General features: G+C 35.0%; 2 protein-coding genes and 1 long non-coding RNA gene across 3 annotated transcripts; 1 reads left to right on the top strand and 2 right to left on the bottom strand.

The window, feature by feature from the left end:
* Positions 1–37,715: 37,715 nt before the first annotated feature.
* Positions 37,716–40,152, top strand: LOC127834546 (uncharacterized). The gene is made up of 5 exons (XR_008027988.1): positions 37,716–37,759; positions 38,230–38,412; positions 38,701–39,076; positions 39,513–39,645; positions 40,097–40,152. It is a non-coding gene; the product is annotated as an uncharacterized LOC127834546 (long non-coding RNA).
* Positions 40,153–42,626: 2,474 nt separating this feature from the next.
* LOC127835672 (ATP-dependent DNA helicase RecQ-like) lies at positions 42,627–47,488 on the bottom strand. Its single transcript, XM_052362110.1, has 2 exons — positions 47,447–47,488; positions 42,627–43,467 (listed from the first exon to the last, which is right to left on the bottom strand). The coding sequence occupies exons 1-2, from the start codon at positions 47,486–47,488 to the stop codon at positions 42,763–42,765; spliced, it is 747 nt and encodes a 248-aa protein (XP_052218070.1). The 3' UTR covers positions 42,627–42,762.
* Positions 47,489–57,747: 10,259 nt separating this feature from the next.
* LOC127835670 (iduronate 2-sulfatase-like) lies at positions 57,748–58,575 on the bottom strand. Its single transcript, XM_052362109.1, has one exon. The coding sequence runs from the start codon at positions 58,573–58,575 to the stop codon at positions 57,748–57,750; it is 828 nt and encodes a 275-aa protein (XP_052218069.1).
* Between the last annotated feature and the right edge of the window lie 13,514 nt (positions 58,576–72,089).

Genomic DNA, 72,089 nt, shown 5'->3' with positions numbered 1-72,089 from the left:
ATGTAAGCTAAACTTCGGTCGACTGCCTGTATAGCTGACCTTGTTTTGGCCCGTGGTCTTAATAGGGTCGGCGTCACAAACTGCATATTAAGCGTATTATGCGCTACTTTCATGACGAGTTGTCATGAACCTTTAAGGGCCTTTTTTCGGACAAACATGAGTTACCCCAGAAGTGACCTAGTGCATGCTGAACTCACGTCGGCTGCCTGTCGGGCTGATCCAGTTTTTAACCTGGGTTTTATAAGAGTCCGCGTAACATTCAGGCTTTTTATCCTATAAGACGTAATTAACATGGCGAGTGGGTATGCACCTTTACGGGCCGCTTTCGGACAAACAAGAGTAATCTCCTGGAGGCGACCTAGTGCCCGCTAAACTCCCGTCGGCTTCCTGTCGGGCTGATCCAGTTGCGGCCCGGGGTTTTAATTAGGGTTGGCGTCGTATAAAACCTACAACGTATACAACGTCGTATTTAGCGCATGAGGCGCTATTTACATGGCGAGTTGGTATGCACCTTTAAGGGCTGCTTTCGGACAAACAAGAGTTATCCCACCGGAAGCTACCTAGTGCACGCTGAACTCACTTCGGCTGCATGTCGGACTGATCTATTTTCGGCCCGGGTTTTAATTAAGGTCGGCGTCACAAACAGCCTATTTTGCGGGTTAGGCACCATGTACATGGCGAGTGTGTATAAGAGCCGCTTTCGGACAAACAAGACTTATCCCTGGAAAGCGACATAGTGCACGCTGAACTGGCGTCGGCTGCCTGTCGGGCTTACCTAGTTTTGACCCGGGGGTTTAAATAGGGTCGGCGACACAAACAGCCTATTTAGCGTATAAGGAGCTATTGAGATGGCGAGCGAATATGAACCTTTAAGGGTCGCTTTCGGACAAAAAAAGTTTTTTCACCGGAAACGACCCATTGCACGCTCAACTCTCGACGGCTGCCTGTCGGGCAAATGTAGTTGCGGCCGGGGGTTTAATAAGGTCCGGCGTCACCTACAGCCTATTTAGCATATTATGCGCTATTTACATTGCGAGTGGGTATACAGCTTTAAGGTCAGTGTTCGGACAAACAAGTTATCCCCCGGAAGCGACATAGTGCACGCTGAACTTATGTCGGCTGCCTGTCGGGATGACCTAGTTTCGATCCGAGGTTTTAATTATGGTGTGCGTCACATACAGCCTATTTAGCGTAATAGTCGCTATTTACATTACGAGGTTTAGGGCCGCTTTCGGACTTAAAAGAGTTATCACCCGGAAGCGACATAGTGCACGCTGAACTCCCGTCGGCTGCCTGTCGGGTTAATCTGGTTTCGGCCCGGGGTTTGAAGTTGTCTCTTCTTCACATAAGCCTACTTCGCGTAGTATGCTCTATTTACATCTCGAATGGGTATGCACTTTTAAGGGGCGCTTTCGGACAAACAAGAGTTATCCCGAGGAAGCGACCTAGTGCACACTGAAATCCCTACAGCTGCCTTCCGGGCTGATCTAGTTTCGGCCCGGGGTTTTAATTATGGTCCGCGTCACCTACAGCCTATTTAGCGTATAATGCGCTATTTACATTGCGAGTTGGTATGCACCTTAAAGGGCCGCTTTAGGACTAACAAGATTTGATTTTATCTAAAGGGACTAGCAATCATGATACATCAACTATCTCCGGAATCCACCGTGAGATTTAAGCAATAAATCGTCTGCTGATCCAGAGTGCGGGACTAGTTAGCATATTAACATTTTGACAATAGTCCGAACACGTGTCACACATTTGAATGGAATGAAAAAAACACAGAGTAAATAAAAAGAGGATAAAAACACTATCGAAAATAAGTAACAGATAGATGTGGTCATGATTATTCTTATTAATCATGACAACACCTTATTCATGTAAGACTTTTTAAATTTAATTGACTTTTATCATTATAATTGGTACCACTTGTGGTATTTGGTTACCTATGTTAAGGGTAACTTACTGATGCTAGATTGGTTATTGTCGGCTCGGGTACTACTTGAATGTACCCCGGGTACTCTTAAATAAACTTAAATGCATCTCTGGTACGAAAAATATAGTGAAAGTAACCCGGAAATTTTTACACGAAATTGGCCGTTGTCGGCGAATTATTTTCAAATTAAGAATGTTTATATTTATGTCAATATTCTGTAAAATTGCCGCTATATTATCGCAACTCTCACTTAAAAAAGCATGATGAGGCAGGCTTTGTTCAAAGAGAATTTTGTTTTGTTTTCCGTAGCGCGTTTTACGTCATCGGATTTTGGGCGGGAATAAAACTCGGTTAAAGTCTAAATAGGCTGGGTACGTGTAAGTATATTTTCTGTACCCGGAGTACATTAAGGTTTAAATGATTTGTTGCCTGATACCTTGTTAATTAGATTTTGATTTTTTTTTTTAGTTGAGGCATGCACCGTGTTTGGACTGTGTGCTGTATGTATAATACCTGTAGGGATTGAATCTTGAGTATTGCAAGCAATTAAAAGCAATGAAAAGCAACGGAGATGAAAGATTAGATCGCATACATAGTGCGGATTAATATAACACGTTTGTTCAGGGTTATGAATGCAAAAGATATAATTCAATACCGTTTTAATTATTCGTAATTAAAGACTTCGTGCAATCATGACAAACGTTTTGGTCGTTATTTGAAGAGGCGATGAATCTCAGAATAGTTTTTTTGCAAGGCTATTGCAGTCGTAAATTAATACTATATGCAGATCGTTTGTCAAAAAGAACGATTAAAAGCTTTATTTGGTTATGATTCTGAGTGCAATTCCATTTGTAGTCTTCTTCATTCAGTGTCAATATTGAGTGGTTGCTAAAAAGCACATTATAGGTCCAATAGAAATACTTCGGTACATTTGATCATTAAATTTAAATGAAATGAAACACTCGTCGCTTTTTAAACAAATTTAACACAGAATTGCAAAACAATATCTGTTAATACAGTACTCGAGCACATGCCGTGTATGACAGTAATCTGGAGAGAACGCCATATATATTAGTTATTCTTAGCTCTCGCTTTTTACTGCTTTTGTGCTTTGTTACAATGTTTGGAAATATGTTCAATGTTTTTTTTGCCATAGAAGACATATTAAAACCGGGTTTCTCCCTTACAAAATTAAACTGGTTTAAGTAAAACTAGTAACCCCTAGACCCGAGGCTTATTAATTTAACTTAAAGATATACATTACGAAGAATACAAGTTATGCCCCCCGTCTAACGATGTATGTTAAATCCTCGCTGCAATCGCCGATTGTTAACAAACGGAATGTCGACTATGATATAAGTTGTCCTACTTATTTAATTGCGAGAAAACTGGATCAGATCTGCAATGTGTGCTGTATTTGATTGTTTGGACACTGCCTCATCAATATCATTGACGTGCTTTTGAGTGCGGCACTGTGCGTCTCTCCGATCTTCGTTGATTTGTTTGCGCATTAGGATACCATTCGGTGACGGTTTGTCCATAGTTCACTTTAAGTTAACAATTTATATGGCGTGTGGTGTAACTGTGACTCGCAAACACATGTGTCTCTAACTGCCCAAATTAGGTACCGGTATCGTCCCCCACATTGATAAACACAAGAGAAGAATGAATACTGGCAATGAGAGATGTCATTACGTTCTTGATCTAATTCACGCAGGGGAGAGCAGAATTGATTGAAAGAATGTTAATGAAGCCATTTATGTAGGCAAGATAATGACGATTTTATTGTATACACGCGAACGATTGAAATGGCGGTTTTGGAAGGCACATTATTGTTATCGATTCAATACTGTCCACAATTATTCTACCACACATAACTGACAGAATGGATTGCGTGTCGTTAATTATGCCAACGGCCGGTAATTGTTCAACCTCACGTAAGAAATACAGTGGAAAATACTATAAGCTTAAATTAATAATCACGCTTTAAAACTTGGATAACTTTGTTTTAGACCATCGCATTGAACCGAGTAAGCTTTCACGGTATCAAATTCCATTAAATTATTGTAAGGCATTTATTAAGTGCGTGTTTAAAAAGCTATTTTGTTAATGACCAATTTACACTAACAATTTAAACATTGATGTGCTTGTAAAAAAAAACGCCGGATACCTTGACAATTAGAGCATAAACAGGTGTTAGTGCAAAGTAAGAATTTTAGAATTTCGCATATTGATCTGAACATTAGAATAGTATTGATATGTTACATCCTATTAAGGGCAATATAAAGTACTAAATAGCCTGTGCATTAGGTGTATATTAGGAGTTTATATAAACTATTCACCCGTTAAATTACCCCCGAGATCAAAACTACGCCCGAATGTGTATTCACATAAAGTTATTGTATACCATTTAACTCATTTAGCAAAAAGTAAGCGGATATTAAAATATTTCTTATGTAATTGCACAATGAATTGTTTATTAATGAAATAGAACGTTTGCTGTTTTTGTTCAAAGTCGCTACTTGTCATAACTTCTCGCAGCTTGTAACTCTCCATTGAAATCCACCATAGTAATATTCACTGGAAGGATGTGGTAAGATGATTATAGTAGTGTTTAAGGCTTTACTATGTATAAACTATAAACTCATTCTATAAATATGTGTTCTATCCAGCCATGGGCTACACTGCATCATATCCATTTGTGACAAGTAAACCAAGCAGTGGCGGTTCGAGTATAACTCCGACAAGGGTAACGGTATCGTCTTAAATGACATTGTGCCGTATTGTCGTTAAAGAAAGTGGTATATGGGAACGCAACAACTAAATTAAATAATGGTGTACAACAACCTAGGTCTTTTATGCGACGGTTCACTTTCGACAACCAAATCACTGAACGACGCTAGCGAAAAACGTTTTATTTCTTAAACCTACTGAATAGTGGGTTACATCCAGGAGGTTTAAACCCGCTTACCCTCAGAACGTTATACCACGCAGTGGTTATACCTTTATCACTTTACGGATATGAATTTTGGAATACATGCATGCAAACGGATATTAAAGGACTTGAGGTAGCGCACAGGCGTTGCGTTTAACCCATATTAGTGTCAAACCCGGCTCGAGGCCGATTACTTGGATTAAAATAATCATAAACAAAACAACACGAGACACCATTGAAGGTTCCACAATCTAATAAGCGCCCTTTAAACATGTGCATATCAGGGGATGCCACTCTAAAAATAATCCTTGTAATAGGTATAACAGAATTACTTCCCTTAGACCATTGAATACTCATAACATGATACCCATATAGTCATTGTAAATGTCTACCAGCACTGACTTTTCACACGCAGTGTTAGATGTTAAGTCACTCGAAACAAGTGTTGAGGCAAGAAAGCTTTAATGTTTTGGATAGCTGTGTAATCTTCCTTGTAGATGTTTGTAGACACGTGGCCAAATACGTATTCCTGAATAGACTGATGCGATTTCTTAACAATGATTATGAATGCCAATGATTTATCAGTGCTTTATTTAGATAACCTCATAGGAACAATCTAAATGAGTATCTTAATATGAACTTGAGCAGTGAGACCTTTGTTCAAAGATGCAGTGGAAGAGCATTCTCCGGCAACACGTGACAAATGCGACCAGAGAAGCCAGGTTCTCGATTATATGCATGCACAGACCTGGGTTCGAATTCCAGAAGAATCTTATGTTAAATTTTATTCTTATCCTTAAATTGGGAAATTTTTGTAAGTGTTTCATTTCATATTGCAATAGATTGGCATCAAGATATACATTTAAATAACATCATTATGCCAGTGTTATTTTAGGAATATCCAAAAAAATGTGTTTCCTTATTTAGTAAAGAAATACAAAACATTGTAATTTTGAACTTAAGTGAAATTATTTAAGAAATGACTTAAGATGTTTCTGGAATACCACCCCTGGTTTATTCAAGATAATGCCGAAGAACGGTAACCAATATGTATCTTATGCAATCTCGAAATCCCATCCAGAGTGCTGCCCAGAGAAAAATCCGTAATTAGAGCGGACGCGGTACAGTGTCACAAGTGCTTAACATGGTGTGCCAATATCGTAGAACGCTTACTTCCTTCTGCCCGTGTAGTAATCCCAAAATTGCACTCATGATTGCACTCGCCATTCAAATGTGACGGGTAGACTTCTCATTACAATGGTGAAACGTGCCGCTTGAACAACAAGCAGGCCTATACGTGTACAAGCGTTCCTCGCGTAGGCGCGTCAAACTTTGCAATGCTGAAAACCCTGTATCGTGGGTTAAAGGAATGCGCTTAAAATATAACAAACTTGCTCTGTCACCGAGATCATAAATACTAAAGAGAATGTATTATAGAATTTCATTTTCGGAACTTGATTACCAGTCTGTTTCTTATGTTGCGATCAATACGCTATCACTTCATTAACAGTAAACATAAGTTATTCTAGAATTTCGTTTTCGTACATAGAATACCAGACTGTTTTCGCATATGTTTTGATCAGCATTTGTTTGATAATACATGTTGATGTGCGTATCCTCTTATTGCCTTATATATCGGTGCACTATGATATTATATATTCATTGTTTATACCATATGAATACTGTTTTCATTGACCTCTATGAGATTTATTTCCATAAACAATATCAATTCGATTTAATTGTATGCCTATATATAATATTTAAAACACATGTGTACATAAGTTTACTTTTGTATAATGTCGATTTTAACATCGTTTGTTCGCTGACGAAGAGTAATAAATATATTATATTAAACTATGTATACATATTATGCTTATGGTTTCTGCTAACTATTGTAAACCTGTATCTGATTATTTATTCAGAACAGAACAGAACAACTCTTTATTTTCACCCAAGTATACAAGGTATTCAATAAGGGCAACATGACAAAAACAGGTTTTAAAAATATTATCCGGTTCAAGTTGATCAGCTATAGCATGCATAATGTAAACATATAATACAATACTATAATACACAATACAAAGGGAAACTATTAAATGGAGTGTTCAAACACAATCAATTTTAACTAGTTCGTTGGGAGGGGGGGAGTGGACATGCCTTTACATGTATACATACAATAGTTATATATCGAGATGACGAATCCGGCAGACAATGATGAAAGCAGAAAATGGGAAGTCTTTTTTAGGTATTGGGCTTTATAAGTAGATTTAATTCAATGTCAATCACTAGTAGTCGTAGTCAGGTGTAACCTGAGTTTATTTTTCGAGAGAGAGAGAAGAGTCCACAGTTGCGATATTTGAATAATATGTACACTCTACATAATAAACAATTAACATACACAGAGCAATGCAATACAGCACAGATTTTATACTGTATATTGTCGGGAGGCATATTAGCAAAATAACATTTGCTGTGAGTAGCAATTAACACCGACATTTATGGATAGCTTTCATTTTATTTACATTAGCTATTTTTATTATGTACATTTTTATCCGATGTTGGCAAACATACAGTTTGATTCTAAGACAAAAAGGATTACTTAAATACAGCCGCAAAAACATAAACATAGAAAGGCAGTATAGTAGCGTGTAGCCCGTTCCGGGAATAATTTATTTGTTCGTTCGCGCTTTAGAGTAACGAGTGGAAAAAAAGAACACCTGAAGACGAACTCGTGACAGCAATTATCGGATAAAATTAAGCTAAAGGATGGAACGTACCGTTAAAACGCCAGGTAAGCAGGTAATTTATTTATTAAATAAGCTTAGTAAGTAAATTGGTGTACGGTATCATTTAATAGTCTACTATTTAACTGTCTTTGTTAAGCAGAAAAAGAAATTATCTCCCTTGAAGTTGACATAAAACAATGAAATAAATAAACGATAAAGAATCCGTTACTGGAGAAGCAATACGGAACAACAATAAACATATAATACATTGATAATGGTTGTCATTTGTCAACTTGGGAAGATCAGGAGGCATTGGGTTGGACATATAATGCGACTAGTTGCAATAATCCAACTCCCAGCTATTGACCCTCCGGGTCTGGGGGTTGCAACTGGTTTCGCAATTTACCATAGCAAAATCCCTGCCGGGATTTTAGGCGGGAATTTATTGGTAAAATTAGCAACATTAACTATTTTCTTGCATGAATTAACACAAATAGATCGTCAATATATCTATAATGAGCAAATTAAGATAACTTACATGATGTGGTGTGCTCGCAGAAGAAAGATTTTAATCAAAGTTTCAAACACGTCAAGCGTAAATGTAAATGTCAACTTGTTTGCATATCGAACAGTTTTTATTAACCAAAAGAAAAATTAAAGGAACGCATGCGGTGTGTTTACAACATGTACTTATAAACGGTTTACCTATGCTTTTCTCCGAGCATACAATTTATGTTTTTAAGAAAGGTTATTTTCAAATATTAAATATTTGTTTTAAATGGACAGAAATTCAATATATAATTTGTTCAAATTTTAATTAATACTTATGTTAATTGTATATGAATAGCGCTCACACAACAGACATTAGGAAGAAACAAAAGGAACGATGACCCTTAGATCTGCCGTAAGGCAATTATAACACAACAGCATCTACAGCAGCAACATTTATTAGCTCTAAAGCATACAATTTCTTTTAGCCATAAACAAAATAGAAAATAACAAAAGTGTAGTGCATGGATTATAAGAATTATGAAAACTAGGAATTGATAGAAGTTACAAAAAGTAATCACTGATAAGTAACATAAGTTGTATGACTTTCAATTGATAATGACTTATTCATCAGATACTTTAATAAGGTAAGACATAAATTAAAAATTCACTTCTTAGCAACATAAGACTTATCACTTTAATATTGATATTGAGTGTAATTCATTGACTTCTGAGATAGACATTATTATACATTATAAGAATAAGTAAAACACTGGAGCATGATTTAAGAACAATGATTAATATAAAACAACCCATTCAAAGTGTAACTTGTATTCATACATATATTCGAACACCATATATTCATATGTATAGATACATATAATCAGGGATTTCCCCAGGCGATTTTAGCCCAGCGGACTAAAATGCGTGCGCTTGACATTTTCACAAGAGCTTGCAAGCTTTAATCCGAATGCTGTCTACATTCGGCCAACGTTCAATCAAAACATGCACGCTCTTATCAGCGCTCTTATCCGCGGTGTGTGCATAAGGGGCAAAGGTAACACGTATGAACGATTTACGGGTCGTTAATGGGGATCGATTATGATCGTAATATCATAATAATGGTCGATAATGATCTATTATTACCGGTACATGTGGAGGTAAAGCAATTAAAGATATGCTCAAATTGTTTGTTTGTTTTATTTTAATTAGTTTAAACCTATTTATTTTAGCTCGATTGCATCGAAAGCCGTATGCTTTATAAACGCTCTTGAATCTGTTTCCTGGGACTAGAACCAGTACTTGGTGTCTTTTGGGGGAGATCGAAGGAACGCTCACAGTGAGGTTTTAACCCGTGACTTCCCGATTGCTAGGCGGACACCATATCCACTACGCCACGGCGATCTTTTAAATATTTTAATTGTTAACGACTATTGCAGAAAATAAACAAGTATAAAGAACTTGCTTCAAAAATAAACCGTAACTGATGTGTGTTGCGGTTGTGCGTAATTTAAGTTATGAATACAATTAATTGGAATCAAACGTCTTATTTGATTGCTCCCGACCATTTAAAATTTGTTCACACTATTTTCTTAACGGCGACTATAACTTCACAGTACCAACATTTAATATATTCAGATACAATATATACATATATATAGTTTCTTTCATATTTACAGAATTCGCTATATACCTAAAACACATTTTTCTTTAGTCTCTGTGCATGACAGAATACAATCTAATAAACGACAAGAAATTGGAAGCAAGATTTTCCATTGGTCACAGAATGTTTTTCAATCATTTTTTTGCTTTCTGTTTATTTTGGTTGTTATTTAATTTTATAATATATGACTTGACTGAAATGAACTGAGGACAAATACATAAATATTATGAAATTTTGTGTTTTAGTAGCTCCAAAGTAGTGTGGATTTTGATTTATAACATTTAGAAAGTATATAAAGAAATCGACAACAACCGCCTGCCGCTGTGCCTGACCAAATTTCTGGGGAAATGCCCTGTACGCCATGAATTAATCGCTCTGTACTCAATCAATTTATCAATAACTTTATAATTAATTCGATAAATGAAGAGACTTCGATTATCAACAAGGTTCATGAATTCAATGTACCACATCTCCATGCCGTAATATCTAGATCAAACAAATACGTTTCGTCAATCTATTTACAGAAAGCTCGAGTAGTTGGTCACATTATTAATTGTCCAGTAAATTACCCCCAATCCAAAGGCCACAGTCGCCACCACGATCTTCACACTTCCATCCCCGGAAAACTCGTTCAGGATTCGATTCTTTGATAAGTCGGTGGTCGAAGCATGGAACATCTATTTCAATTTGTATTTCAATACATGCATATACCAAAACACTCATATGGTAAACAAATTAACACATGCATTACCGCCTTTCAACTTTATGTACGTCTTCAATGCGGACTCGAAATATAAAATGATTTAATTAAACAATAGTAAATTATGCTCGATTGGTTATTGTCGGCTCAGATACTACTTCAAGTACCCGGTGAAATTAAAAAATATACTGCAAAGTATGTGGGGTACAGAAAATATATACCGGTTTTAAAAAGTATTCCGGAGTATGACCGGGTGCGTATTTTCCGTATCCGGGGTACATTGTAGAATACTTCTGAGTACTCGGGGTACTTTTAAGTAGTACCTGACCCGACAATGACCAATTGAGCGTAAATTATGTGTGGTGTCCCTCGATCGTGGTTAGGCTTTCGCTTTCAATAAGCACGATCACACACAGGGAAATATATGTAAATTTATCAGCTGTATGTGTGTATATGGTACCCCAGGTACTTTAAAGTTTACTACACTGTTCCCGGTGTACGGAAAATATACTAAAAGAACCCCGTCGTATTGCCAGGTGCCTTTAAACGTATTATTCGTACCCGGGGAACATTTAGTTTACCTAAGGGTACACGGGGTACTTTAAAGTAGTTCATGAGCCGACAGTGACCATTTGATTATGTGTGGTGTCCCTCGTTTGTGCTTAGGTTTTCGCTTTCTGTAAATCTTTTAGCTGTATGTGTTTATATTTCATTATAACAATGCATATTCATTTCTTTGTTCTTTCTTGTTTTATTTGTTTAGTTTCTTTTATGGTGTTTCTTTTTTCCATTTCGTTATACTTTGTGTGTGTGTGTGTGTGTGTGTATGTCTGCAATATTTTCTATGTATACATGTATATTAAATAATCTAGCCTAATAGCCGAAAACAAATGTGGAATATGTTCAATAAATATTCTAATTGGTGCATAAAGTGTTTCATAGCATTTCAACCCTCATTCACTTAGTAAAATAGTAAAAGTTACACCAACACCACATAGTATCTTTATTTTAATAACAACTTGTTTACAATGCAAACATACGTCCGATATTATTCAACTTACTAACGGAACATGCCACTTATCCGCTCGCAGCGAAATTACAGTCATAAGAATGTGTCCTAATTCAAACTACAATGTTATACACAATACAATTTCAACTGCTACCATAAGACCAGATCGTCAGATACCACTGTGAAAACAATTTGTGCAGTGTAACCCTTTCTTTCCCTTTGCTCTAATCGACAATAACAACTTCCGCCATAAATGATTTGATATCAATTTTATGTTTTGAGCATTTCTCAACAAAGTAGACGCAAATTGATGTCGATTGTAACAGGTATTGTGTTTGTAACAATGTATTAGGTTGATTTAACTCGATTTTATGGACATATGTGTGACATTATTTTTTTACATTGATTTTAATTTTACAAAGAAGAACTATGAGCTGAACGTATGTACTCATAAAAGCTCAGAGCATTCAAGAAGAACTAATAATGCGACAAAAATACATGTATGATAGTAATGGGATGAAATGGTAGTGGAGTGGTGTGACATTACTGTTGTTTAAAACTTTGAAGGATTATGTTTAAGAATTTGCACACTTCTTTAAGTTGTGTTGTTGAAGTTGTTGATAGAACTGTTTTAAGAGTAAGGTTTGAAGTTGGTGTGTTGAATACACTTAAATACTGTTCTCTTTGTGTTTGAAGGTAAGGACAAAATAAAATGTAGTGTTCTTCACTTCCAACCTGGTCATTTGTACATTTTGTGCATTTTCTTTCAGCGTATGGGGTGCCATCGTATCTACCTGTTTCGACTGGGAGGTTATGGTTAGCTGTTCTGATTTTGAACAGGCTACTTCGCTCATGCTGAGGCAAAAGTGTAAGGTATTTTTCCAGTTCAATGTTCTCTTTGAATATTCTATATGTTCTGGTTTTGTTTGAGGTACATGTAGTGAGACTGTTTTGCCATGTAGCTTTATATTGCTCTATTAATTTGTTTTTAATGATTTTTAGCCGGATTTTTTTCGAAAAAATCTCGGCTTATAGATTGATGTTGGCGGGCGGGGGGGGCGGGCGGGCACGGGGGCGGCGTGCTCGAAAATGTTAAAGTTCTTATTTCATGGTATAACTTTGGTATGCTTGGACCTAGAGTCTTCAAACTTGACATGAAGGTTGGCCAGGATTAACAGATGACCACTGGTCATTTCAAGGTCATTCATTTGAAGGTCAAGGTCACTGTGACCTTCAATATAAAAAATGTTAAAGTTGTTATAACTTTGGTATGCTTGGACCTAGAGTCTTGAAACTTGACATGAAGGTTGGCCATAACTAGTTAGTAACCACTGGTCATTTCAAGGTCATTCATTTGAAGGTCAAGGTCACTGTGACCTTGAATGTAAAAATGTTAAAGTTCTTATTTCATGGTACAACTTTGGTATGCTTGGACCTAGAGTCTTCAAACTTGACATGAAGGTTGGCCAGGATTAACAGATGACCACTGGTCATTTCAAGGTCATTCATTTGAAGGTGAAGGTCACTGTGACCTTCAATATAAAAATGTTAAAGTTGTTATAACTTTGGTATGCTTGGACCTAGAGTCTTGAAACTTGACATGAAGGTTGGCCAGAACTAGTAAGTAACCACTGGACATTTCAAGGTCATTCATTTGAAGGTCAAGGTCACTGTGACCTTGAATGTAAAAATGTTAAAGTTCTTATTTCATGTTATAACTTTGGTATGCTTGTACCTAGAGTCTTCAAACTTGAAATAAAGATTGGCCAGTACTAGAAGATGACCACTGGTCATTTCAATGTCATTCATTTGAAGGTCAAGGTCACTGTGACCTTAAATGTTAAAATGTTAAAATTGTTATAACTTTGGTATGCTTGGACATAGAGTCTTCAAACTTGACATGAAGGTTTGCAAGCACACTTAGATGACCACTGGTCATTTCAAGGTCATTCATTCTAAGGTCAAGGTCACTGTGACCTTGAATGTAAAAATGTTAAAGTTCTTATAACTTTGGTAGGTAAAAATGTTAAAGTTCTTATTCCATGTTATAACTTTGGTATGCTTGTACCTAGAGTCTTCAAACTTGACATAAAGGTTGGCCAGTACTAGAAGATCACCACTGCTCATTTCAATGTCATTCATTTGAAGGTCAAGGTCACTGTGACCTTCAATGTTAAAATTGTTATATGCATTCAAAACATAACACAAGGTTTGCTCATGCCTTGAAAAGTACTTACATTTCATTTTGACCTTTGAACAATATTTCAGTAATTTAAGTATTGCATTGACAAAAACACGAAAGGTACTTTCCTGTCATTTAAATCAAAAATCCGGCTTCAATGCGGTCATCTCCGACCGCGGAACTCTTGTATTTGTTTTTATAGTAGTATTCAATTGGTGTTGGTTGTGCCATAAGTCTATAAAACCTGTTGCATTGAGAATTTATTTTATTTTATTTATCCATTTGAAGTTATTGTCAGGGAGAATCATCATATAGTTATATATCTGCGCTGCAAACTTATTTTGTTTCCCGTTAAGTATTCTAGTCCAGAAAGATATCATTTTTGCTTGAATTGTAATTGATATTGGGTACCTTCCAAGCTCTCCGTGTAAGAAAGATATAGGTGTTGAAGTTTTAGCATGTGTGATTTTTCTTAAAAATTTATTGTGGATTCTTTCTAGTATATCAATGTTTTCGTATCCAAATATTTCAGATCCGTAGGTCAGAATAGGGAGCACAGTGTGGTAAAAGAGCTTTATAATAAGGTCGATTGGGAGGCTGGCATTGTTTGCCCTTGTAAAAAGTAAGTGCATGGCTTTGGTTGCTTGTTCTGCTATATGTTTGCGTGCTTTAAGAAATGATCCATTGCTTGAGAAAGTGAGACCAAGATAATAATAGTTGTCTGTTATCTCAATAGGTGTATTACAAATGTAAAAATTGAAGTTTTGTGTCTTGCTCCGAATATTATTATTTTAGTTTAGTTATATATATTTTCTCCTTGTCTTACTCCAATTTCTGAAATAAATGTAGGAGAGACAGTGCCATTGTGTGAGATACAGGATTTAATATTACTATACATGCTAAAAATGATGTTAAAAAATTTACCGTTTATTGAGGTTTTTAGAAGCTTGTGCCAGAGGCCTACTCTCCATACCTTATCGAACGCCTGCGAGAAACAATGCACAATAGAGTTTTTGTTTCCGTTTTTTTAGTATTTCTATTAAAGAGTGTAGTGTAAAAATATGGTCGCTGCAAGAATAACCTTTTCTGAATCCTGCTTGGTTTTCATCTAGAAGATTGTTGTTTTCCAAGAATTGAGTTAATCTTTGATTTAGTACAGAGGTGAACAGTTTTCCAAGACAGCTTAATATTGTTATTGGTCGATAGTTATTGGGATCTTTAGAGTCACCTTTGTTTTTGAAAATTGGGATGATAGTACCTTCAAGCCATGTTTGGGGAATAATTCCAGTATCAATAATACAGTTAAACAGTTTGCAATAAAGGGGTATTAGGATTTCTTTGGTTGATTTAATATATTCATTAAGAATGTTATCTGAAGGGCTTGAGGCTTTAGAGTTTTTTAGGTTATTTATACATTTAATTATTTCATGTTCAGTGAGTGGCGCGTTTAGGTACATATTTGAGTCATTCGTGGTGTGTATATCATTTTCGAAACTGTCATCATCAATTGTATTTGTATTTATGATCTTGAAGTGCTCGTAGAATTCATCAATGGAGGGTGCCTTATTTAATTCAAAAATTTCCAGTATTTTTTTGGGTTTGTTTCGTTTAATGATCTAAGTTTGGAAGAAGTGTTTTCATTATGTTTATTAATGAATATATTCATTGTTCTTTTGTATTGCTTACTTGCATTTTTTAATCTTAATTTGTTCTCATTATTTTTATTTTTTGTATATTCGTCTTTAGCATTATGGTAGTTTTGTCTTGCTTGAAAACATTTTGGTCCGAACCAGGGTTTGTTGTTTGGCCTATTTACTATATGCTTGTTTCTAAATTTTTCAGGGAACGTTTGAAGTGCTGTGTTGTGAAAAATGGACTGTAGTTCGCTGGTTATAATTTCAACTGTTTCCTTGGATTGAGGGTAGGTGTTAAGTTGTGATATTAGATTGTTTATGTCTTCCATATTTATGTTTTGCTTAAAATTGTTTTCCATACCTTGTTTCCAGGCAGGATGATGAAAGGTTGATTTAGTGTCTTGTTTTGGCATTTGGTTGTTCAATATTCTAAAGGTCCATGTAAGAGCGCTGTGTCCATCAGAGAATAAGGGATCTGTTTCAATAATCTCAAATGAGGTAATGTTTGTGAAGCAATCGGCTGTTGCAATGACATAATCAACGACAGACTTATCTCGAAAAGTGAGGGCACCTGAATTTTTATCTGAGTATAGTCTACCATTGAGGAAAAAAATGTTACAGTTTTTACAGATATCGAGCATTCGGAACCCATGCATATTTGTTTTTTGGTCTAGGGAAACCCTTGTGAGTGGAACTGAAAGATTTTCAAGGATGAAACATTTATCAAGTTGTTGTTGAATTTCTTCGTCAATATCGAACAGGTTGTTAAGGTGTGGGTCAGAGCGTATAAAATCCTTCATTGAACCTGTTCGAGCATTTGTATCGCCAGCTATGCAAACATATTTAAAGTTACTGCATTTGTCATTGATTTCATTTTCCAAAACGTTAAACAAGTCTTCATTAAAAAACCTTGAATTTTCTGGTGGCAAATACAGTGCACCTAGTAAGATATCTTCATCTAAATTGAATAAGCTTTCGGATATAGAAACCCAGAGTATGTATTCCGAGTTATTTGGGACAGCGTGAACATATTGGCTAATATTGTCTTTTATATATATATACCAATGCATTCTGATTTTCTTCTATAATTTTGCATCCTGTGTTTGGATATTAAATGGAAGCCATTAAGATCAACAATGTCATATTCATCAAGATGTGTTTCTGAAATGCAAAACAAGTCATAAATATTTACAAAGTCAACAAATTCAGGGTAATTTAAACGTTTTTTTAGGCCACTTACATTCAGACAACATAATTTTAAGTTTGTTTCTGATTTCAGGTTACGCAGAGCGCCTCTCCCCCCTTGGGCCTATTTGTGAGAGTTCGAGGGATATGCACAGCTCGTGTTCAGGGGATCCAAATGAACATCGTTTTCATTAGTGTTTGTGTGAGCAGTTTGGAGAGTTCTGGAATTAACACCTGCTGCAGATCGATCAGTGTTTGTTTGGGTGTTCGTTGACTTTGATGTCCCTGGGCGGTGGAAAGCGGATTCCCCCGAGGCATTCAGCTCGTCTTGTATTTGGAGTAGATAACGTTATATATGTTAACTATGAGTATGGGGAGACCAATGTGAGGGATGATAGAAAACTTTCAAAAGAGTTTGCACTCCTTGTAAATTAACAGAAAACAGCTCCGCTTTGAACCTGTCACGATATGTGATTAATTTGCCAACTTTTGTCAAGGCGTGTTACAACAAATTAAACAAAGCTCGATGAATGTTTCAAGATAAATGCACATGTAAATACCTTGAACGGAACAAGAGCGCTTTAAAACATATCGATACTAATAATAATGATACTAATACGAATAAAATTAATATTAATAACAATAATATGAATTATAATACCAACAAATAATAATAATAATAATATTATTATTACTACTACTACTACTACTTCTACTACTAATATTATTATTATTTTTAATAATAATAATAATAAGAAGAAGAATAATGAAAATAATTCAACTACTACTACTACTAATAATAATAATAATAATAATGTTAATACAACTTATAATAATAATAATAATAATTCGAACATAACGTTGAAGTATTTATGAATGAAATGTTTCGTTTTACTGACGGCATACTTCTAAGCTTTCTACCCACAGCCAGTACATAAGCTGCAATAGTTTAATTGAGTAAATATACATTTGTGATCACGGACGCCTAAGGATAATAAATCATTTGGAAGCGTTTTTCATTCATTAAAACTGCATGTGAACTCATTGATCCACTGCTCGCACAGCATCTTTCATAAAGCGTCATCCCCAATCACTGTGGTCAAAGTTTTCAATTTCTTCTCTCATATAGATTATCGTTATTTGCGGTGGCCTGTAATTTTACAAATTTTAACAAAGAATAGTTCCTTTCGCTGATGGCGCTCTTCTGTATTATACCAGCTTTCAATCACCTGTCCTGCTCGTTATGGGCCTGTATGTAGCATCTTTCTGTAGGGCAGCCATCCATGCTCTTACATGCTGTTTGAATACTGCCTGTATCATGTTATGATATCCATGATAAGTACAGGGAGCTTTATTTTCTTTCTAAGTGGCATACATTATAATATAACCATCAATTGGTTGACTCAGTTATTTAATGATTGCGTTGGTGTAAACGACATTCTCTTATAATAATACCCAATTGAATCAGCGAATATCGCGTTTGCACCTGTCTATTACAGATCGTGATAAACTATTAAACATTACCATCCTTAACTCCTTAAATTATGTATTGCTTCCATATTATCTACTAACTTTAAAGCACGCTGATTAACTTTAATCATTTAATGAATAAGCCCAATATACAGTTTCAAGTATAAATACTAATAGGCACACTTTTCAGTCATATGCAATTAAACTATAAAGTGGAAATAGAGTTTGCATTTAGCCGTGTTATGCTAATGTTACCAACGTAAGGGTTACAAAAAAAGGTACCAAACTCTTATTGAGTTTTAATCCAGTAGCTAGTCAATTGTCTTCAAACCTGTCTTCAAACCCACAATACAAATTAATTGTGTGTGTGCATTTGTTCTGTCCGTCTTAAGTGCCTGTTTACTTGTGTAAAAGTGTTGTTGATCATCGTGTTGGTTAATGATTAATTGATCATCGTGTTGATTAATGATTAAAATGGTTCAAGTACAATTTTTTTAACACGGTCGTTTGTTCCGTTATGTAATTATAATACATACATAACACTTTTTTTTTAATTAGTCTGAACATAACCTTAGTAGCCTTAAGAGCGCCTTTGACTTTCTGATCTGATTTACTTTTTGTCTTCAACAGTTCATGAACAGTCCAACCACCGCATTCAGAATTAACCATGTCTGATTTGCAACCTGTGCATGAGCATGACAATTCTCTGGTCGCTATTGAAGTATTTCCGAAAGGAACAACAGCATGAAGCTTAAAAGTCCCTTTTATTGCTTTGATGTTTTCATTTCTAGTTTTAAGATCATCGGCCGATGTTTCGTACATCTCTTGAGATACATAATAGTATGTCACTGCAGTTTCATTTTCAGACTGATTTGCTGCCCATGAGAAGAAATCCTGCGCATTCTGGATTACTACTTTGCCTTGCTTTATAGCCATGTCTGCTGAACGTTTAACACAACCGCCCAACCCATCACACGGGTCCTTCCCATGACCACTCTCTAGGTAATCCCAGCTTCCACTAACTCCAAATAATGTTTCATGTCTTGTTAAAAATTCGAATATGCTCTTGTTCCGATATTGAGATGTGGGAGAATCGGTAAGGTAATGTATGTGCTTCAAATTTGGATATTCAGACTTAACTATTGGAACTAGATTTGACACCATAGAAATAACCATTCATGCATTGTGTATGTTGAGATCAGATATCCCTACGATACTCTTATGCGTTTTATCATGAGTCTTTGGGAAATATGCAACGCTGGTATGCAGGGTTACTTGTTCACTTGTCCAATAAGCTGATTGCACTTCGTCAAGTGCGGTGCACGTAAAGTTTTCAGCAAAGTCCATCCATATAAGAACATGGCCATTTTCTAGATTTTCACGACGACGTCTCATTTGACTATATTGATTCTTTACTCGGTCAACATGAGCCCTAAATTCTTTCACGTCCTTTGTAAACATTTCAATGAACTCTGCCCTTGTAACTTTAGTCATCAACTCGTTTCCACTGTGTAAATGTTACATGGGACCCATGTATTTGTCTGAGCTTCTCCTGTATGTCTGCATCGGTGTTGTTCTGTATAAAATTATCAGGGTTTTTCGTTCCAGCTACATCTTGAATTGCCTTTATTTTCAATGCAATGTTTTGATGAAGCGACCACAAACATGTATTTCGACTGCTGAAATTTACCAATAAAACATGTTTTGGTCTCAAACTACTGAATGTTGACCTTGAAATCTTGATATCCGGGTATTCTAACATAAACTTTGCATGTAAATTGTGCAGATAGTCAGTCAATATTCTCTTTTGGTGTTTCTGCTTCTGGTCTTTTTTTCCGGGCATGGTCACACAATTATCCTCACGTTGAAGGAATTCATGAACTTATCTCTTGACAAGCTGACTTCTACTTGATTCTTTTTTATTTTGACCTGCATTGTTTAGCTTTCTACTTATACCCAGCATCTTCCCAAATGCTCGTACACATTAATATTTCTTTGCTATTTTCAGTTTACAGTTTTTTAAAGCATTCGTTGCTTTGATTTCTTCGTTTAAAACATGAAACTGTAGTAGTTTTTTAAGTTTTGTGTGACGTTTGGGTGTTAATCCTGCATCTCTTAAATCCATATTTGCCTTTGTGTTTGGTGTAAACGTTTCTGTGGTGTTATTTGACTTGGCAGGATCTTTCCTAGGTGTTTCGCTTGTTGCGGGGTTGGGAATGTCTGTGATATCAATGGAACAACTTTGCATATCAGGATTACCACTTGCATTTCGTTGAGATGTACTGTTATGTGGACTCTGTCTTGTGTCTGATGTGTTTTTTTTTTGGTCTGTCTTGCTCTCTCTAACCGTTTCTGTATACATTTCTCCTCTGTCTTTAATTGTGCATTTAAAAATTCAAGTTCTTTAATCTGCTTTTCAGCCTTTTGTAACTCATTGCAACTTTAGATCCCCTTTTTTGTTTGAAATCCAGTTTAATTGTTAGAGTGCCTTTGTCATTACTTCTTGTTTGTACTGATTCTGTGTTTAAAACTGCATCTAGTTCTTCCTTTTTTTCATTGTTTCTCTTTACCCTTTTTAGTGTTTCTTTACGTCTTTTCTTGGCTTCTGTGTCACTCAACAGAGCTACTGGTATGTATGACTTTCGTTTTCTCTCTCTTTCTTTCTTGGCATAACTTCCAGACTCTTTTTTCTTATTTTCTCTGTATCTTTTCTGGATTTCAGCCCTTGACAGAGGCATCCTACAAGTATATATATAAGAAAGTATGTATAAGAACATTTTTTAAGACATATTACGCAAAATCAAGCTCAATTTTACACAGGTCAAACTTTAAAGAGGTAAGGGGTTAAAAATTAACTTCCGTTACATTTCACTTTAACATTTTGTGCTTAATATCTATACATTGCCAAAATGATATACAACACTGGAATACTTATTTTATGACTATTTACTTACTGCAAATTTATAATAATAAACAAAGCTAGATAACATGTATAATAATTCAAAATGACCACAATTTGCAATTGTTTTTAACTTCCGTTACATTTAGAAATTTATACCTCAATATCCAAAAATGATTTCTGGTAACGTACATAGGTTTCCAAAGAAAGAGTATGCATACAAACAAATATCATGGAGCCAAAGTTGAAACTAAAAATTAACCCAAAAGCTTTAGTTTTTTTTACGTTTAAGTGCTTTCATTTTTTTATTAACTTCCGTTACATAGTCGTTTATGAGCCGTGAAATTGTTATTGCACGAATTATGAAAATATTTATTTAGAATATGTTTTGGTTGTAGTCTACAGTATGTTAAAACAAACTCATAAGTAAATATAACAAAAATGCTTATCAACAAAATCAAAACATAAAGCAAACAAAATTAACATTTTACTAACCTTCAGTTAAATCGGTTGAAGCGATGTAAAACGTACGGTCGTGTCAGTTTGGTAAGGACAACTATTTGGCAAAAAGATATGAAAAAAGTAAGCTTAATTAAATTGAAGAGCTAGTCTTTTATGTTTAAAAGAACTTTGTTATTCATACCATTAGGGTGTAATGTTTTAAGTCTATGTATATAGTAAGTTTCTTTACATAGACGATCTATGTTGTTGTTAACAACATCAATTGGCATAAAGGAAAAGTCATTTGCGCTGTGGTGATCTTCATTAAAATGTGATGCGACCAAAGTTGAAAATTCAGGGTTAGAAAAGTTTCTTATGTCAAATCGATGACTGTTCATTCTTTTTGACACCTGTTGCATGGTTTGTCCAACGTCAGGGTTCGCACATGGCTTGAAAAGTGCTTGAAAACGAGTCCTAGGCTTGAAAAGCCCTTGAACAAAGGTTGGCCTTAAAACAGTGCTTGAAAAGTGCTTAGTTCATGTAACAGGGTTCGCACAGGGCTTGAAAAGTGCTTGAAAACGAGTCCTAGGCTTGAAAAGCCCTTGAACAAAGGTTGGCCTTGAAAAAGTGCTTGAAAAGTGCTTATTTCATGTAAAAAAAGCCTTGAAAATGTGTATTTCTGCTCAAAATTACTTTTATCATCGCTTTAATTATAAACTTAAATCGTTCTTAAGGGAAATATTACGAAAATTTATCATAAATTCCTTCGCGAAAAAAGTTGAGTACGAAATTAAGTTTCGTACACTATTGAGTACGAATCGTTATGTGTACACGTCACAGATTATGTGTACTACGTCAGAGGTTCTCCATTGTGATCAATTTTCGCGAGTGAAAACGCAGCGATGAGGAAGTGTTGTTTCAAACCAGGGTGGTTAACTGAATATTACTGGGTACAGAAAACAAAGGACATTTGAAAAGCACATTGTCGCGTCTGTATGAAGACCATTGGTGTCGGGGTATGGGGGGAAGCGCTTTGAAAAGCCACGAGAAAGAGGAAACCCACAAAGAAAACATAATTTGAAAAGCAATGTGTTTGCTTGTAAAAATTTAAAAAGTAAATAAATACAGTAATTCTACCAATTTAGAATCATCCGGCAAAAACGTTTATTCTTTTGACCACAATAATTTCTTTCGGGATTTAGTGTCAATGTGAGGAGATGTAAAAATAAAGGGTAACATTTAATTTGTATGATAACAGGTTAGGCCAGACGACATATGCAGTTTTTTGTCAAAAATAGCCAATTTAAGTTCACCCTTTGGAAAATTATTAAAAATCATTCACCTTACAGAATTAGTATTTCAAAACATTGTCATAGCATTTGTTTTCAATCAGCAAACAGTTTATTTGAAAATAATAAAGCCTTCTATATCCATATGCACATTTTCAAAACATAACTCATTCAATCAGTTCCGGTCAACTTTTTGCTGCATTTTATCACCCTGTAAGCTATTTACAAAAAATTTCTTGCTAAAACTTTGTTAATTTATTCCTTTTCCTAATGTATACCTTAGACACTTATCATTTTGTTTTTATTGGGGCATTATGGAAAATTAAATACAAATTAATCGGAACTGCTGATAATCCGGAACTGGTTGACAAACTGAATGTGAGACTCATTGTGTTAAGGATGGAAAACACGTATGCAATAACTACAAATAACATGTATGCGTTATTGTGGAATAAGTTTAATTTGTTTGAGCAAATACATGATGTTTACTGTGTTAAACTTGCTTGAAAATGCATTTTTTTAAGGAAACTAACAAACGGTTCTCGGCCTTGAAAATGAAAATTTGGCCTTGAAAAGTCCTTGAAAAGTGCTTGAATGTAGGTTTGAGATTTCTGTTTGAACCATGTGTAAAAAAGCCTTGAAAATGTTTATTTCTGCTCAAAATTACTTTTATCATGGCTTTAATTATAAACTTAAATCGTTCTTATGGGAAATATTACGAAAATGTATCATAGATTCCTTCGCGCAAAAAGTTGAGTACGAAATATAAGTTTCGTACAATATTGAGTACGAAATGTTATGTGTACACGTCACAGATTATGTGTGCTACGTCAGATGTTCTCCATTGTGATCAATTTTCGCTAGTGAAAACGCAGCAATGGGGAAGTGTCGTTTCAAACCAGGGTGGTTAACTGAATATTCCTGGGTACAGAAAACAAATGACATTCGAAAAGCACATTGTTGGGTCTGTATGAAGACCATTGATGTCGGGGGTATGGAGGAAAGCGCTTTGAAAAGCCACAAGAAAGTGAAAACCCTCAAAGAAAACATGAAATTGAGAAGCAAACAGGGTTCCTGCGATGTGTTTTTTGTTAAACAGGAAGGTACTATTGTTAAAACTGTTAAATCTAAAACAGACTTAAAAAACAACAGCCCATCTGTGTCGAACCAGGAAGGCACAGCCACATGCAGAGAGTGTGCAGATAGAAGATTCAAATTCCAGGACCTTCGCAACTTTCAGCTGTAGTATCAAACTCGCAGACATCCATAGACAAATTCGTTTAAAAAAAATGATATGTTGAACGCGAAAGTATTGTGGGTATTTATACCGTTTGCACACAACCATCCTTTAATTCCAATAAAAACATTACAAAGTTTTTTCAAGTTGTGTTCCATGACAGTACCATAGCAAAGCATAATTATGTGGCTGTTTTGGGGCTAGCTGAACATTTCAAAACTGTACTTTATAGTTCTATAACTTAAATAGTGGACAGTACTCAGTGTCTCAGTACTCAGTGTATTTTGATGAAAGTTTAAACAAGAAAGACCAATCCAAGCAAATGAAAAACGCATTTTTTTAAAGGAAACTAACGTACAGTTTATGGACTTGAAAATGAATATTTGGTCTTGGAAAGTCCTTGAAAAGTGCTTGAATTTAGGTTTGCGATTTCTGTTTGAACCATGAACGTACTGTTTCTTACACTGTTTACATGTAATGAGGTATATTACATCTTTAGATGCACAATTCATATTCTTCTGTAAATCAAATTGCTCGCCTGTTACTGTACTTTTAAATTTTTCTCCAACGTGTATGGATTTACAATGGGAGCAACGTGTTCTTCCATAGGCACTGGACGCACGTGAACTGTTCAAACTGTTCGTAAACTGAGCACGTGTAATGAAGTTTCCTATATTATTAGGCCTTTTAAACGCCAGTATGGGTTTATAAGTTTCATACACACTTCTCACTTCTTCTTTCTGTGACAGGTTAAGTATGTCCCAATATTGTTTATTGCGGCTCCTATGTTTGGCAATGACGGATTATATTCCACTGTAAATGGGATAACTTTTGTTTTTGCTTTATTGCAGGACTGTAATGCGTCTTTTTGAGATAGAGCAGAAACTTTTTCAAATGCACAATCGATAATTTTTTCCGGATAATCTCGCTCTTTGAAATGATGCTTGAGGTCTTGAAGTGACGATATAAAACTGTTGTCATCCGATATAATACGTCTATATCGCTTCGCCTGACTGTATGGTATTCCGTCCTAACACTGTTAAGGGTGGCATGACGTATAGTCAAGATATTGGTGGTTATTGGTCTCCTTTATGTGTATATCTGTTTGAAGTGTTAACTCGTCATTAATAGAAACAGCCACATCGAGAAAAGACACGATTTTCTTAGAAGCTGAATACGTAAACTTCATTTTTGGGTGAAAACGGTTTAATGCTTCAATAAACAATTCAAGCTTCTCTAAAGAGTGGTCCCAAATCATAAATATATCATCTAAAAAGCGAAACCACAGTGTCGGTTTATGTTCACATATTTCAAGGAAGTCTTTTTCAAGTTTTCCCATAAATAGTGAGGCATATGCTGGCGCCATTGGACTACCCATAGCCGTACCCATTTTTTGTAAATAGAAATCATCATCAAATTGAAAATAGTTATTTTCAAGTACAAGTCGTAACAATTTAGAAACTATGTTGCTATTAATGTTGCCATTATGCAAAAATTCTTCACAAGCCTTGATTCCATCGTCGTGTGGGATGTTCGTGTAAAGCGATGACACGTCTAGAGTGACGAGATAGGTTTCTTTACTATTAACTGGCCTATTTTTGAGCTTTTGTATGAAGTCCGTTGTATCTTTGATGAAAGACGGCAATTCAAACATGTATGGTTTGAGAATGGAGTCTATTTATTTCGAAATATTCTCCGTAGGTGAATTACATGCTGACACAATTGGACGACCGGGGTATTTAAGCGGAAGATTTTCCTTTGTTTCTTTGTGAATCTTTGGTAAAATGTAGAAAAATGGAGACCTTATATCCAGTGGTAACGCATCAAATTCGTTTTCAATGCTGGCATGTGATTTTTGTATATCTGCAATGCAATTGATGATACATTTTTTTACATTTTCTGATGGGTCGCTGGGTAGTTTTTCATAATAAATTGCATTGTTTAGTTGACGTAAAACTTCATTTTTGTAATCTATTTTGTTCATAATCACAATAGTGTTAGATTTGTCGGCTTTCTTGATAACAATGCTATCATCTTGGGACAGTTTTCGAAGTGAAGCTAGTTCCTCCTTAGTAATATTACTATACTGTCGTTTTTTACTAGCGGACTGTAATATTTCTTCTGTGATAGCTGTGATATAAAAGTCAAGGTACATGTCTCTACCGGCGAATGGAGTAAACGTAGATTCGCGTTTATTGAAGAATGGCCGTTAAAAGTCTTCATCATTATTAATAATATTAGACTGGGTATCAGGGTTATTTAAGTCATTGAAAAATTCTTAAACGCCTACTGTATTTAAATGTTTCTTCGGCTAACTTAATTTTATCATGAGCACGTATCTTGGGACAAAATTTCAAACCTTTGCCGAGCAGGATATAATCATCATTAGTGAGACGCTTGGGTGAAAGGTTTAAAACTGTTTTCTTTCCTTTCTAAATTTTGCGAAGCCGTTTTTTTGTCTTCCTCCATGTTTTCCGGTCTGAAACACGGACAAAACGTCTCTGTCGTTTCCCCTTTGAGCCGCTTCTGCTACTAGTTGCGCAACGGTTTTTGTTAGGCTGTCCAACGATGTTTGAAGACTTGAAATACGCAGTTGTAGATTTACGTTTGCCCCGTTGCTCAAGGCCTCTGCGTAGGTTTTCTTTGGACCCGGGGCTGCCTCGTTTTTTGACGGTGTTGCTCTATCGTCAGGTATTGAACTGTCGCCTTTTTGTTCCGATGACTGTGTTTTCAATGTGTGATGTAATACTGCGTATTAATAAAAGAAAGGCACAACGTTAAATATATAAGGTTCATCAAACCCGATATTTTTTCGTGTATTCTGCAGAATGCGTCTTTAATTAAAGAAGTTAAATCGAACCACTAAACCGTAGATGATATTTATATTTTAAAAAACAACAACACTTGTTCGATTTGAAAGAAAGCCAAAAATGAAAGTATTACGATCAAAGTGCGAATAAAAGTAGAAATACATTTATAAATGTTAGCAAAACATTACATTTCTAAGCGTTGGAAAATTATTCAATTAACAAAACAATAATAAAATCCCGATTAAGCAACAACCTCCGGATGAGATTATCAAATGTTCAGTAGTAAGACATTCAACAGCAAACAATAACCATTGGTTTAATCAAATAATATTCTTGTCTTGGTGCGAAGGGAAAAGGTCATATTTTTAATAAAGAAATTGACGTAAATGATGCCAACAATTATAGGGGCATACCTGTATATGGATATTTTCACGGATTTCGGCATGTGTTGAAGTTTTAAAAATAAAAATGATGAAATAAATAAAATAATGTAAAAAGTTCAATGTTAACATCGGAATTAAATAGCTCAATAATTAAACAAGAATAAAATTAAAGATAAAAAAGTTATCCTTAACTAGTATCAAACAACTGACCATTTGAGTAAAAGACTAGAACTTAACAACTCGCCCATCCGTGATCGTATAGTAAGTAATATGTGTATGTTATTCTTTATATCAACAATCATCGTACTGTCACAAAATATAATGATAACAACAGAACTCGCCAAATTATTCCTTCGTAATGTTTTAAATTGTTAATGTTTTAAATCGTCAAAATTAGAAATACTGTAATATATTGGTAAAAGTTCAGTATTACCGATTCCTCGCAAAGATAAAAACTACAACGAAAATTTGAAATCTGAAAAAAAATCAATTTCGTCAAATCTATTCACAAGAGGCAAATTAATATCAGACATCAGAATTTTAATATGCTCAATATTTACAACAAATGTAAATGATAAATGAAAATTATGTCGCATTTTTCGTTTACAAAACAATGTATGACCTTACCATCTTAGGCCGAAAAGTAATATATGAAAATATAATAACACCATTTTGTAAATTTTATTTAATGAGATGTATAACTCTGTCAAATGTTATGTATAACTCAAGTCAGAGTTGTCTCCCTTTTTTCAATAACAAAATTAATTCGTTTTCGATTAGATTAATACAATGTTCACATTTTTAAATAACACGTAAAGCGCGCATTGTTTATTTAGAAAGGCTTATATATAATAATTAAGAAATTATTGTATCTGAAAACACGAACTTATCATTATTAACAAATGTATTGTAATTGGTTAGAGTACATCGTTAAACACATCAAAGCACAATAAATATGATCACATCGCCTAACATTTCCCGGAAAGGTGCTTGTATCGGTTGAGCAATTCATTCTTCTTTGCTGCACCTAGAATAAAACATCAAAACATTTATTAATTTATTGTTCTGTGACATTTAATAAAAAAATATATTTAATACAAATTCCGGTTTTATCAACTGGTTTTATCACTACAAAACATGCATGGTGACCAATTATGTACTCGTTTTCCATAATATGATTTACAATACCGTAGAAGTATGATTAAAAACTTACAAAAATTTATTTAAGGCATGTGTTCATATCTTTCTACTTCTGTATTTTAGCGCGTAGTAAACAATCATACTTTAGTATTGATGCAACGTTATCAATAAATATTTGAAATAGCTCATTACGTCACATAGGATTAACGTAATTTTTCATTTAAATGTGCTCTTTGATTGATGTTAAAAAGTGGTAAAGACTAAGATTTTTCTCCATGCAATACAATTACATATAAATACACTATTGATCATTACGTATTGTAAACAATGTAATGACTTATGTAATTGTCCTGCTTGTGGGTAAATTAAATAAAAGGAAAAAAAACACATCCAACCTCTTCAGGGGTGAATATCAACACTTCCTTCAGAATGATAGAAGCAGGACAGTCCATTTTTTTGGAGGGCTGCAGCGCATGCCTTGTTTTCTTTTTAGCATATGAGTGCTGCTCACTGCTAAGTGTCTTTGTCTGAAAAGTATTTTCATATCTCTACAACTTTATGTACATGAAAATGCATATTAGATCTGATATCACACAGTGTTGAGTTTAGACAACTATTTGGACCAAAATTGTTTAAGAACAGATACTGTAAGTCTTATTTCATCATAATATTAGTCAGTATAAAACAAAAGGGTAAACATTTTACTCTTCATGGAATGATTTGATCAATGTTGGCATTTTACCAAGTCCAAAGAAATAAATCTTATATTTTTATCTGAGCATTCATCAAGACAATAAGAACAAAACTTTATTGTTCTGCAATGAAATCAACACCATTTTAAGAATAGTTTTTAAATCCTCTGTCCATCATTACATGTATATTGTATATTTTTTGCATTAAATGGCTTACAGGATGCGCTACATTGATGTTTCAAAGTTTATATATAAAAGATTCTTGTACATTTAGCTGATTCATCTGGATCCTATTTTTTAACAAAATTGTTATTAAATACAATGCTTTCCAATTCAGTAAAGACTGATTTATATGAGACATTGCTATTGTATTGTTTATGAAAATAAAGATTCTGCATACTAACAAGGTGCTCAGGTAAGCTAACAAGAGCATCGCATAAAAGGTGCAGGTGCAGTTTTGAATACATGAAAGCTTGTCAGAATGTTTTGTCTTTTTAAGAGGTCACACTGACCGACCTTGACCTTTGACCTAGTGACCCAAAAATGCATGTGGCATATAGAACTCATCAAGGTGCAGCTAATAGGAACAGGAGATGTTTTTGTCAGAAACACAATGGCCCCTAATGCGCTGCTTTGATTTTTTTTTACCTTAGACCTTAACAGATGACCTTGATCTTTCACCACTCAAAATGTGCAGCTCCATGAGATACACGTGCATGCCAAATATCAAGTTGCTATGTTCAATATTTCAAAAGTTAATATTTCAAAAGTTATTGCAATGTTACAAAGGTTAAAGTTTTGGGACAGAATGACAGACGGACAGGCCAAAAACAATATACCCCCGATCATTCGATCTGGGGGCATAAAAATAATGTATAAAGATACATAGAATCACATTGTTCTTAAAAAAAGACAAAGTACAAAATAATGTTTTCACCTTCATAAGTCTTCATTTTAAAACTTTATTTGATTTTTGAAAGACAATTCATAAGGAATTTTGTGACAGGATATGGGAATGAACAATACTTAATCAATTGGGGAAAAATTATTTCAATTCTTTTAAGTCAAAATATTAATGCAAGTCAAAAGCTATCTGTGAGGCATGTTTTTTTCTACTTACCCGTTGTGATAAATATTCAGGCCACATAAAAGCTTAATAGATTTGATAACATCTTTACAAACTTATTGTATAATAATAATTAATACCATGGTGTATTGCAAACATTTCACCATTTAAGAAATATATGAGTGTGGCAGAATTTATAGGTGCCAGTGTTAATTTAGTATTAATTTAGTAAATGGTGAATAAATAATAATAACATTAAAAAAATAAACTCCACATCTTTTTTAATATTTTTCTCTAATATGGTTCATCTTGAAGGACATACGCTTTTTGGTACAAATTCAAGTGATTTATTTATTAACATAGTAATCAAATACTGAGAAAACACTGTTTAATGCCCCTGTGTAGCCATGGCTGTGAATACATGGCTATCATCACCTGGGTATAAATACCCATGCATCCAGAACAGTATTAACAGATTGCACTGCTGTTACTTAATAATAAGTAAATGAAAATAAATGCATGCAGAACAATGTACGCTGAATTGCCAACAGTTGATACAGTTGATACCGTTATTTTCCATTAGAAGTTTACTGTGTTTATTTAAAAAGCACTGGGATTATAATTTGTTAAATAATCAGAGCTCGAGTCAATGTATTCAAAATGACAATAATGGAAGGTAATTGTATTTCTCTTCAACTAATAATTGATAATATTTGACAACAACTTCATTAATAATATTCACTCTAGTCAATGTCTACAAAACGGTAGTGTCAATTATGTAAGGAAAACAAAAATGGAAATGCCGAATTTGTTGGTGCTATAACCAATTATTTAACGATTATACTATCAATTTCATGTTTTTAAATTTGTGCTTTTGCATCGTTAAAACAACTAAATAAAAGTATCTTGTCTTCATTGCAATTTCTCTTGTGAAGATTGGCAGACAACATCTTGAAAACTTTGACAAACATGCGGTAGAAGTTTTTTTACAGCAATTTTTTTGTTTCCTAACCATGTTGCCAAATTGTCCTTACATTACTGACTCGACGAGGTCTACAAAACGGTCGTGTCAATGGGCCCAGTGTCAATATTGTAAGGAAAACAAAAAGGGAAGCTAAATGTGTTTCTTTCAAAACAACTAATTTTTAAAGATTAACATGTCTCTCTTTTCATTCAAATATATTTGAGTTTCTTTCAAACGCCAGCTGGTGACAACCACAACAATCAATGACACTTTGAAGAATAATTAATGTATGGTTCTTTCAGTTTCAACAGAAATCATTACGTTTAGAGGGCGACACGAATTACCCAAATCTACCAAAATCTTCCCATATTGACCCAAATCTACATAAATCTTTGTAAAAATAATTATTTTACATCATGTTTGTGTGATGATTACTATTGTTTTGTTTAATACGTATGGTTTGCGGTAGATGTCGTAAAGCGAAAGTCGTGATAGTGAACTACGTACGGTTTGCGGTAAAGGCTTAAATAAAGTAAACACGCGGATGCAGTTCAGGAAAATTGTAGTAAATTCGTAATGAAAGACGTATTTAAATGAGGTACATGTATTGATTAAAATTGAATAACACTTCCGAGAGGGGAATTTTAAAAATATTTTGGGGAAAAATATATACTCTAAAGATGGGGGAATGGGGCCGAATAACGCCGAATATTTCATCCAAAAAAAACACTGGTTGCATAATGTTACCTTTTTGGTCACATAACCCCAAACCGGAACTCCTGTTTTTAGGGTAACATGCAGTCAGTTTGATACTTAGCACACATTGTTCAGTGCATGCTGCATAGGATTTGTAAAATACATTGCAAATGGAATGTTTTGGTATCAATTTGAAGGTATATTTGTAAGCAATAAGAAAAAAAGCCATTTTGTGCTCTACTTTTTCTGTTGATGGTTCCCGGCTTTGAAAGTAGGTCATACTATTTGAGCCCAAAATGGTCGCCTGCACAGCTGTCAAAACCGGTTTGCCTATTCTAAGGTGAATATTTTGAGTTACAATGTATAGAATTTAATGACATCCATTTGTTCAAAAGATTATGCATTTATCTTTCCAATGATGTATGATGATATAGTGGGTCATTGCTTGATCATGGTAAAAATTGATATCGAACTTCAACTATTTTATATGTAATATAGAAGGAAATTAATTGCGCATGCGTAACCTATTGGTCGGTTATAAATACATTGTTTCTCTATATATAGTATTCGATTTAGACGAAAATAGTAATTTACGTGGAATGTCATATTAGTTTTCCATTAAAACTTTGATCTTGCCGTGTGTGTTTATGGACGTTATTATGTTATACTTATTATTGTATTTCATTAAGAATTAGAAAGTGTAGCCCTTTTTGTAACCTGTTTTTAGCAAACGATTCGCGGCTTAATAAGACACGGTAAATAGTTAAAGCGACACTTTCATTTAAAGGTTTAATGTGAACAATATTAAATGAAACCTTTTTTGGTATTAATATATTTTATTGACATTTTATTCGATACTTGAAAAGGTGTTTAGTCTTTAAAAAGATGTCGCTGATATTGTTAATTTCAAGAACTGTTAATATGCTCAATGTTGTATAAGAAATTGAATAGTTTCACCGAGTTGTATTCCCGCCTAAAATCCGATATCGTAAAACGCTCAACGGTTAAGAATAAGGTCTGAATAAGTTTAAGTATTCAGATCCGAATATCAGCAGCTGTGCCAGCTGGGAAGCCCCGTTTTGGCTTTAACAACCGCAAGCGAAACAACATACTTTTTTAAGTCTTGCACTTAGACTCCATGATCACAGAAATAACATTGAAATCCCCAAACCAAGATAATATTTGCATTAAGAGTAAGGAGTATGCACAAGAGTTAAATTGGTTGATAGAACGAGAAAGGGTAACTTATCTAAAGGATTTAAGTATAGTGTATGTCCATTAATACAGTGTCGGAGACTTTTTTCGCTTTTAATGAACTATTCGATTATCAGTATTATGTTTCGATGATTATTATGTCTCACTCCAGGGGTGGCGAAATCTCAAAAACTATACTTGTCCACGGACAACCATTGAGGAAATTTAACTTGTCCGTTGCTGAACGAATTGTATTTCAATAGTACATTCATTATAGCAGTATATTATAAACAATATAAAGACTTTCTAAAACTTTTAATCTTGCAAAGCTAGTGTTATTAAAACATGTGATGAACATAAGTACATCGTAATCTTAACAAATTAAACTAGTTCAATATGTCGACCTTATCAGACTGAGGCTCTGCGCCGCTACTTGTAGCAATTTGATTATATCATCAACTGGTAACCATTGAAAATCTGTGAGCCAAGTTTCTTCAAAAGTTGTGGTGCGTTTAATAGATCATATTTTTTATCATAATCTTTCTTAGTTTTTTTGGGGAGATGGACTGCTCAAAGCTTCGGGTTTCTGCTCCGTTGTTGAAGATTAAAAAAAACTATATGTTCCATTTTTACCATTAAAGTCGTCTTAAATAACAAGGTAGACCGTGTTTTGATTATCTTACTTTGATACTTTTTATTTCCGTCTGATTGTAAAAATAAAGAAACCAGTCTGTACACTGTCTAATAGTCGGGCCGAATGTTTAAAATGCGGCATGCTCCTGGTCTCTTATAGAATAAGGGAGATCACTGCGCAGGAGAGTGCCCGTATTTTAGCTTGATTGCTCCGCAAATAGCACTGACAATGTAATCGCATGTCAACATCCGGTTTTGTAAAACTTACTTTCGGCTTTAATACAATGTATTTTTTTGTACACCTGGACCTGACTTTTAAAAAACTTGTTGTCCACGGACAACTTAATTGAAAAAAATCAGTTGCCCAGACAAGCAAATGTACGACTCGGGCAACTCAGACATTTGATTTCGCCACCCCTGCACTCATAATGAGCTTCTTCACCTTTATTCATGATTTAAATTTTGTTCATGTACGTTTATGTATGTTTTGTTTACTTGTGATTATGTGCGTGGTAGCAAAGGGCTGGTGCGTATTTCTGCATTTTTGTTTTCTTTTTGTTGATTTCTTATGAAAATATGTTGTTCTCGTGGGCCTCATATGGCGTATTAGATCGAAATAAACACCTACCATATATTCTTTAAAAAAATGTTTTATTAAAGGGGCCTTTTCACAGATTTTTGGCGTGTTTTGAAGTTTGTCATTAAATGCTTTATATTGATAAATATAAACATTGGATCTAAAAAGCTCCAGTAAACAATCAAGAATAAAATTTAAAAAAAGGGAAAAGAAAGTAGCCCGCATCAGGGCTCGAACCAGTGACCCCCGGAGTCCTGGAGTAAAAACCAATTAGACTGCTCGGCCATCCTGCCAAGTATGTATAAGCGACCTATTTTAAACTTAATATAAGCAATCTTCGTAGTTTCACAAAATTAAACGACAAAAACGGAATTCTCCAAATTATTCAATCGTTTCGCGTTGCGACGCTTAATAATTTTCAGGTTTTTAAATCGCCAAAAGATGCGTATAATGGCTATATTAGACCATGGTAAATGTTCCGTATTACTGTTTCCTCACAAAAATCATAACTAAAACGAAAATTTGCGAATCTGAAACAACTTTTTTCAATTTTGTCAATTTACCAAAACGTGAAAAGATACCTTTAAGTATTATTCCGTGTTTGCTGTCAAACACATTTTTATTAAAGAATACATTTCATAACGTTGCGCAACAATTAATGATGCATACAACTGGTAGTTTTAACACACACATATAGGTTTCATTTAATTAAAGAGTACAGAAAGCTAAAAAGTGATGTGGTTTGTTGTACAACAACAATTGGTTATGTGAAGGTCGCAGTGGTGTAGTGGATGAGGTGTCCGCCTAGCGATCGGGAGTTCGTGGGTTCGCTCCCTACTCGGGGAGCAATCTCATTATCTCCTCCACAGACACCAAGTACTGGTTCTTCCCAGGAAACGGACTCGACAATGTCCACATCTGCCTATAATAGGCCTTCCTGTAATAGTTAGCAATTGACTGTAGGAAGTACGAAGTAGAAGTAGAAGTAACCTATTCAAAAAATAATTTCGTTCAAGATAATTCAATGTAATTCTATAAACGACAAACACACTTCGTGTGTTGTGTATGTTTATTTTTAAAATGTACATAAGTGGTTTAAAAGCACAATTTTTACACATTTAAGAGGTCATTTATGATTAATGATAATTTTATGCATTAGCAAAGATTTAACGAGAAAAACTGAAGTTTAAGTTGAAATCAATTTGTTATAGGAAAACGACGGTAGCCGTTTAGACGTAAGCGGGGTAGCTTACGTCTAATTATTTTGACTAATATTGTCGTATGCTTCTAGTTGTTCGGCTTTCACTCTTTAAGTTCTCAGTAAACTGTTTTTAAATAAAGCCCTCCATTATTTAAAACGGTGCTAATTAATTGTGGAAGGTAGAAGATAATAAGCGCGTTACCAACTGTATGTGTCAATTTTACGCGTACTTGAGAAACTGTGTGAACGGGTCAGATTTGTGAAGGTGATACTTATTATTAATTATGAATGGTTGACTTTGTATTGACAGCAAGACTCCAACACAGCTAGCTATTCGATGTAACGCTGTATTAAAAGTCGGGTGGTTGTAGAGAATAAGTGACAGAAACAATTTTCTTTTCACATAAAACACATAGAAATGAAAATCAATAACAGCATATTTTTTAGAAACCACAAATGATATATAATAATGCATCATCATATTAATTCAATGCGGATGCTAACAAGTATTGCTATCTCAAATACTTTTAATAACCTTTTTAAAGGTACCGTAGTGCGCAATTGTAGACAGACAGTTAACTAGAGTCTCATTTTTGCACACACAATTGATTATATGATTGAAACATGTGTCATTTACTGAAATATAATTAAAGGTAGTTTAGTTAAAATGCATACAATAAAATGTACAAATCCACTCAATTTGAGTTACAAGAGACTATGGACAGATTTATCGTGATATAAATATCATTTAAACATGTTAAAGGTGCAGATAGATATACGTGCAAAAGTACCATACATATAGTGCTTACGATATATTAAAATGTCGTTGCAGGTTTTGGCAGTGTATTTAACAAAGGACTCATTAGACATTAACTGACAAGATTGGGGTTATCGTTTCATAGTCCCAATGCATCGGTATTTTCCTCGTTTCAAAGCATACATAGAACAGTCTACATAAAAACTAGATGCGATTTTTGAACATAACAATTCCGCCGGAAGTCCGTCAACCACACAAGCTTTTCGTTTAGAGACTGTGCGGCTTGTTTCACGTCTAAGATAGAGATTCCATCTTTTAAAATGTCGCTTTCACGAGAGTTTACATGATGATATGGGTTAACATTATTTTGGGTTTCTGCATTATCTCCTGATTTATATAAATTTTCAAAATCTGTTTTCCATTTATGGAGAACTGAGTATTAATTGTCCGGTTTTTACATCACCGTTTTCGGTAACTGTAAGAAAATTAAATAAATGCTACATGTAATGATTTTAATGACATAACGAGTGTTGGTTTGTAATTAAATTTGATTAATACTTTGCCTCTAATTAAAACTCACTTAAACGGTTGTGGTGCCATTGTTGATGACGTAAATTAGTTCGACTATAAGATTGTAATATAAATTTCTGATTGAGCAAATACGACGCTAACTGATCATGATTTCAACAAAAGTGATAATCTTGATACAATTTATATGTCTACGCACTTGTTTACACGAGCATTCAGTATTGCAAGTTGGTTTACAAAACATCAAATATCAGACCCAAAGTCTTAAGCGAGTGCATTTAATAGTTTTAAATAAATGTACCATTTCGGTCTACGCTAAACGCCCCTACCCGCCCGATCGCAAGTTAAATGTGTACGACTTCACCATACGAATGTTACCAATAATCGAAACTTAACCCCTGTCTATAACAATTGTGCTCGTTTGTTGTTAATGTTTTAATTGTCAGGCAATTGATTCCCGGCATCATTATGGCATGTTGTTTTATTGGCCGACATCGTTAATTTACATTATATTGCGCGGTTAAGATCGAAGTTGTAAGATAAAGTCCTTGAACAATTAATTCATAAAAAAGTTGCATGTTATTCTTTTATTGAAATTGTACTGGTCATCTGATTTTTTGAGTATTTACATTTTACAGTTTGCTTATGATAATGGCACTGCGCTTTCGGTACGCGGTTATTGGCTTTTCTGTGTTCTTTACGTACCTTGATTTAGCTCTATCTTACTTCTTTTTAGACATTAGTTGGTCTTTTCGACACAATTCTATAGCAACCACAGGAAGCAAAATATATTTGTCTCCAAATTTATTACACAAGTAGCTTTGATTGGTTTTAATTGGTGTAGATTTGGAGAGATTTGGAAAGATTAATTAGTAACTGGTGTGTAACCTATATTTCATTTTAAGTATTTTTATTGGGAAATTACATATTGTCATGAGAAGAATGAAGCATTAAACAAAACAATAGTGCCCATCACACAAACATGATGTAAAATAATTATTTTTATGTAGATTTGGGTAGATTTGGAATAGATTTGAGTTGATGTGGAAAGATTTGGGTAGATTTGGGTAATTCGTGCCGCCGCGTTTATATATATGAACAAAATAATACAATGAATTTACCTGAATTACCAAAGTTTTTGGTGCTATAACCAATTATGTAACGGTTATTCGTTTCAATTTCGTTTCTTTACGCTTCTGTACGCTTTTGCATCTTCAAAACAATCAAACAACATTATTTTGTCTTCGTTGCGATTTCTTGTCTGGAGTTCCTTCCCCTTTCAGGCAAATACCAATAATGGCGGCAGCCAGTGGACGGTTTAAGGTAAGGTTGATTCTTTGAATCAAATGATCATTTCTATATATTGAAAAAAATGAAAACAGTCTTATATAACAAATACGTAAGTGTCTTCCATTTGTTGTGATCTGCCCGATTTCATGCAGAAAATACTACAAGAATATCTAGCCATATTTCGGATGAAACCAACAATTCGGATAATCCAATGTTTATAATGTCTGGAGGAATTATTTGCTTAAACTAAAGTTATTATTTAAATATTAAAGGAATTATTAATGCAAGCGTTTCCTGCAAATTACTTTTTACGTTTATTTTAGAGCACTTTAACAGAGTTTATAATATTATATTTTGTTTCTGCACACAAATATTGTTGCTTTAACATAAAATATTTAATCCACATGTAATGGAAAAATGGCCAGAAACATAAAGATATGCCGTCTTTGTGATACGCCTGTGTGGGAGTTATATGATATATGGTTTACCGTTATTTTTTTCAGCTCCTAGAACATAGTTATTGCCTAAAAGAAACACCTGAAAAAAAGCACGAACGAATTGCGTCTTTCTTTTCCCGTGACCATTCATACGCACCTGTGACAGCTAACACACCAGAAAAGAAACGAAAGCGTGATTTTTCCTCACCCACAGGAAAAACCCCTACACAGCCTTTAAAGGCTAAATTGGTGAAGGCGAGTTTAATTTAATTAACACAAAATTGCTTCATATTATCATTGAAACACCCTTGATGCTTGCTTTGAAATTGATGGATGACACAGTGTCTAATCCTTTTCATGGTTTTAAAAGCTGTTCTGAGCTTATATTCAAATGTAATTGTAACCTTGTACCTATGTCCACCCAAATTTATTCCAGTTAAAAGAGCAAGATGTGAATTAATAATATTTACACTATAATTTAAATTCTCAATGCAATAATTGTCAAACATGTGCCAATTTGTCTGTATGCTTATGTAGGAAGACAAAACACGCAGGAACCTGGGCTGGACATCCGAGGAGAAGGCGTTCCTCATCAAACATGTTGAAGAAACACCAAGAGACCCCAGAACATCTCTAGTGGAGTATTGAAATGAGATTGCTGAAAAGATCAATGCCGCTTTCCCAGAAAGTTCTAGGAATGGTGTGTAATAGTGTAAATCAAATAGGTTAATTATTCCAGTCAAACTGTCTCAGTGGTCGAGTGATTACAGTTGTTGACTGCTAATCATTGTTTTTTCATTGATGGATGGGTTACGGGTTCCAGCCCTGCTGCGACCGTACTCTTTACGTGAGACAGTAGGGCAGTTGCCGGTGGAAGTTGGTACCTTGTATTGGTTTCCACCAAGGAACAATGGTTAGTTGTACTTCCCACTTGTATAATTGAAAAAATGTTCAAAACAAGAACAAACATACAAATCGTCCAGTCACATGTTCACAACTGTGTTTGCTCACAATATGAATTCCTACAAACCACAAATTACATTTAAGACATTTTCAGAGAGAAGACTTAATGTATAGCAAAACCAGTATAATAACATTCATTAATAGGTGAAACTACAGGATATATATATATATATATATATATATATATATATTATACTTGTACGTACTGTCAAGTTAGGATAATAATTATATGGTGACGCTCAAGAAAAGTCCACTACCCATGGGTAAATCCGTTATCCTTTTAAATGGCTCATTGGTTGATAATCTTTTATTTCATGCTTGCTTTAATACATTTTCACTATTACATTATCCAGTACTTGCAGTATACATTGTATTTATGTTTATAGGGAATTCCTGCAAGAGTGTGGCACAGCGCCTCCTTATAGCTCCAAATATATGTACTACAAGTCCTCTGGAAAATGCCACTAACCTGAACAATCTTACAGCAAATGTTGCCACACAAACAGATTTCATAGCTGGGTATGTTATACAGATTTATACGAATTCTATTTTAAAAAATGTATCATGTTATTTGTAACATATTTGGTGGATTAGCATATCCCTGTGGGGTGCTAAACATAAAAATTCAAGGTTTCAAAATTGATGATAAATTCATGCAGTTAATATTACAGCATAACATAAACTGTTGAGCAAGTAACCAGTTTGTACTGGCATTTTATCATAATGGAAAGACAAGATGGTTCTGGTTTATTATATTTGACATGTTTCAACATGAATAACTGGTTGTTCAAATGTCGGGGGATCCTGTTGACCTTAGTTATAGTGTTTGCATGCCATGTAATATATTTGGTATTGAAAATCAAATTGTGTTACTAATAAGGTTTATCACAGAATCATGCACTGAAAATAAATGGTTTGTTTTCCTTCTTGTCAAAGTCATAAAAACCTACTATTTATTTTTCATTCACAGGCCTGACCAAACAGAGGATGACTGGATTTTTCTTGAACCAAAAAGAGAATTACAGGTTGGGTTAAATATTTTCAGCAAAATATGAGACAATTTAAGCGAAAACATGTCTTATGGCCTTTGTGACCAGTGTAGGCCCAACCCAGTCCCCATACAATGGACCATTGGCCAGACGATAGATAACCACTCCTGTCATTTTTCCCATGGCTGAAGCCCTCCACTGCTTGTGTGAATGAAGCTATTGCTGTTGTCCCACAGGATCTGAAAAAAAAAGAATACCATCATACCATTACCAATTATGCATAAAAATGAACAAAAATATGCTGATGTTGTTGATATTTTAGACTCTTACCAGCAAACCTGTGAAACTGTTCATTTAGAGTCTGGTCAAGTTCTTGAACCAGTACATGTAGGCTTAAAGCTCTTAATCCTATAACTTTTGAGCTGTTTCATCTACAGATGGCAGTGTTAAAGCATATACGATTTTTATATGTGCTGAATTGTAAAATTTGATACAAATATGTTATAATAACACACAATATGCAAGAAAAATGATACATTTAAGACGAATTTCATAAAATACAGCAAATACAAATTAGGGTCCTGAGCCGATTGTGACGAAGATAATTCGTAATTATTTTCCTACAATAACCGATGCATTCGTCTTTTAGTAAGTGTTTGTGTGTCGTATGAATCGATATCGCTGCAGGAATTTCAAATGAACCGTTAAACTAAATTTAGATTCACATCGTACATGCATGATATACATGCTGGCGAATTCGGCTGTACAGCCTTTTCGATTTCAGAATTAAATATCTGGCTTATTTAGCATTTTTCGACACATGTTCTTCTTAACTTTTATTTTAGTTCATATTGAAATATATGTATAATAAGTTTTACACATTTTATATTAATAAATAAATATTTGACAAGATCGTATATACCCGCTTTAACAATGTTTTATCAAATTTTGTATGATGAAACTCACACAGACATTTTCACCCTTCATAGCCAGAAAGTGCGCCTATTACGAAAAGAAGCTAATGGACTTGATGTGAAAAACCACTTTGACAGCTGTAAAGAACTAGCCATTTCTGTCATTAAAGCTTTTTTAGTTCAAGCCACTTTAGAACATTACAACTTGCAAAACACAAATTCTAATCCCGAGAACATTCCTAATTTTGAGCAAATGCAAGATGACAAGAAAAAAGAATGGATGATTTCTTTTATTACACCCATAGTTAATGAGATCATGTCATTGAGCAAGAAGGTTGTTAATGGTACATTTGTTGAGGAAGCAAATCCAGATATGGTCAACAATTACAGTAAGGTCTTGGTTGAGCTTAGACTGGTATTTCTAGAGCTATGTGACATTGTCAAGTCTCCAAATAGAGAAAGATTGATAACATGTTTGAAATACCTTATGCTGATATTGAAGGGTCACAACTCAAAGTCAAAATATGCCCTTGAAATTTTAAGATTTTTGTGTCAACAGTATGCACTTTTAAGTAAAAAGCAGTCCCATGCTGCTGTGTATGGTCTGTTTGTCAATACTGGCAAAACTATAATTCCAGCTGATCTCCAAATGGAACACCTGGTTCGTATTACTAAAACACATATACGTGCAATGTGTTCTAATGTTACTGACCAATCTTTGATTAAAAGAAGTAGTGCATTCTTTGGAATTAATGAGATTAGTGAAGCTTTTGAGAATGAGTCATCAGTAATTAAGCGAGCACAAAAGCACAAACGGATTTCATCAGTTGAAGATGAGAACAAGATCATTAGTGATTTGAAAAATGTAAAACTGTTTACAAAATTCCCCGGAAGGCTGACCGAGTCTTTGAATGAACAAACAAAGAACCCAATCTCCAAGCTGTCAATAGTAGACTTACAAAAGTGGATACAAAAGTACCTAACAAAATTTTTCTTTGAGGTCTAAAGTAGCTGGTTTGCAAAAGTGAAAATTACACTTATCGGGAAATGCTCATTTAACACAGTTTAATATGCAATTTATGCTCAGTTTTAAGAATTGTTTTCTGTCCAAACGCTAAATATTTGCATAAATGTTGATAAATTTTGACAATGAATCATGTTTTCAACAAATCTTTCATGTTTCATGGAGCTTTTTAACTGATCAGCTCTTTTAGTGCCTTGCCTTAACATTGTAGGCCCAGGTAAGCCCACACATTTGCATGCATGCTGATCTTTGCCTACACTGGTCAAAAGGTTGGTTTTTGCATGACACAACTCAAACAAGGTTTTGAAATGTTCTAGAAATGAAGGTTGTCTTGTTTGAACAAATTAGACATTTTTGCAATTCGTTATTAACTAAAATGTTTTCTTTTTAATGAAAGCATTTTAAAAATACTTTAGAAAAGAATGGAGGATTTTAAATCAACTAACAACAATTTATGTGGCTTGCCTGGTAATTTACCCACACCTAAAGCATTATCTTTTGTATATGTGCTGACGAGATACTTACCTTTCCCTTACTGTCTTCCATAGAAGAGTGGAACATAACCACCCTGGCATGCTCTGGTTGCTGTTCGCCTTCATAAAACTGGTCCCCCAGTATCTCTCTGGCCAGTTCATATCCGTAGCCGATCCATTGTATTGATTTACAGTAGACGATTGTTAGGGGGAAATCCTTCCCTTTATTTTTCAGTTCATTCAATATTTTTTTCAAATATGAAGTCATAGGGTGAGGTAGAAGTGTTCCCTTTAGATGTTGCACTGGGCCTTTTCAAGACAGCGAGAACAATATTTGGCTTAGTTGGAGCAGCACAAACAGTTGCCCAGTTTTTCATGAGTAAATTTTTCATTATTTCCTTTTGGCCTACACAAGTAACTGTGGCAGTTAAAGCTAACACCTGACAACAGAAGACAGATCTTAAATTACCAAGCCTTTTAAAGTCTGGTCTGAAGTCATCTCCCCACTCTAAAATGCAATGGGCTTCATCTACAACTAGGAATATCTGTTTCATTTTAAAGTCCTCATTCCTAAACATTTCCATGATTTTTTTGTTATATAAAATGTCTTCTGGATGGCAGAAAATGTACTTAACTGATCCTTTTTTAATACCAGTCAGGTCACTCTTACTTGTAAGACACATTGATTTAGTACCAAGCTTTTGAGCTTCCTGTGCCGTGATAACATTCAATGGTTCAATTATCACTACCAAACAGTTTGAATCAATAAAAGGAAGAAGCTCAAATATCAAGGATTTCCCATATCCTGTTGGAAGAGAGCATAAACAGTCCTTTCCAGATAGCAACACATCTAAAGCCTTTTCCTGCAGAGGTTTAAGTTTAAGAATTTCAGTATTGTGTGTTTGATTGTAATTTTGCAAAGCTTGCGAATATTTTGTGTCCTGAAAAATAAAAATAAAACAGCCATTTCTAATGCCTAAAAATAAATGGTATGTTTTAGGTAACCTGACCTACTTAATACTTAATGGAAACAAAGTGTAATTTGTAAGGACTTAAAGGAGGATGTCTATTATAAATATATTTCAATAAAACAATAAAATAAGTAGACCTGATAGCCAACGTATACCCTACTTATTTGATATTGGCATGCTACCTGAACCAAACCATTTGAAATAACTGGTCGCAAACTGGTGTCAAAGGCTTTAGCTCAATCTAGCTTAATGTGGCTAATTATACCACAACAAACATTAATTAATGATTTCACAATACTTGATAATAATTTTTGTCTAAAACATTATTTTGGATAGCAACATTATCAGGTCCATATAAATATTTATAAAACATGGAGATCTATCTTTTCTTAGGCAGGGGTATCATTGGATTCCATCCAACTCATTGTGGCTAGATTTTGGACATACTCAAAGTGAATAAGCATTATATCAAGCGCAGATCTGAGGGGACTGAAGTTGCATATGCCACCATAATTCCTCAACAATCACAGTTGACTCGGCAAAAACCAGTGTGGATAAATCTTGCTCACCTTTTTGTTTAATAATACATTAACCCGAGCAATGTTAAAGTGATATTATGGGCATCTAACAGTTTATAGGTGTCTATCGCAACCGTTTATTTTTAGTGTTTTCAATTCATATACACTTATATTTGTTAATGCAGCATCAACATACTAAAACAATTCCGGAAAGAGAAAAATAATGAAATGTAGTTTTCATGCAGATTTGTGCATACGACACAAAGATACAATTTTGTTCAATAGTGAAAAATGCCTATAATATCACTAATGATTCCAAATTGTAAGAGAAGAAAGATATAGTGAATCGTAAACCATCAAGCACGTGTTTTTAAGTACATAAGCATCGTATCCTTTTGATAAAAACAAGTCAATTAAATTGAAAAGTTTAATAAGAACATTTGGTTTAACATATTTTAATTTGCGGACACGCTTCAAAACATCTCCATAAAATGATGGATGGGAAATTCCATTATTTAAATGCCATTTTAAAGAAACATTATTCAATTTCAAAGTTAAAGTCGTCCTGTTTGTCGTATAAACTAGTTTTGATCAAATTATTGTTAATAGTTAAATGTAAGTCTAAATAAGCAGCGTCTGTATTGGATAGACACGATCTATTTAAGACTAGTTCTTTTGGGTAGATTTTGTGAATATATTGTTCAAATAATGGATTATCTAAATTAAGTATGTCATCAATGTACCTACTAGTAAGGTTAAAACAATAAATCAAATCTACTTGCTTAGTGTTAGATAATTCTAACATAAATTCACTTTCATAACAATATAAAAAAGGTCAGCTATAAGTGGCGCACAATTAGTACCCATAGGAACGCCAATAATTTGTTTAACCCTTTCAGTGCTGGAACCAAATTTTAAAGGCCTTTGCAAACAGTTTGGATCCAGATGAGACGCCACAGAACGTGGCGTCTCATCAAGATCCAAACTGTTTGCTATTCTGATAGTATTCTTTGAAAAAAAATGAAGAAAATGCTAATTTAAGAAATTCAGCAGACGACATTTTAGCAGACCACACATTTCCCAGCATGCAAAGGGTTAAATATTATACCATTAAATTCAACAAACAAGTTATCCAGAAGAAAAGTAAGTGCTGCACAAAAGTCAAGACCAGTCCAAATGATGTAATTATCTAATATCTGATAAGTAAAAAAAGCTATTTTTTCAGCATTTTCCTACCTGCACCATTTAGTGCAATAATCCTGTAAGGATGTTACGATTTACAAGTCATCATTTAGAAAATATCCGAAATCGCAACGTAAACGTGAACGTCCGAATTTATGGTCATTACTCAAAGCGTGATTTCTCTATCAAATTTGATGAAACATTCACAATAAATACAGATAACGTATATATTGGTTTATTCCTGATTTATTTAAACAATTACCCAAACATGATCGTTTATATTGTAAAATTTGCTCACATTTGATAATCCACAGGCCGCCGCCACGTTTGAAGTTTACCTGACCTTTTTCCGCAGTAAAAGAACAGGGACCTGTTTGTTTGTATAGGTCCCTGAAAAGAAGCAGGGTACCAGAATATGCGATTTCTCGCGTGGAGATTTTCCGACGCCACCATGAAAACTACGACCAACTTTCGGTATCGGTCTCTTTACGGTAAATTTTTTTGTCCTTACCTTGTTGCCAAATTGCCCATACCATACTGACTCGACGAAAACGTACAACCTTTCCAATGTCAACCGTCATTAACTACTACGTCATAATTCAAAATTTGTGACGTAGGCAATGTACCAGGGTTAACAACTAGTGATATATGCTTTATTGCATAGAACAAATTATCGATTTTATAACGGAGGTTAATACTCACGGAAGTTAATAATATTGAGTTAAACTAAGCTTTTTCTCATAAATCGATATATTGGATAAGACAAATCTGTCTTTTTCTTCAAGAAGACAGTCATGTCATTAATAAAACATTATATAGCAACCGGGATATATGTTAAATACGGTCACGGCAGTTAATTTACATTTTATCCATATTTAATTTGGTCTAAACAAGCTGAAATATTATTTTATTTGTAAGAACAATCAAGTTTAAATCTATCTGATAAGTTAAATTGCATCGTGATACTTCAACATACAGTTTTTATTTCGTGTATAAGCCCACTAGTTCGTTCGTGATATTGCTTAGTATTCTGGATAACGGAAGTTAAGAGCATTTTGGCGACAATCAAACTTCATTACTAAAAAAATAAAATGGTGTGAAGAAATCAATTTAAAGTGTTGAAAGTCAAGAAATACTATCCAATGTTATGTTAATTGTTTTATTTTATGATTGGTAACAATTATATTTGTCATAAACTATTCATTCGCGATGTTACCCATCAAAGCGACACACAAATTGCCGTAATATTCGTACTGCACTTTTCAATAATAAACTTTTTTTCAATTCAAAAGTCCATAAAAAATGATCTGAAATAACGAGTTATAGTACAAACTTTGAACCAAATACTAAATAAAAACATTTTCTGCATTATTGTTGAAAAGAAAACACCAAGACACACGAAGACACATGGATATATAAATGGCGCATAAATTTCTGGAATGGCTGTTTAATGCAATATATTACTGTTTCCTCTTAAAGTTTAAATACATTTCCTCTTGGCTATAAAGAAGTATTTACGTATGCTGACTGTGTACATACACGAAACGAAACGATTAACGTATTCGATTCATGTCACAGTATGTTGTTTTTCGCCCCGAGATATAATGTTATGATCATCGTTAATATATATATTCTATATCAAAATATATTTTGTTCTGTCTTAAGAGGGTTGAGAGAAACAGCTGTATATGATATAGGAGTGATTGAAAACAACTAAAGCTTTACTTTTTGCGAACTATATTATATCGCTAAAACATGTCTTACATACAAGAAATACTGGTGAAAAAGAAGGTTTTACGTCGGGTGAAAATGTTCCGACATTATGTCGTATTTTTATAATACGTTATTAACAAAATGTATATAGCAAAAATAACCCCGTAAACAAGTGTAATAGTTAATAGGTAATTGCGGTGCCATAAGTGATTAAAATAGTTCATATTTGTCCAACGTTGTCATTGTACGAAAAAATATGGTTCTATCAAGTTTTGCATAGATTACCTGAAGCTCAATCGAAAAATCGAAAACACCATCCATTTATTGTCTGGTTCTAAATACTTTTCGAAATCGGATTAATGTGCAGGTTACAGACAGGTTTCCATGAAGGAGAGGACAAGGCAAAAACGGCTTTTTCTGTGGGTTTTTATAAGGTAAACCGGATACCGTTTGGTTTGGTGAATGCCCTCGCCACATTTCAAAGTTTGATGGAGAGGTGCATGGGCAAGTTAAACTTGCACGATTGTCTCATTTACCTTGATGATGTTGTGGCATTCATTGATGATTTCCAGTCCCATATTTCGAAGTTAGATGCCATTTTAGTCGCCTTTAACAACACAATTTAAATCTCAAATGCTCAAAATGTGAGTAGTTCAAGTAAAAAGTTATGTATCTTGGGAACGTTGTTTCAGAGAAGGGAATTGAGACCGATCCCGACAAGATTATAGCAATCAAATCATGGCCTGTATCTAAAACAACCAAAGAGGGTAGACAATTTTTAGAATTCACCGGCTACTACAGAAGGTTCATAAAGGGGAATGTCAAAATTGCCCTTCTCCTTAATGATTTGTTGATTGGTCATGCAACGAAGAAAACACAATCACAATTGAGTAAAAACAAAGCCATATTCAAATGATAACATTCGCAGCAGAACGCTTTAAACAAGTTAGTCGCAGCGCTTACTCATCCCCATTCTGGCCTACAAATTACTAACAGCCATCTATTTTTCATACAAACGCCTCTGGTTCGGGTCTCGGCGCGGTAATGTATCAAAGGCAAAGCTTAGGCGGATCCAAGGTTGAGCGGACGCGGCGTACGCCCTCCCCTCCCCCCTAAAATCGCCAAAGTAAAGTCAATTCATTTGATGTTTCACACTTAACTAGATCTAAATCACCTATTTAAACTCATTTTTCTTCTTTTTCGTACACAATATTTCCCACTTATCACAGACAATCGCTAAATGTTTAACTTTAGACTCTCTGTCGCCCGGTTTTTCAAGACGAACTTTGCGATTCTGATGTATCCCTCTTTTTGCACATTGATTCTCTTTTCGCTGCATTTTATGTCAACAAAGATGGATTCGCCAACTCTAAAACGAGCGAAAATGCAGAAATTGTTTTCATGCTCTCCCCCACTCTGCTGTATTCGCCACAAGCCTGATAACCGTCAGTGTGTTCTTCTTAATAGCATTTCTTCCAGCTTTATCCATCCGTATTACGTATAAACTATGCACATTTTTGGCATTATAAGAAGGTACTTTGATGAAAGTACACAAGGCGTGACATGCTCGAGAAGTGGTTGTCAAAGCCTTCAAAATCACTAAAATCGTGGAGCTTCCGTCGGGCTTCGACCCCCTGGACCCCCTATCAGGGCTTTGCCCTGCACCCACCAGGCGCCCTAGCGGCCCCCTGGACCCCAGCAAATCTTTCAATATGCCGTCCCCCCCCCCCTAACCAGAAATCCTGGACCGCCCCTGCAATGTGGCACTGATCGTGTAATTGCCTACTCAAGCCGTAGATTGAAGCCATCAGAGAGACATTACCAAGCTCATAAGTTGGAGTTTTTATCTCTCAAATGGGCGGTTACTGAGAAATTCAGTGACTATATGTATGGTTGTCAATTTCAGGTCTTTAGGGATAACAATCGTTGACCTCCGTGCAAACAACAGCGAAGCTTGACGCAACCGGCCATTGTTGGTTAGCAGCCATTAGTAGCTACGATTTTAATATTAAAATACCGTAGAGGCATGAGTAATGCTGATGCTGATGGTTTGTCTAGGCGGCCGGATGTCCCAGGCTAATGATCCTGATATTGGACTGGTTGCTACTCATTTGAGAAACGGAACAAGACCACCCTCTAAGCGGGTCAATTCCTATCATAATGCTCTATCGAAATACCTCAGGTGTTGGGATACGCTTTTTTTCGTAATGGTGTAGTATACCGCCGTGGCAAGATACATGACCAAACTTTCTTTCAATTGGTTTTGCCCACTGATCTACGTGATGACATTTAAAGATGTTTACATGACGACCTGGGTCATTAAGGCCGGGACCGAAGAACTTCACTTTTCAAACAAAGGTTTTTCTAGCCAGGTATAGACAGCTTGATTAGAGATAAGGTTGAACTATGTGCTCGATGTAAATATGCAGAAAAAAAACTACCGTCCAACACTAAACTAGTCAATATTAACTCGACTGCAACGATGGAATTAATTTGTGTAGATTTTTTGTCCTTGGAAGCATCAAAGGGCGGATACGAAAACATTTTGGTGATCACAGATCATTTCGCTCGATACGCACAAGCCTTTCTAACTAAAAATCAACTAGCTAGAAGTACAGCTTAAATTATTTTCGAAAATTTCATTCTGTACAAGGCTTTCCTCACACGTATAAATTCAGATCAATGATTAAATTTCGAGTCCGAATTGATAAGAACCTGTGTGATTTAGTTGACATTGCCAAAAGTCACACTACCCTTTACCATTCAATGGGAAACGGACAGGTAGAACGATTTAATTCGACTTGTTGAAAATGTTAGGAACATTATCCGATTGTGAAAAGGTGATTGGAAATCGCACATTGCACCGTTAGTTCATGTGTGCAATATCGCAATTCACAAAACCACCGGATATGCCCCATTCTACCTGATGTTTGGGAGGCACCCCAAACTAGCCATAGACGCACCATAAGGGTTGTCATCAGAGACCGATGAGAACGTGTCTAACCACGAAAATGTCAGGAAGCTCAAAGAACGATTATCCTGTTCATACAAAAAGGGTGAAAAATTTGCCAAAAATTACAGGAGGCGTTACGATGCTCTTGCTGATCCCACTTCATTAAGCGTTGTTGCAATCCGCAATGTATCTTTGCGTGGCAAACATAAATTAGCCGACAATTTGGAGGAAACTCCGTACATGGAAGTCGGACAATCAATATAGCCCCGCACGCTAAGACAAGATTCCTGCTCCGCAATCTATTACTTCCCTTACCATACAAAACAATTAAGAGGAAAAATTCCCAAAATATATCATCTGGGCCCTTCGTAATAATAACGAGCCGCCCAAGCAAATAAATAAGTGACCAACCCGAGTTCGTTAACCCCCGAAATGGCAGCTCTCTGGTGAATACATGTTGTAAATAGTGTTGTACAATATGCGTTAAACATAAAAATGCATTTCAAACACAAAATCGATATTTTAAAACGCATATTAAGTTGTAACGATTATTTTACCTATTATTGTTAAACACTGAAAGTAGGTGCAATCGTGTATAGTGTATATAGGTACATAAATATTACTTATTTTATTAATCTTGCTTATTCGTTAAACTAATACGAAGTATATTTTTTAAGATCGTAAAATTGTTAACATCATTTTATGTATGCACGAGATTTTCAAATGGATTTTATTTCCATATGAGTGTGCGAGAAAGTGATACAGCGAGTAATTTTGCTGTGAGTTGTCGACTGTAAAAACTTGTAAATTTTCAACATGCTACGGTTTAAACGTAGGTTTAACTCAGAAGTTATTAATTTTGCATTAGTAAGATATATTATTTCTATTTTAGATACGTAATTGCGTTGAATTGGTAATGATTATCCATGTACATTGTCATTTTTGTGAGTGTCATGTGATATTGTTGTAATTGTTGTGTTCTGTATCTGTGTTGCTCATATAATCGTTTTGCGAATCGCGGCAACAAATATATCGCACTGCAATAAATACTTTTAAGCGGGAGTATGTCGTATGTCTTATAAATGTATAGTTATTTCAAAATAAATGTCGCGGGCGACATTTGAGAAGCAGCGGGAGTATGTCGTAGTGTACTAATTATTCACAAAACATCCAGACTATTTCATAATAAATTTAAATACATTTCACTGGTCAAAGGGAAGCAACGTAACAGTTTAACCGTATGAATGAATTACTTACATAAAAGTTATCTAACCAAGGCTCGTGATTCACGTGTGCGTAAATTTCAACTGTCATAGATTAACGTATTTCTTGTTTTGGGAGAGAATTATATATTTACTCAGGTAAACTATCCCTTTTATTTTATAAATATTAAATAGCTACATATTATTGTCACGTGTATGTACTTTTTGGTATTGACTGCAGTCGTTATAAATAATGCGTTTATTGTATGTTATTTTACCTAGACTCGCCGTACCTACTCTACGTCTATGTGTATTATTCTATCGTTTTCTAAAGATATGTATTCCTGTCCATTTGTATATTTTATTTAGTATTCGTTTCAGATATGATATTCCTTTTCATAAACGTCGATAAGCGATCAATACTAGAACACAAAATTAAAATATATCAACATTGCTTATGTGTTGGGTCAAAATAAATCCTCGAAGCGCACGAACCCGGAAACATGCACTATTGTTGATCTTTTTGACGACAGAAGCGACCTTATTTGACAAGAAGTTACCAGGAACTGATTTAAGACGATCGCGCACGAATGTGTAAAAGCACAATTTTGTTTATCACACACATTAGTATTTAAGTTAGTATTAAGTTTGAGCAAAAGACTGCATTAATATATTTATTAAAAAATATGTATACCCGTCCTTATTTGTTTATAAACTATCAAACGTTATTCTGCTTAGGAGTACGAAGAAGCCGATTTAACGATTAATCAAACGCTATGACTGGGAAACATTTACATTTGAAACATGTTTGTATTGTTTAAAAACCTACATACAATAAAAGACAAACAAAAAAGGTGAATATTTCGTTCTTCATTAAATATAGAACAATGACAAATGCATGAAATTCGTATTCAATCACACACGTGTTTTCTTCACAATGTGAACACTATCTAAGATCATGTTCTACACCAAGATTTCGACCAGTTTCAATAAGAAAGGTATATTAAGCGAAATATATTTTTCTGGTTCAGGCAATAATTTATACATTCTGTATGTTTCACATCTAGACGAGTTGCATAAACTCCCTGACCAGTTGAGCGTGTTACAACAATTATTTAAGGCGATTTTTTAACAGGTGTAAAACACCGACATTATCAACATCCTGATAAACATAGACATAACCAAAGCAATAATTAAATACAATGTTTTTTTAACAGAAGTAGCCCAATTGGTTTTTCCTAATTCTTCCTGGCGTTTAAACATATTATGACAGTTTTGGGTTATCTATGCAATGGCATGTGAATACTTTTACACCAGTATTTAAACGAATGGTCAACCAGATAGCTATATATCAAGAAAAAAAAGGAAAAGTTCTTAAATACCGTATTTTTAGCTCACCTGTCACGAAGTGACATGGTGAGCTTATGTAACCGTGTGATGTCCGGCGTCCGGTATGGGTGCGTGCGTGCGTCCGTCAACAATGTGTTTGTGTATACAGTAGAGGTCACAGTTTTCAGCCAATCTTTAAGAAAATTTGGTCGGCATGTTTATCTTGATGAAAACTGGGTTGGGATTGTATTTGGGTCATCTGGGGTCAAATACTAGGTCACTAGGTCAAATAATAGAAAAACCTTGTGTAGACAATAGAGGTCACAGTTTTCATCCAATCTTTATGAAATTTGGTCAGAATGTTTATCTTGATGAAATCTGGATTGGGATTGTATTTTAGTCATCGGGGGTCAGAAACTAGTTCACTAGGTCAAATCATAGAAACACCTTGTGTAAACAATAGAGGTCATAGTTTTCATCTGATCTTAATGAAATATGGTCAGAATGTTTATCTTGATAATATCAGATTTTGGATCGTATATGGGTCATTTGGGGTCATTAATTAGGTCACCAGGCCAATTCTAGTAAAACCTTGTGTAAATGAAAGAGGTCATAGTTTTCATCACGTCTTAATGAAATTTTGTCAGAATGTATTAATTGATGAAATCTGGCTTGGGTTGTATATGGGTCGTCTGAGGTCATAAAGTAGGTCATCTGGTCAAATCATACTAAAACTTCCGTCAGGTGAGCGATTCAGGGCCATCATGGCCCTCTTGTTTTACAATTATTTGTTTATATCGGTTAAAATATTACTACTGGTATATTACATAACTTGAAAAAAGTTTTCATATTTTCAGTATATTCGGTAATAAAATTTTACTGAGTATGTTATTTGCAGAGTTCTGTTGTTGTCGTTATATTTTGTGAAACTACGAGGATTGATAATATAAAGTATAAAATATTTTTTTTGTATAACATTGATGGCCGAGTGGTCTAAATGGGAGACTCCAGGACTTACATTTTTTTCTTTTTTTAATTTTATTCTTGATTTTTTACTGGAGATTTTTGTATCCAATGTATAAATTTATCAATATAAAGCATTTAATGACGGTATACTAGAACTTTTCTTTTTTTTTCGTTATATATTATAAATTGGTTGACCGCCCCTTTAACACATTTAATCTTAATGAATATTGGTCAGCATGTTAGACTCGTTAAGTTCAAATGTTTATAGAGAAGGGTAAAAAAGTAGGTCACCGTGTCAAATCGTAGAAAAACTTTGTTACCACTCTAGAAGATACCTTTGCGATTAAATCTTGATACACTTTTATAAAGATGTTTATTTTTACTTCGGCCAGGAGCGAATCTGGGTCGAGTGGGATCAAGCATAATATAACCGGGTAAAATCTTTTTATCATTCTTGAAGCAACGTTTTTAAACAACACGCTTGGTATTACTCTCGAAGACACATATTGACGTCATCGTTAGAAACCATGGTCTGAAAGTTTATCTTGACAATATCTAGGCCAAGTTTGAATTTGGTTCAAGTGCACTGACAAACTATATCACCAGGTCAAATTGTAGAAAAACTTATTTCCCACTCTAGAAGGCTCGTTAATGATTTAATGTTGACGAAACATGGCCAGAATGTCTTATTGAAAATATTCAGACTATATTCAGGCTATATTCGAAATTGGGTCAGATTTGGTTAAATTTTGGTCAAATAGTCGCATCTTAAAAATGTTAAAAACACTTTAAATACATCAGCCTTCGAACTGAGAAAAGCACATTAAACAATGCATTAATATTTATATTGTTTATGGTATAGAATAAACTATATTTCACCATCAGTTTCCTGATTCACTTGTCAGTATGTCAAAATTGCAATCACTGTCGGTGTTACTGGGGTCTCTGCATTGCAAATATATGCATAAATAATTATCCGACACCATACAGCCAAAGTATTACGTGTCATACAAGTATTACATGACTACAGATACATTTTAATATATGTATAGTAATTTATCAAATAAAAATCGTTTATAACCCATGGTGATGTATACACATTGTATGATATTAGTGTGGTAGGATCATATGCATGTAAAAGAGAGATACATTATGGGATGTAGTGATGAAACAAGTTCAATTATTTCAAGTATATCGCAACAAAATGATACAATCGATGATTAAGATGTTCAATATTTTATTTAATCTCGAATCTTAAACCCTATCAATTAAGTCTAGCTGTTTTGTGTTTTCTGAACGGATCATTTAGAAAGAGAAAAAACTCTGCTGTTTCTTGTGAGAATGATTGGAAGAGTTAGCTCTCCCTTTCTGCACTCGTTTTTTTTTTATAATTACATACTTCCATGATAACAGGGTCATTGATGAGTTTATTCAAGTCTCAGTACTGTTTATTCAAATCTCATCACCTTAGAATTATTGTACTTATGTTTTTGTAATATAATATGAATATTACATCATGATATGTGATATGTGTTGAACAAGGACCATAATATAATGCATATTACATCATTATATGTGTTTTTTTAATATAATATGAACATATTCATGTCTTGAACAAGGACCATAATATAATATTAATAGTACATCATGATATGTGTTGAGCAAGGATCATAATATAATATGAATATTAAATCATGATATGTAATATGTGTTGAACAAGGTCCATAATATAATATGAATATTACATCAATATATGTGATATGATATACTATTAATATTACATCATGATATGTGATATGTGTTGAATAAGGACCATACTATACTATGAATATTACATCATGCTATGTTATATGTGTTGAACAAGGACCATAATATAATATGAATATTACATCATGATATGTGATATATGTCATGTTAAAAAAATGTGATGTTAGTTGATTCCATTAAATAAGATCTTGCAAACATTTGCGTGTTCATTACCGGCGCTCTAAGTAGTTGTATTGAAGAACATACAGTTTGTTTAAAATTTGATTTTGAAATTGATGTTAGAAATATTGAGATATCTAATTAATATATGCTGTGTAAATACTGTATGTTTCTTAAGAAAATTGATTTTGAATTTCTATTGGATGCGAGATGTAGGATCTGTATCAGAACATTATTGCTTATTCAACCATAACGTTTTTATGCAAAACCATGTTGTTTTGTTTTTTGTTGTATGAATATATTAATATGAATACATCATGGTATGTGATCTGTGTAGAACAAGGGCCATAAAGGTTTATTTCAACTGTGTACATATGTATATGTATTTGTTAAAATAAAAGTTCTCCCATCATCTAATGTTTCCCTCATTACGGCAAAACGTTGTATGACTGTTTTTTTCTCGACAAGATATACGAAACATTTAAAACTGTGTCTATTTAAGTAAAACATAAGGTAACCAGGTCTAATTGTTGATAGTTTTTCTACCTTACAATCAGGCGAGCGCTTTATGACCATCATGGTACTCTTGTTTATCAACTTATGATCATAGCACATAATACTTTCACAATCGCCGCACCTACTCGTGAACTTATTCTGTTCTGTGGTATATTGTGAAATTGAAACTATGCTTTTTTATTTATTGGTTTGTTTACTCATTTTATTTTATTTTTTGAATTTTTGCCGTTGTTAACAATATTTCAAGCAACCAGCTCACACATTTCATGTGATAACTTGTATTCCACTACTCAGGCGTTCATGGCTATAACTGAAAGCTGTCACGGCTGTCACGCTTTACTCATTTTTCCCACTTTTACAGCGAATTCGGTTGATTCAAGCACCGTTGATTAAGGGGTGTTGCGGCAGTTTATTCAACCGAGGATATATTTAAAGCAACACCGATGCTATTATCACAACCCAATAATTTTGTTATCAGAATCATCACAAATTAATGACCGAGTAGGTTCATAATAGGTACTCAGTGGTTCGATCCCAGGTGCGGTTAACTTTTTTAATTCTTTTTTTTCTTTCTTTTATTTCATTCTTGTTTTTTTTCCTTGAGCTCTTTAGTCCTGTTGTTTACATTAATCAATTTAAAGTATTGAATCAGAAACTTAAAAGCATGCCGAAATCTGTCAACAAGTCCCTGTTATTGATGATTAAGGTCGAGTTTGATACTGTATGGTCTTATGTTTGTGATTAAATATTGTATTAGTGTTGTTGTTTTTTAGTAAGCCGTTGTGATCCCAATTAAGATTGTAAACTATATATAATTTTTTTCATATCTCTAACAGTCTATGTACCGGTACTTGGGTTTCGCCTAATTGCTGTATTGTATGAAATTTGACACAGACGGTAGGGATAGTTAAACAAAAAAATCTCTGTTAAAAGAACGGTGACCCCCTTTTTTTATTTTTGTTTTATGATAAAAATACGTAGATGAACATATTTGAGCAGTTTCGCAAAAAGTTATTAGATAGAACTTTTTTAAATTCCATTTTTGTGGTTAAAATAGTAAAAAATTGATGTTTTTTTGGGTGACATAAACATTTTAAAAATTAAATTACTTAAAATTTAACTTGTTTTCTCCATTTTTGTTGTTGTTTGTGGTTTAATTAAATGGTATATGATATATATTAGCTTATATAATATCTACATGTTGCCAATTTCATAGGTTATTAATCATTTTTATGCAATTAGAGATTTTTCAGTTTTAATGAAAAAGTACATGTTATATAATGGTGAATAAAATCAAAACAAGGCCGGTGACCCTATGTTTTTATTTCATTTTTCATATAGTATTTGTATGTAGTACTTGAATAAACATTTTGAGCAAAAGTTATTAGATGGAAAAAAATCAGCAAAACTGCAGCAACACCCCTTAAATATCATCTATAATCAACGGCAGGAAATGACGTTAATATTTCGACGAAATGACGTCATAAATCCAGCGAAATTATCCAGTCAAACTAATTTTGTTTAAACAAAAAAAATTACAAAATAAAAAGTGGGATAAATAGAATAATAGATTAGTATTGACTATAGATCAGGTTTATCATGCTCGGCACGAAAACGAAAAGGCACTCGCCAAGGCTCGTGCTTTTTGTTTTCTAAGCCTCGCATGATAAACCTGATCTATAATCAACACTAACATATTATTCTCTATTTATGGGGAGACAATTATGTGCTAGGTTCGAAGGGCTGGGTCGCGGTTAATTATTGTATGTTTAAAATACGAGAGGAGTGCGTGTGCCATACTCCTATAGATCTAACAACTGACCAAGCGTTATGAGTAGTGGTTAATTTAGTAAATGCAAAAAAACGATCGTGGTTATCCGCATTTAGTTTTTATTCTGAAATGAAAAACTGTATTACTCATAAAATAACAGTTATTAAATGAAGTTCACCCAACTATACTTGGGTTATTGATGGACGGACTGGCTTGCGTGGACGGACTTGCTTGACGCCAGCTTGCGTGCAGACGCGTGGACAGGCTTCTCACCAGGTCTGCAAACGCTTGGTCGGACGCCATGTTGTAGTTCTCGTCGGGGTCCGTTTGGTGGTCATACAGTTCCGTGCCGTAATTTCTGGTCCAATCTGGCTTGTGGGTCCGATACGAGAATGCGACCCACTCCGTATACCGGTAACGATCCGAACGCAGTGAGTATCCCATGATGGGTACGTGTTGCATTGTGCGCGGGTACTGCGAAAACACAGTGGGTTTCCACGTAATTGTTGCGTTATGAAACAGCGGCATAAAGCTCACACCTTCCGTACAAGTGAGCATGTTTTGTGAATTCTCGGGGCAGACGGGAACCGGCGGTAAACCGACCGCGCCCACAAGCGTTGGAAACAAGTCCACAAATTCCACTAGGCGATCCGTTATGATTCCGTTGTCGGTGAGGCCGGGTATCCGAACCATCATCGGCGCATGCGTGGCTACCTCGAAATTTGTATGCTTCGTCCAAATGCCGTGCTCCCCGAGGTGGTATCCGTGATCGCCGAGAAGAGAAACAACAGTGTCATTGGAAAGCCCTAAGCGTTCCAGTTCATTTAAAACGACGCTAACTAACGAATCGATCCACGATATCGCTGAAAAGTACACTCTTCTCAACTCGCGCGCGATACTAGGCGGCAACGTCTCATTGACTAGCCCGTGGAAGTTCAAGGCTGCAATGTATGTGTAACCAGTGATCAACTCTAAACTTTTCCACCAAGCGGGGTCCGGCATATTGGTCGGTGCGTAAGGATTTCTCGGGAGGATAATTGAACTATCAGGGTAGAATTTCGTAAACGCTTCCGGCGACACAAACGGCAAATGTGGCCTAGCAAAACCTACTGCGGGAAAGAACGGACGGTCCGCATATTTGCCACCCGTTGCAAAGTTCCGCAGAGCGCTCACGGCAGCCTGTGCGATTTTGTAATCCATAAGAGGGTCATCTGCTTGTTGGGAATCGTTTACGTACATATAACTGATTTTGCTTGCTTCGTAGCTCGATGGTCGCGGCTGGACGTACGGCTCCGTCCACGAAAATGGGTAATCCTCATGACTATCATGTACCGGGTGGAATATTTTACCCATACCGGCGGTTATTCTTCCGTGGTTTTTGTACTGCGGTATAGTCGTGAAGTTCGCGGTCGCCGTGCGGAAGTAGGTTTGTAGGTCGTAAACATGCGTTGTATCCGGTCGCCGTGACGTTAGGAATGACGTTCGGCTCGGGCTACAAATCGCCTGCTGTACGTACGCCTTTTTCAAAAGGAGACTTTTCCGCGCTAGAGCGTCGATATTTGGCGAGTGAATCTGAGGGTCATCACGTGACGGGAAGTCGGCACCTTGGTAGCATCCTTAATCCGCTCTCATATCATCGATCGCAATAAACAAAACATTTTTCGGTCCAGTTTGCGGTGCAGCGCATGTTACAAACAGCAATGAAGTAAATAAGAATAACCCCGATACGACATCCATCTGCGCGTGGTCTTGTTTCAATAGTACTCAAGATTCGGAACAACGTACCGTTGCAGTCAATATGCGGTTAAGCTATTTCTGCAACTAAAGATAAAAATTCCCAACACCAAAACCTGAGCTACGGTGGCACAGATGGGGCATTTGCTTTTTTATTTTAAACAAACAAGTCGTTGAAACAAGACATTTAACGCGCGGTAACGCCTAAGCGAATCTTGTAAACAAGTTAGTAAGTCGAAGTAACGAGTTTGTAAGTCATGGTCATCGTCACACAAAACGAGATATTGAAGTTGTGGGAACGACAAAGCCCACTTTTTTGAGCAACTTTGTAACTCGTGGGAACGAGAATGTCAACTCACTGGTGACAACGACATTACAAATGGGCTGTGCTCTGTGAAAATGGGGTTGAATGCATGCGCGTAAAGTGTCGTCCCTGGTTAGCCTGTGCGGACTGCACAGGCTAATCAGGGACGCCACTTTCCGCTTTTATGATATTTTTCATTTGAAGAAAGTCTCTTCTTAGTAAAATTCCAGTTTAGGCGGAAAGTGTCATTCCTGATTAGCCTGTGCGGAGTGCACATTCTAATCTGGGACAACACTTTAGGCACATGACTTAAACCCTCTTTTGACAGAGTGAGGCTCAATATCCACATACATGTTTTACCGTGGTTGTTTACAAATGGGTGATACAAGGGCTACTTAATACAGAATTTTGGACGATTTAATCGGACGGAGCAGCGCTTTTAAAACTGCGAGGATTCTTATATGTTGATTAAGCCGCTACTACGAATTAGTTATATTATCCCCAAGAGTTATAAAGTCGTTACCACGAGTAAGCTATGACCTTTCTATAAGTATCTTAGCTGTTCAAATAGCAAAAAATACAAAAAAGTATATATCCTGTCTTTGTAACCATGGTGATGGATCTCATAAACCTTAGTCATGATTAGGACCAGAGATAGTTGCAATAATTCAACTCTCAGCAAAAATCATCAAAGGCTCTGGGAGTACGTTTATATGGACTAGGACCAGCGAATACAACTGATCGTTACTATATGTAAACAGAACCGAATAGGTATCTTAAAACGCGATAGCTTCTTTGTACAATTATCTTTGGTGACCTAATTAGTGTAGGACCAGATGTCGTATTATTCCAATCTTTTCGTCTTCATGTGTACAGTACAGAATTGTATTGCGTGTTCATTATCAATGCCCCAAAAAGTTCACATTTCGGTCAGTTAATAAGACGTAATGTCTCGAAATTGCGACCGTAGCTTTGGAAAGTTATAATCTTACTTGAGCACGAAGAGTTTTATAAAAACGGAGGTCTCCGACGGCTCCTCCATCTTCTTCTTTGATGCTGAATTTTTTTCGAGTTCTCCAAGCATTCTGCTTGAATAAAAATACAACAGAAATCTATGCTGTTATGTATAAAAATATATATATATATTCGGAATAGCTTTAATCCTTTCTCTTATCCAAACGGCCTTCTCCACATTTATATTTAAATCACTTTAGAACTTTGTCTACCATTTTGAAAGAAACCTTGCGCATTTACATATTTAAACTTGATATTATTGAGATAAAAGTAAGAACCACACATCTTATTGACATTTTTTTCTAATTTGAAATTATACTTTGTGCACTATCATTTGATACCCGATTGTGTAGATTAATATTGGTTTATATACCTTTCTTTTGGCGAGAAATTCAAAAAGGAAACAACTTCAGTGATGCCTCTCGAATATACCATGTACATGGGCAAACACAATATTTTATGTTTAAAAAAAACACACTAAATATAAGCAATTGAAATAACCTTCTTTATGTTCTGTTGTTTTCTTTACTATTTTGTGCTGCAAACTGGACACTACTATATTATTTGAAACATTGTTTAGTCTTACTTTGTAAAAACTTAGTGCACACTTTATTATGTAGTTAATAGTATGGGTTGATTGGCATGTAATAAATTATGTATGCTTGTCTACAACAATACAATTAATAAGTGCTATCAAAGCCAAATTACTTGAATTCAGCTAAACAAGTGTAAACATATTATGTGAAAGTGTTTGGAACATATTTCTTTTCTGTTATAAAGTCTTACAGTTATCAAGTCAGCAACAATTAATCTTAAAATTTACTACCATATTTAAATTTAATTATAAATATTTGTTTGTAAAGGAGTTGATATTTTGTTTTTAGAGTAACATATATTTCATGTGGTTTATGAAGGCCGTACAATTTCCATGACCCTTTGAAACCTGCAGCGGATTAATACAAAATAATACAATTTTCCATTATTTTCAATGGATCTAAATTAAATAAGATCATATCTTGAGAATCCATTTAAGACCAGCATTTATAACATACCTCAATAAGTACCTTATGTAGCCAAACATGTCTTCAATGAAAGTTACATATACCTGCTAAGGTTTGGTATATTCTGATGACTACCAGACATAAAAGTAAACCCAAGTCAGGAACTGTTTGTTTTCAAAACAAATATAATAACATACTTTTTACACTGGTTCTTATATATTTTCATTAGTTAGTTACAGAAATAATTATGTGGACTTGCTTTTACTGTGTACTTCTCTTTACAAGGTGGACATTAAGTGCTACAGCTTGTCACAGACAACGATCACTTTGTGCTTGTTCCACTGTAAAACATTCCTGAACAATAATTCTAACCATGGAAATAAAAACTTACGCTGTCAAGAAGGGAACATTCCCATTAACATGTTTATTCTTATATTTTATTATATGTTTAAAAACTTATGATTTGACACCATAAAAATATTTAAAAAACAGAGTTAAATTGTTTTATTCATTTTTTCTAGAGTGCAGAGACTCAAATTGATCAAATAATACAAAAGATAAACCCGATGTTTGAAATTTTAATATTTATTTCTTTTATGTTACCACGAATAACTACAATGAACTAATAAAATGAATAAAACCATCGCATATTTCATAGTATGTATTTCTATTTACATGTAGTGATACAAAAAAGTTTGTGTTTGAGCTGTTTATTACCTTAAATGTCATTTTGTATCGGTTGTTATGATAACCGAAATGATAATATGCTAATATCTTGCATGTTTTTAAAGCGCTGAAGCATCGCCGACCCTCTCGGTAACGTCGTTGACGTTACAAATGACGTCAAAGATTTACGTTCTGACGTAAGCGGCGCCGCAATGTGACGTTTCTTAACGACCGGACTGTAGTCAATCGACTGGTCTCGGTGTGCAAAGCATGTCTAAAGCGTCACCGGCCCTCATGGTGACTTCCTCGATGTTACAAATGACGCAAAAGGTAAACGTTCTGACGTATGCGGCGGCGCCAATTGACGTAACTAAACGACCGGACTAACGTCATTCGACGGATCTTGGTGAGCTCTATCCGCGCGCGATATTTTCACACTGAATTCTAATGCGTTTGCGAGCGGCGCCGGTTATAAGCTTACGTGTAAACGCTCATAGTGACTTCATCGCCCCCACACCTTATAATGGAAGAGGTTCTCTCGTGGCTGAAGACACAGTATTTGTCCGAAAGTAATGAAAATTGGCACACTTATTTGGCTCGGTGTGCCAAGCATGTCTCCAGCGTTCCCGATCCTCCCGAAGACGTCGTTGACGTTACGAATGTCGTCAAAGGTGTACGTTTTAAAATAAATGGCGCCGGCATATGACGTCGAATAACGACCGGATTGACGATTATCGACGGGTCTCGGTTTACCAAGCTTGTCTAAAGCGTCGCCGATCGTCCAGATAACGTCGTTGACGCACAAATGACGTAAAAGGTTTACGTTCTGACGTATGCGGCGCCGCCATATGACGTTGCTTAACGATTGGACTGACGTCATTCAACGGATGTCGGTGTGCCAAACACGTCTCAAGCGTCTCAACCTTTCCGTTGACGTCGTTGACGTTAAAAAAGATTTACATTCTGACGTTAGCGGCATGGTAATTTGACATTATTTAACGACCTAAATGACGTCGTTCGACGGGTCTTGGTGAGCTCTACCCGCGTGCCGAATATGGCGACCAAACTTTAAGGCGTTTGCGAGCATAAACGCCCATCGTGACGCCATTGCTCCCATACCTTATAATGGGAGGGTTATCTCGTTGCTGGAGGCTAAGCATGTATAAGGTTTAAGAGTAATGAACTTTGGCACACTTATTTTGCTCGATGTGCTAAGCATGTCTCACACGTCGCCGATCCTCCTGGTGACGTCGTTGACGTTACAAATGTCGTCAAAGGGAAGCAATTTAAAATACAGACTTAGACTGTTATGAAAGGGATCGGTGCAATCAGGGACCTAAATGAATGTGTCTCTGATTCCATGACTCTGGTACAGTGTACACTTTGTAGAATAATTATAATTTTGATAGAATAGATGTCAATGGTTGATTTACATTTGAAATGGTTTACCTATGCAATACTGCTAGTGTAATATTGTGTTATTGAAGTGCCATTCTTCGGGAGTTTGTTTTACTACAAAATAATCATTAATCATATGTATTTAAGACATCTCGCTTATTTGTATCATGTATGTTAAATGTTGGTGTAATATTTTTGTATATATTGTTGAAACTTTCATGTTGCAGATTTCTGTTAAGGTTTGCATACCTCGAATTTCATGTGTTTCGCCACATCGTATTGTTTTAATAACATTTCTAAAATGTATGCCTATTTAAATATGAGGGCCAAATAACAAACATCAGATGTGTTATTATTTCGATATGAACGCCTGATTTTCTTAAATATTTACATACATCGTCTGTGGTTAAATATGTATAAAACTTATTTTTTTAAATACCATAATTGTTTAAACAAACGTATCAAAAATATTTTAAATGGCATTTTTTGCCCAAGTTTTATTAGTTTGATGACATTTTATGACATGCTATTATCGATCAAAGTAAATTAAAACGCTGTGTCGGGGAAACTGTTCAATGAACTAACATACATGTGTTAATCGTTCGTACAAACATTTATTTGTAAATTCATATGTGTTTTGAAATTGAAATAAAATTTTAGATAAGATTGTTGTTTTGTATTGCTGTATTAATGATTGCTTATATATAAGTGTTTGGGCTGCATTAGTATAATGCAACAGGTGTTCTTACATTTTGAAAGCGATCGAGGCATTTAAGGAACAACACACTCAAAGTTTGGGTCTTGCATACTTTATTGTACGTAATTGAAGACGTCTTAATCATGTCCATTAATTAAATGTGTTCTGCTGAAAGAAGCCTCGAAGAGTTTCTCTTACCTACCCAATACGTCTTATTTATAAAATCCTTGCAGTTCTCTCGAGTCGCCAACAGCGGAAATGCCCGAAAAACGGAACAAAACTATGGTTGATGATTAATACTTTTCTCACCGCTTTCTTTTTTTTCACAAAATGTTAAGTCCTTGTGTCAAATTTTAAACATGCTTGAAACAATTAAAAAATTACGGGGCATGAAATAGTTATTCAGAAATGCTCTCCTCCCTAAACTCTTGAAAAACAGCGTGCAATCGTAAACAGGTGTTGAGTTCAAATTGGCTGTTCCACGAGTAACCACAGTCATGTAACCTACACAGTTGTGATTTTAGTCAATATTTTTCCATTCGCACAATATTTTGTATATACATATGGTGAACACATTGGAAAACACTGCAGTAAGGTAGTTTACTTTCAACACAATAATTGTTTAACAACATATTCAACAATTAATGTTCATTTCAGTTTAAAGCATACCTAATTACATTGTTTGTGAAACATATTTACATAAAATTTATACTATTCACAGATATGGAACAATTTAATTCCAGTTAATGTTTATTTAACCAAGCGAACTTTTCAAAGTTCTAAACTTACATCATGTAGCGATGTATTAAAGGTTTTGTTCTACTTTCACATTGATGAGAACAAGAGTTTGAAGGAAAGTATTGACAAATCTGTTTCACTTTTGTTGCCGATATGGGAGATGGCCCGAATTCCAACAAAAGCCTGATATCACGTGGTTGAACATGTCTGCAAACTGCACTCTAAAGCAAGATGTGGAAGAAGTCATTATTAGAACAAGCGCTATAAGACGAGCCCGCATGAAGCATCGCATCGCAAGCTTTACCGCTTAGAAGTCAATGAAATGTTTGATCCTGCTGTTCCACTCATTTAGCATAAGGACGGTAAGATAATAGATGACTTAACTGGTCCAGAACGAGGAAAAGTCGATAGACTTCCGACTCTGGTTTCTGGACAGGATGTGGTAAAATTGTTAGCTGTCCCTTAGCTCGAAGATGGCACGGCCGCTTCAATGGCACAAGCAATCACACAAACTATTGATGACTGGGGTTTGCGAGACAAGATCAAGGGTCTCTGCTTTGAAACAACATCTTCAAATACTGGAAAAAGGTGGCACTTGTATTAGCTTGGAAAACGAGCTTGGTCGACAATTAATCTGTCGTCACCACATCTGAGAAATTATTCTTGAAAAGGTTTTCAGTGTTCATGACGTCTCTAGGTCTCCTAACATGGAGTTGTTTGGCCACTTCAAAGATTATTGGCCTTGAATTGACCAGAACTCATTTTGCACAGCAGTTGAAGATAACACTTAAAAAGTATGATCGCTCATTGGAAGGATGATGTCATCAAGTTTGCACAGTATCAGCTTAATAAATTTCAATCTCATGACGACTACTGCGAATTGCTTGAACTTTCTATCATTTCCTTGGGTGGCAGACCTAAACGTGGAATACGGTTTCGGTTCCCTGGTGCTATACACAGGGCTCGTTCGTTTATGTATATGAGTAGAATTTACAAAAGTAATTTTAATTTTGGGCCAGGTGAGTAACACTGCCTTGTGAAATAGTGTTTAATTTCCCTCCGAGTTTATCCCAACAATCGCAAAACATTATATTTAAGAAAGTAAAACAGTTATAATTGTACTCGGGTAAGGTCTTAATTCCGATCTGCTCTTCTGATTGGTGGAAACTATTATATTCCTGTCAGTGAACCAGCCAATTAGTTTCCTAGTTTCTCTTTAATGCCTAATGTAAAAAAACTCGGAGATCAGGCTTTGTTAAATCGATCGGTTATTAGCAATACAGTTATATACAAACAAGGATATTATTTTGTACTTTTTATCGTGGCAGCAGCCAATGCGGAATTAGTTTCCGGTCATTCATTGGATATCCGCTCTGTCTTCCGCATGGAAACCACTCGATTTCTGATATTAAAATTCAGTTATTGGTTGAGGGCGCAAGAGAATTGCTCCAAACGCCTGACTATGTCCACACCACCCATTGTATGTTACCAGCCCGCACGGGCGTTGGTACCCCCCTGGAGTACACTATTACTCGTAAAGCAGGTATGCTCTGTTGTTGTTTGTGTCCTAAAACGTCGATCCATGCATTGTCTGCACGCCAATACACAGAAGAAATGAGCATATCTTTTGAAAGGATTTGTCATTTTATCTTGCAATTATGGTTGTTGTATTAGTTTTTTTTGGCTTCATTTGTGTTTAACTCCATCTAGATGTTCATGTTTATTTAGCGATTCAATTACAAAAATGTAATAAATGTATACCTGTGATTATTGAAACGACTCGGTTCAAATTTCATTCAATGCATGGAAGTGAATTTCCGTTAAATCTCCTCAGCGACGATTGCAAAATAAACGTGTGGATTTAAATAATGAAAATTGGAAGTCAGAGTTGTGTGTGCGTTAAGCAAAATAGAATCGCGGTTTAATGGTAAGGGCATTACTCAAACCGAACACGTTTTGTGTGGTTATTCTAAGAAATCAGCAAATTCAACATGTATCAGAAAACGGTTTTGAAAAAAAAAACAGAGGGTTTCTGTAAGTGCGATACGGTCAGATTGCGGGATAAATATTCATCACGGCCGTTAATCACGCGCGCCACCTCTTTTTTGCGATGCATGAGCCAAGGCAACTTCCGAGGTGGCGCTCAGGCCCGGATGTTTGAAATTTCATCGACAATTTTACAGGATGATTAGGTTTTATATGGGGGTTTTTTCAACATAATTCACATTATTTTTAAAATCGGGCAATGTAGTGCGATTCAGCGAAGATTGATTCATCCAAAAATGTACAGACACGTAAATTCTCAACCCATTTAAAAACGTGAGAGAATCTTTATAAGTTGTGGCATGGTGGAGTTTTAAAAAGCATTTCGATGAGTTTTACTGTGTGACGAGAAAATGTCCACCCAATTAAATCGCTAACGGCATCAAACGATTGCGTACAACATACATTAGATGCTGCTTGCACACAAATATTGGCTTCTTGCCGACGTAGAGGATAATTTTGCATTTTTCCAAAAGAGATGGAGCCAATGCTTAGGAGGTGGCGCTAATGATAGGAGGTGGCGCCAATGAAAGAAATATCAATTAACAGTCGTATCGCAATGACATTAACACATGACGTAGATTTGATAGATAATAGTATTTGTTATATTAACTTTATTTTTCAACGTACATACGAAGGCCCAAATTTTTAAAGAACATAAACACAATCTATAATAAATAAGATGTAGTTTTTTAATATATTAGTGAGCAACTCAATTAAGAAGTCGCCAACATGAATAAAACATAGTGTACGATGTATACCAAATATTTGTAATACTCAATCAAACCAATAACTTAATGTTCAACATTATCAAAATAATTCATCGACGTCAATATTTGTATACAGTATGATAATTCACAAAATAAGTAGAAGAACTTATGATTAAAACTATGATTTGTGGCTGTTAATCCAAAAGCTTAATTTACTAAAAGGCCAACGTCAACGAATCTCATATATGCTGTTTTTCCCTCTATCAACTCCAAAAAAATGAAGAAAGCTCGGTCTTTTTCCGTTAACATTTTTGTATAATACATGTTAAATGTTGTTATCTTACAAAGACCAACGTTTAAATCCAGCAATACATAATTTAAAACGCACGCGTCTCAAATGTGCTTAAGTAGTCAACTTACACAATATAAGTCCTGTTAACATAATAGAAACCATAACATAAATGTTGCACTTTAAAATAGCTATAAATATGCATTGGCTCCACCTCCTAATATGAGCGCCACCTCCTTGGCATTGACTCCGTCTCTTTTTGAAAAATGCAAATGTATCTATTAGATCGGCTAGAAGCAGATGTTTCTGTGCACGCATTAACTTGTACAGGTTCAACGCATTCGCATTATGTAATGAGCGATTTAATTGGCAGGGAACTTGCTCGTCACACAGGCAAAAGACATCGATTTGCAAAATACATTCCAGAGAAAGAAGAGGTAGTGGACTGGTTAACGACTGAAGACACCAAGAAAATAAACTTTATTTAAGCTTTTCTGGCAGGGGGCTCTAAAATATAATTTGTGACGAATTATATTTCAGTAAAGCATAAATATTAAAGAAAAACTATGGACACAGCAATGAGAGCATCCAAAGATTTTTAAATCATCGCGGCATTGTATTGAATGAGTTATATTCCTAGCCCATGAATCAACGCTGGTATATATGTATTCATACGTTGGTTTTGAGGTGATATCATCCTCCTATATGATTATGAATAGATATTTATTCAAATAGCTGTTCGATTGCTTCTGATTTGAATCTTATTATAGTTTGTTTTTGTATTATTTAACTTAACGGTTATGGAAAAGGAAACGAAATCCCCAATTCAAGTGTAAATTGAACTTTATTACCGGGCAAACTGGAAATATTGTGCTCGTATTTTTTAGAGAAATTGTTTTCACGAGATGAAAATGCATACTCAGCAAAACTGGGTTACGAATCATTTGCAAAAATCTTGGAATGGTGCCTGAAAATATGACAAACGTTATCCATTTGTAAAGAAAAAGCATGAACGCTTCTTAAAAGTCCGCTAAATATCAACACCTTTTTGCACATACATGTATACTTAATGGCATTCTTGAACCAAATGACGATGCAAATAATCTGTAGTGTTTGGACCTCTTATCCCCGCCCGTGATACAGACGTTTTAATTACAAGAGTTAGACTTGTAAAATCCATTCAGTCTTTATATTAGTTTTGTTTGTACAAAGATTAGGTAATTGCACCATTTTCATAAAGATCATGTATATATAAATAGATAGCAGCTCATTGAGAACATTATTTTTGTCTGAGCACACTGCATAAGTTATGACCATTCAAGGACCAACGCCTATTTTGACCTTTATAATATTTTCAACTGCGTGAGGTCTTGCCTTGCCGTATCCCAAAATACACATCTGACAAATATTCGCATTTATGTTGACTGCAGATATAAACCTTTATCCGATCATCCCTTATTAAGCTAACTTTTGCATGAAGAATGAAATGTTCAGCCTTTCTCACATATTGTTTCATCAAAACGGTCAATATATTCCTTTCTTTCCATTGTTTTTGTTGCTTTTTAGTAAACGATATTTAACATATAAATGATTAAATCACACATATGTCAGCGTTTGTTAATTTAAAATGAACATTTCTGGAATAGAGAATCCGAATTTTCAAGTATTAAGTACTCATAATTTATATGAGAATCTCTGAAAATACTGAATATAGCATATCAGTGTCCGCATTCGGGATAACTGTATGTCGAAGGTAGCACTTAAGTAATTTTGTCCGAAACGTAAAGCCTCTGTTGACAGCAAATACCAGTGAGATTTGCAAATTCATCTTATATCCTACTCTTTTTTTTCTCGTAGATTCATCGCGTCGAATCAATACTTGAAAGATGGACGCAAAACGAGGCGTCGAAAACAATTAACGGCGTCTTGACGTCGACCTAATGGCGGATTTACAATAAGGAAACAAACTGAGCATTGGCACGCTATGAATCGGATTTGTCAGAAGCAAGTCCAGAATTGGCGTTAACATATTCTCAGTATGGTCTCTTGGGACTCTTGGGAGTATTGCTGGTTCGAGATTCTTTCTTAATTCTCTGAACGTGAGCGATTTTGAAGGAGGGGGGGGGGTGATGAATACATGCATACTTTTTTGACGATGCGAACAGCATCGTCCAAGGTATCATAACCATGATTTTTTTTCACAATGGCGACCTATGTAAAAGACCGAGCCAGTCCGATTGCGATAACTCGATTTTTTAGGTTACTTCCCTTTTGCATTCGCCACTGCGTAGGAGATTGCTCGTCATTGATAACATTCTCCTAGCAGAGTTGTCGTTCGTGTTTCAACATTCAACAATGACCGCCACCATGAGAGTCTCGATTCAAAACTTTCTTACTGCATAAATTGGCTTGTTTCGCTATTTAGAAGCTGTCAATTAGGATATATGAATTATTTATTCACCAAATCTCCGCTTATGACAACAATAGTTGGAATTCGAAGGATATATACTCGATGTGAATGAAGGACTTTCTGGATCGTAACAGCTTGACACGGCAAAACTGGCATACTGGTATTTTTAGTTATCAATATAAGTCACATTGTGCTTTATAAATTGTATTCGAGCATTTTGCGACTTATTGAATGACTATGATACCCGATATCAACATTTCATCGGGGATTTGATTAAATCATTCTTATTAGCTTGCCTTACTAATGCTATTGAATTCAATATTCATCTATTTAATACATCTATTTGTAATCTTCACGCCATTTCTGGAGAAATTTTCTTGTTTTTTTATTTCCTCATTCTTTCTGTTACTTTCCTCCTTCCCTTTTCTTTTCGTATCCGAGGAACCCCCATCCCCACTCGTAAAGCCAAACTTAAACAATGACATGAACGTTAAAACCTTTTTAAATAGATTGCCGGGTTACCGTCTTACAAGAAATGGTAAGTGAATCTTAGCAAAATAACGTGCTACGGTAGTTGTAATAATTGTACAGGGTTAATCTCTACTAAAAGCCGGGATCGACCATTAATATTAGTTTTGCTAATTGATTTGCGTAAAAAATATTGTCAAAACACTTCTAATCTAAATAAAGTCTCTATCTTCCTCTAAATGGATTTATTAATCGTCTAAAGGATTGAATAACTTTTCCATAATGACAACAAATTAAAATCATTTAAATTGATAAATAACTATTAATTTTATAGTTACTTTGTGTTAATGTCCAGTTTTATACCTTCATCATTCCGGACGATCCTGGGCGATCCCGGCTTTTAGTTTCAAACGTATTTTCATTGAGAAAACACGTCACTTCGAGGAAACCAATAAAAAAACCGTGTCTAGCGGCATTCCGTTTAAAAATAGGTACTGACGTGTTTTACCAGGAAAACCGCCAATGATTTCTGAATTGTCGGCCTCTTTTTGATTGCAATCAGGGGGTTCCGAATCTATTTCGAGATACGATCCGTTTGTTGTCTCCGAACTCACTCTGGGATTTAATTGTTATCTGATCGTACTGTATTAAGATTTTTGCATCTTTGAAAAGCTTATTTAAAACGCAGTTTATTGATATAGAACATATAATCCCGCTAAAATACACACGACCGGTCGGGCATGTTCCTGGGACATTGGCTAGCCCGGACCAAGGTACAGGCAGTACAGAGTGATGTCGTTCGGACGTGCCTTACGGTTAAGCCCTGACATTTATGTCAATTTTCTATAGAATGGCCTCTGTATTATCGGAACGCATACTCAAAAAGCAGTTGATGCAGTGTTTTTTGAAGATAAGTGTGTTTAAGATAATCAGTTGCGCGTTTTACGACATCGGATTTTGGGCGCGAATACAACTCGGGTACAGTCTAATATGGACCGAGTACAATTACGTTTATTTACCGTACCTGGGGTACATGTAAGTATC

Source organism: Dreissena polymorpha, chromosome 6 (genome assembly GCF_020536995.1).
Source record: "Dreissena polymorpha isolate Duluth1 chromosome 6, UMN_Dpol_1.0, whole genome shotgun sequence".
NCBI lineage: Eukaryota > Metazoa > Mollusca > Bivalvia > Myida > Dreissenidae > Dreissena > Dreissena polymorpha.
The sequence above is the reverse complement of the archived record's forward strand: the minus strand, read 5'-3'. Positions and strand labels throughout refer to the sequence as shown.

Coding starts and splice junctions, on each gene's coding strand:
- LOC127835672 (XM_052362110.1), bottom strand. CDS start 47,488: ATGGGACTGGAAATCATCAATGAATGCCACAACATCATCAAG. Junction 43,468..47,446: donor AATGCCACAACATCATCAAG/GTAAATGAGACA, acceptor TTTATTTTTCAG/GACACAAAATATTCGCAAGC.
- LOC127835670 (XM_052362109.1), bottom strand. CDS start 58,575: ATGCCGGACCCCGCTTGGTGGAAAAGTTTAGAGTTGATCACTGGTTAC.